Raw genomic sequence first — 72,089 nt, 5'->3', positions numbered from 1 at the left:
TTTATTTAAAACTTACGCTTAAATTTTAGTCTTATTAAATTTAGTAAAAGCATTTAAAAAAGTTTTAATAATCTTAGAGCTTGTATTTATTGCTAACTTTATTAAAATAGTTTTATGTCGAAAATTTTAAAGTAAAACTATCAGAATATTTTCATCAAAAATTAAATAGTAAAACAAGTTAATAAAGTTTTTTAATTATTTTTTGTCTTAGTTTTAGGTAAAGCTTAAACTTGTAACTCATTTAAAGTTTGTTAAATTTTAGTTTACATGTTGCATAGTTCGTTTTTAGATTTTTTAAACAATACAGTACCTAATGTGATTTAAGCAAAGAAAATAATGCTAAATAAATTCTGTGGTAAAGTGTCACTCCGTGCTAAAGTGTCACCCGTGCTTTTTGACCCGTTCCCCAATATAAGAGTTATATTAAAAATAAATTTCAAAACTTGTTGTAATTTCAAAATGATTTTAATATGATTATATACTTTAAACCTTAAGAAAGTTAAAGTGTCCATACAGTTTACAAAAAATCAGAAAAATGTTTTAAATTAAAACCTTTTTTTGACTTTTTTCAGCTTAAACTCAAAATAACCAAATAAAAATTTATTAAATTATAACTATCTTTAAATTTTGACTCGAGCTACAAAGAAAATGATGAACTTTAGTTATTACAAATATATCAAGTATTGCTGATATATTAGTATGCATCGAAATACAAACAACTGTTTGTAACAGCAACATATTACTTTTTTTATTTATGTAATGGAACATCAAATTGTATTTGAAACTGTTTTGTTTTCGGAAAATTAAAAAGGGGAATTCCCAGAAAGAAACGCATATAATATTGATGCAATGGTAATATAGTTATATTAGGATAAAATAAAGAGCATACAAGAAATTCTTGATGTAATGTTGAATAAAATTAAGAACATAGCTATATTAACAAGCCACAGAGAGTGGTGGGGGCATTCTAGACCACCTTGCTGCTGCTAACATGTAGTTCATTTAGACATCTGTATTATTTGTTGTTTATTGTAAAGGTCATTATTTAAACATTGTTATGTTTACATAAGTAATTTTTGATTTAAATTCCAAATAAATATTTCTCAATTTAATTTATACATTTTAATGTATATGCCTTATAGATTTGATTTATGTCTAAAAATTTTTTATTCCCTTAAAAGTAATTACTAAAGTTGATGTTTTTTACATGTTTGTTAGTGTTTGTAGTTGTTCTGTAATACAATATGTTCATTCTTTTCATGCCTAGTTTTATATAGAGTAACCCTAAGTATTATTTAAAATCATAATTTAGTGTAAGTTAAGTATAAATTTAATAATGGTTCTTAAATTGGTTGTACACTACATTATAAATCACTGGGTCAAAAGTTGTGTAGTACGTCACAAAGGTTTCCAGGTATAATCGGCCAAAAACTGGTTTATTTCCGAACAATACTGAACGTTTCAGTTTTTCAACATAGATCTTGTTGGTCCCTTAAATGAGGTTTTTTGTAACAATAAATTTATTTTGACAGCGAAGACCGAGCAACAGGGTTCCTTGTGACAATGCCAATTCCAGATAAAAAAAACTTTGACAGTTAGAAATGCTTTTTTGTAGGTCCTTTCGGGGTCCCTTAAGTGGCCATTTCCAATAATGGCTGAAAATTTGTAAATACCGTCTTGTCTGAAGCTTCCGAACAGTTGGGGATAGACCATCGTTTAGTTAGCCCGTACAGCCCTCAAACAAATGGTTTTGCAGATAGGAAACATAAGACTATCAATATGGTACATTGTGCTTTGACCGATAAGACAAATTGGGCTTTGCGTTTTCCCTTAGTAACAGCAGCTATTAATAATACTTTTGTTGAATGTACACTCCACCTCAGTATGCTCTAAGGACGTCAGTCACCCTTTCGGGTAGTGTAATGTTCAATGAAGATAAGGAAAATTCTGTCAATACTACACTCAATTTCTTAGATACTAAAACGTTTTTGAACACAATGGCAAAAACTGGTAGAAAGTTCAAACGTTATAAAAGTAAACATATTACGAACCAGGTATATTCGAGTGCGAATGGGTATGGCTTAGTAGACAAAAAAAGCGGAAACTTAGTTCAATTTGTGATTATGATGAAGTATTTTAATTAAAACTGAAATAGTTAGACTTGGAGACTTGATAACACTGAGTTTTATTTAAAAAACATTCTTAATTTCAAGTATTGCTCTATTTTTTTTATACTTAATTATATAACTTAAAGAACTGTTAAATAACTTTTATACACAGTTTTATTTTGTTGATAATATTTTACTGTTTTGTTATCAAAAACTTGATACAGTTAACCCTTAATGCTAAACTTTCAATTAAAAAAAAATAGCTAACAAATTTTTCAATGTATGCTAAAACAAATTTTTTGGTGTTTTAAATAGTTTTAAAGCTTTAAAAATAGTTTCTATTGATTTTATAGAGTATAAAGAGGTAATTTAAAGTTTTCATTTTTTCAATAAACTCGTTCTAAAAGAAGATATAAAAATACTAAAGATCTAATATATAACTAAAAAGTTTTAATGTCGTATATCACGTTAGCATTTGAAGTTATGATAAAAATTTTAAATAAAAGGTGTGTTTTTCATCTTTCAGTCAAATAAACTTATATTCAGATTAAAGTTTACTAAAAAGGTAATATATAAAAACGTAAAATTGTTATGTATATTATGCTCTTCAATATATTGTGTAAATCTTTAGCTCTATCTATTACAAAAGTTTATAAGCTATAACTGAAAGTTTAATAATTAAAAATTTACTCATAAAAAATGTTTCACTTAGTTAATCATTGAGTTAAATATGATTCTCATTTACAGTAAATTTCCTCATCAAATTGAATATGAAATTCAAGCAGAATAAAAAACATTTGATAAAACTTAAAACGAAGTATTCAATTTATCAACTTAAGTTAGTCTAAAAGAAATCTTTGATTAACTTGAGTTCATTGTAAATTTTTTAAATACTAAATCGTGTAGTAACTTAAATAATTAAACTATACTAAGACTAAAAATGTAGAGTTTAAATTTTATATTGCATAAAAAACAGTGTATAAAAGTAAAAAACGAAGAAAAAATAATAAAAAACATAAAATAAATTTAAAGTGTTAAGATTATTTTCTAAAGTATAATTCATATACTCTACTACATACATCTTTCAAACTTAAATATAAAACTTTGCTGTCAAGTTGAGAAACAATTAAATTACAGTATATTACTTTATATTTAAGGTTTTTACAATGTCTTTGTAAAAAAGTGTTTAACAAAATATTATAAGTATGTACTTTTAATTAAAACAAAAACGTTAATCAAGTATACAAAAAACTTTACTAATTTATAATATTTTTACAAAATTAAAAAAAAAAAAACTAGATCTTTTTTTAATTAAAATGCAGTAAAAAAATAGCTATAATTTTTAGTATTTAAGTTCTATTAGAGTATGAAAAGTTCTATGATTTATAAATAAAAAATCCTAAATAGTTACTTGTTAATAAAAATAAAAAACTGTTATTTCCATCAAAGACAATAGTTTTTAGTAATTTTTGTTAATATTCATTTTTAATTGAATATAATTACCAATCAAATCTCTTGCCTAACATTTTATACAGAAGCTCGTTCGGTTCTTTATAAAAAGCTTTTAGTTGCCGCATAGTTTCTTCGCTAGTCTGCGTTTTTCCATTTCTAGTTCGCATTTTCTCCTTTATCATGCAAGATTTTTCTTCAGTAAATGGATTTTTAAAGCAGTAAAATCCAGTTTCTGGATCCTTGACATAGTCATCTTCAAACAAAAGCTTTGGGATGTCCAGAAAATCTTGTACTTTTTCTATTATTTTACCAGGTTGAGACATCAAGTCATCTCCGTTTACAATAAACAAGTTTGAGGAATTGTAGAATTCGAGCCATCTAAAAAAGTAAACTTAGGCATTATTTTAAAGTTATAACTATATAAAGGTTTATAAGTTTACTAATAGTAAAGCTTGATGTTTAGAGTAACTATCAACCAAAAAAATCATTCACTTTGTTTTACTATTTTTGTTTTACCTAACATTTAATGCAGCAGTCTTCAGGGTAAGCACATGTGCACAGTATGGGTGCATGGAAAACTTATATAGCAGAAAAACTATTTATTATGTGACATTTAGTTTGTCTTTTTATGTTAGAAAAAGCTAATTATAACATAACTTAACAGTTCTTAATACATATGTTAAGACATTTAAAACATTGAAAGAAGTGCTTATAATTCATATTTTTTCAGCCTAGTATGCTTAGAATTTATTTGCCAGTAAATATTTTGCAAAGCTTTTAAAAATATTGAAGACCACTGCTTTAACTTGTAAGCTTTATATTGGTTTTAACAACTAAAAATTATTAGTAAAACGGTACTTAGATTTTTATACGGTTTAGGTTTCCAGTTTCTAATTTTTTCAGGTATATTTACAGTTTACAAAAAAAGAACTTTGTTTTGAAAAAAAAAAAGTTAAACATATTTAGCTTTTACCATATTCTCTAGATATACTTTTTAAACTTCTCAAAAGTTCAAAAGAACTAATAATCTTACTTATAAAGGCTGTATTAAAGTTTGAAAAAATATCTGACGAATGAATTTGTTAAAGAGAGTTTCACATTGTATACACATTAACAGTAATAAAACGTACTGCTACATTGTTTACAAACTTGTTTACAAAAAATAGATTTAAGTGAGTATTATCATTATTTTTTATTAAAATGATAAGGCTTAACCTAAATTTTTGTTTTTATTTTTTACGAGTTTAAGTCTATGTTGATACTTTTTATGGTTTTAAATAACAAAAAAAAAACTTAATGTATTTTAAATTTTTAAGGTACTTCATCTCTACAAAATTAAAAAATACATAAAATAACTCTGGGTTTTTAATACTAATCTAAACAAAAACACGGTAAAAATGAACGCAAAAAATCCAGGTGAAGCTAAATTTAAAACACCTTAGATTTTTTTTCAATGTTTAATTTATTTGATCATTAACTCTAACAAGCTTAAAATTTTTTTTTAAGTAATAGTTTTAACTATCTGAGTTAGACAAAACTTAATTCAAAGCTTGTTATCAGCGAGAACAAATTGTATCTAATTGTACTAAAAACAAAAAAACGTAAACTATTAAAAAAACTCTTATCTACATATTCATTTTTTATATCAAAAGTTCTGTCGAAAGTTTGATACAAGATATTCTAAAATGCTAATGTTTAAAATGTAATAAATTTTCTAATATTTCATTATTTGTATAAATAATTGAGTAATAAAACTATTACAAAAATACCTAGACACATGAAGCGCATAAAACCCTGTAGTAAGAATAGTTGAAGGGTAGTCCCACTTATGATACTCCATAATTCGCTCCCTCAGCTTAAGAACGTCTTCATCACTTGTGTATGTTCGCAGTTTACTGTATCTTGGCATATATATTTTAAGAAAGTGTTCTACTGTTGGATATCTTGTTTTTGTTATTGCCTTCATGATCAACTAAAAAGTATTTTTTGACAGTTTTAATAATTTACAACGTTTATTTTAAAATATTAAAGTTAGGCAAACCGAAGAACTTAGAGTTAAAATTAACACTTACATGCTTAATTTTTATTTAGTGCTTTTAACCACCCTAAAAAATTTTTATAATGCTAATCACTTCATACACTTTCTCAAAATACTATATTATTGTGAAAAACGCTTTGTTTTAAAGCACAACTAACTAGATAATATGTTTTAAAAGTCTTCGTATATTTCATTCAAAAGAGTTTATTATTTTATTAGGGGTTAAAATCATGATACATTGCTAGAGATTGTTTTTTGACTTATACTTATATGTTTCCTTCTTAGTTCTTAAGATGCTACAGGTTTATTTATAATATTCATTATTATCTAGTGATCAAACTTACTTCTTGATGATAGTCTGAAATGACTCTTTTTGCTGGATCGCAAAGAACGAGCAGTAGCTTTGCATTTGGAACTGCTCTACTCATCATTTTCGGTATGTGTATTGGATGCCAACTAAAGTAAGCTGGTGTTTTTTCAAAAATAAGAGCATTGGTTGGTGCTTCTGGCATCATTTCTCTAAAAAAACAAGTTGAGAAATACAATATTGTAATATAAAACTATGCATTTACATTTAGATAAGATTTAGGTTACATCAATGTTGTTTAACCAACGTGCCAAAAAAAAAAGTACATAGTTTTGAAAGTTTAGCGTTGTTTTTTTTCAAGTTTAGACTTAAAATAGTTAGTTTAGACTACTTTTATTTCATTACTATATTAAGTTACTGTTAAGTTCATTAGATTATTTTAAAAAAATTATGCTTAAAAAATTTGAGCAAAAAATACTTATCTGTTTCAACCAAAAACTTGTTTTTCCATAAAACAACAAATTTGTAGTTTTATATATTTTCAGTTTATGTTAGTAAATTTTTTTTAAACTTTTTCATCCATTTGTGTACTTAACATTTTTTACAAATTTTATCAACTTACTTGTAAAGATCTACTCTCCCAGGTGAGTTTCCTTCAAAAAAATGAGCCTCAATCGGATGTTTGTGAACTATCATCGGATGCTGCCACAAAAACTGGGCAAGAGCGTGAGTACCGCATTTTTCAACTCCTATTCCAATAATTGAAGGTAATCGTTTTGAATATTCCTAAACAAATGTTATGTTTGTTTGGCAAAAGTAAAAAATAAAAGATTAAATCCCATTTACTTCGTTTTTTAAAAGGTTTTCAACCATTCTCCACTTTTCTAACCGTATTTTGTTCGCTGTATTTTTGTCTTCTTTTTTTACATTTTCTTCAACAACATCTAAATATAGTACAATTTAGATATTTCTGCTAATATTAAGTATTAAAAGCTTGTATGACGAAAAAGTATATAAAACTATATACATGAATTTTATTAGTATTTAAACATTTTTGTTATTGTATTTAGTTCTAACTTGAACCTTTGGATTTTAAGTTTGTTTGAAAATTTTGTATTTAAAAAGTAAAACTTAAAACCTAAATAGTCAGTATATACGTATTTTCAAACCTATGAAAACAAAAGTTTGAATAAATTTAAATATTAAAGTTTAGTATAAAGCATTACAATTTTTTTAATTTAAGTAGTATATGATTAATATTGCATTTTAGATTTTAGTTTATATTAAACAAATAGAAATAATTCAATATTTTTATTTTTCAAATTTGTTAAAGATATTAATTATGCTAAACAATTAATAATATAATGCATTAATTTTTATTTTAATTAATGAATTAAAATTTCAACTATCTCGTAGAACAGCCAGCCTAAGTTTTATTTTTATTTTTTTCACATTTGTTAAAGTATTTATCTGTTTAAGTTAAAAGAAATATTCAGAATAATGATAAATTATAGGTAATAACCACTTTAAAGAATTATCATTTTTTCTAGTAAAACAAGTATAATAATAATCGAGATTGCCCGAATGGTCACTTTTGCACGAAGAATCCTTTTTGCAAGAAGTCGCTTTTGCACGGAGGGTCAATTTTGCATGAGTGACAGTTTTGCACGAAGACACTTTTGCACGAGTCAAACCACTTACCGACCAAAGGTATGAGTTAGTGGTAAATTTGAGAGTAAAAATTAAAAAAAAAAATAAATATAAATATAAACAAATACACAATTAAAAAGAACAAAAAAGATAAATAAATAAAAGAAAAGAATAATATCAACTAAGAGTAAGGGTTAGGGTAAACAGTAAAAAGAAAAGGAACAATAAAAGTAAAAAAAAAGTTTCAACCCGTTAAATGATGCCGTGCTAAAGTGTCATTCCGTACAAAAGCGTCTATCGATGCAAAAGTGACGCCGTGCAAAAATTTCTTCTTGAAAAAGTGTCTTCATATAAATGTGTCCCTTTGTGCATTCCTGACACCTGCTAAGCAATAATATTTTTTCAAAGTTTGTAATCATTTAATAATTAGCCAGTTTGAGATAACTCTTAAAACAATATCTTACATCTTTAAATGTATAAATACGAAGTTATCAAAAACTTTAATGATTTTTTCAAAATATCCTAAGCTACTAATTTAAAGTTGAAAATTTTAAGCTTGTTTATACAACTAAGTTTATATGGAAATATATCATGTATTGCTATTGTATATAACATAAAACTATTTAAAACCTCACATGTAAGTAACAGATATATTTTCTGTAATCATCTTAAAAAAGATTTAGATACTTATACATATATAATTTTAAATAAAAAATGTTTAACTAAGGTGATTTGAAAAATTCTGCACATATGTTACAAGTACAAAAAAAAACAGTTGTGGTTGTAGGGTGTTTTTTACTAAACCTCTTTTGCATCTAGGCATGTTTTTGTTTTACGTTCAAATGGAAACAGAACAAAAAATTTTAAAACAGTATGACTTTTTTAACCAATTTTTTAGTCTTAATTTTGGTAATTTGATGTTTAGTGCTTCTGATTACATTTTCACAATATAAATTTTAACGCTTTCGTAAGCAACATTTATATTTGAATATTTTTAAATCTTTATATAATACACAGCGAAGGTTTTTAATTAGTTACAAAAATTCAAATTAAACTAGCTGTTAGCTATTAAAACAACTTAAAAATATTTTTGAAACTAAAAAGTAAATTTTAAATATATTAACAATTTTTTTAATTTGTAATCTAGTTTAAAACAATTAAAACTAAACATTGTTTGTAAGTTATAAATGAAACCTCACAATTAGGTAATCTAACGCTTTTAAATAAGTTTTGATTTTATTTAACCAATGTGATAAGCTCTTTACAAAGTATATATAATTTTAAAAGTAGCTAATATATGTAAAAAATATTTAACTAACCTAAGTTTTCGAATTCTTTTTCAGTTAAATCATTGTATGTAGTTTTTATTAAAAGTAAAAACAAAGTAACTAATGCGAATAACACTAAGACCCTTCCATAAAGTTTTAGTTGACCCATTTAATTTGGACTGTTCTAAGTTATTCTGCATAAAAATATAAATACATTTTAAAAATCAATTTAAATATCATCCATCATTAACCTAATTGGAATTAATTAAAAAACTTAACTTACTATTAAAACTATATAAAAAATTAAGAAAAAAATAAACAAAATTTTTGATTTAGATAATGCATCGACATAATTAAAAACAGACAACTTCACGTTGTTTATTAACACACAAAGTGATATACAACAAAAGCACTCTAAAGATTATGTTTACTTCAAATGTTAACCCTATAAGGAATAAAGTAAATACAGTTGTAAGATGTAAAACTTATTGGAGTGCTATTAAGTTTTACGTCTTACAACTTTTTTGACTTTGTTCAACAAGTAGTTTTATTTTGAAAGTTTTTACTGAACTTCTAATGAAGTTGTATTTTTCTTTGTTTTCAATTTTGTTTTGTATTTAACTAATAACCATTAAGTTTATCAGAAACAGTAATTTTTTGTCTTATTTAAGCTTAAAAGTGTTTTCAAATGAATTATGATTTATTTTTGTTTCTTAATATAAACGTTTAAAACAAACAAAACTATTTTGAATTTTACTTATTCAAGGAAGCAGAGATAAAAAAGTTCGATAGACTATTTTTGTTTGTAACTAAGTATTATATTAAAAACTTCTAAGTAGTGTATATATAAAATATAATAGGCTGTAAGAAAACTAACTATAGGTTATTAAAAATTTCAACAAAAACTAGTTAAACATCAGTTCACTGGAAAAAATAAAAATAAATATACCATACACTATTTGTTTTTTGTACCTTAATCTTAAAATAGATTTTAGTACACTGAACACAATAAATAAATCGAATCTCAAAAAATTTGTCAAAGGGCCTCTTAAACAGAAAAGCCTTCCGATTATTGAGCTACACACCACTTTTTAAATTTTAATTATCTAAGTTATAGTATGCAAAAAAAAAACTTTCTAACATTAAAATCAAGTACTTCAAAAAAATAGACACATATACACTAATAAAAAAACAGAACAGAAAATGACATCCAAATTATTGGGACATGTTCAAAATCCACCCGCGTTAAAAATCCACCCGACCAAAATCCACCCAGTAAAATTATAGAACTGCTTACCGAACGAGGGTAAGGGTTAGGGGTTTTAGTGATAGTGAAAAGTAAATAATAAATAAATAATAATAAAAAAAATATACAAAATAAATTAGTTACTAAAGAAAATGTAAAAAAAATCGGGTGGATTTTGAATGCGGGTGGATTTTGATAGTATACCAACTTATTATATGTAACTATTTAGTTCTATAAATCAACTCTTTATGAACATTGATAACTTAGTATTTTTTTTTATTAACTTATTTGGAAACTAAAAAGTATATGCAAAAAATATTTAAAAAACATATCCTTAAGTAACATATAATGTAATAAGTCTTGAAGCAAACATAAAAGCAAAATTAAAATAACTGGGTTTTAATAAACTTTTTACAAATAAAGCTAATTTCCTAATAAAAACAGTAAAAATAAATTAGTTTATTATTATATTCTATTATGAAAATAACTTTGTTTGTATTTTTATTTTTTTAAATACAAACGTCCATATACTTTTTTAAGGTACTACACTTGTTTTTTAGAGTAGAAAAATAATAAAATTTAATAAGATTGTACTATAAAACGTTTTTAGTACAAAAACTACAGTACAAATAAAAAAGCTAAATAACAAACATTTGATGTGTTGATATGCTTCAATTTGTTTCTAAAAATTCACTCGAGGTTTAGCTATATTTGTTTTGAAATATTTTATAACTGGTTTATTAAACAAAAACTAAAAATTGCTCAAATTTTTTTATTTCAAGGACCTGGATACGCAAAAAGACCTCTCGGTCATCGAGTTGCATACCCAACTCAATTAAAACTATAGTGAGCTAAAAACTAAGAAAAAAAATTACAATAAAGAAGTATATAAATATAATTCTAGTTTAAAAAAAAGAAAATATTTCATATAATTGTATTAAGCTCTTCAAACAAATAACGAAACTAAATTCTTTAACCTAGCAGTGAAATAAAACAAAAATTATTTTGTATACTTTTTTTACAGACTTTTAATTTTAAATTTTTTACAATTAATATTTATTTTTATAATATTTAAAAATACTTTCATTAACACATCAAATAAATAAGAACTTAAAATATAATAATTCATCAGAAGTATCATAATAAACTCTAAAGTAGTTGTTAAATCCCAGAAAATTTAAATTCTAGTTCTAACAAAAGAGTTAAATACCATTTTATTTTCATTTTTACACAAACATATTTTAATAATTTTCTCAAAATATCCTATAACGTTCTTTTTTATACAACCGATTTCATTAACTTTATTCAGTACGTATACAACTGCATTACATAAACAATTTTCAATTTATATAGCTCTTACAAGTATAAAACTATTCATTTTAAATTAAGCGTTTTTTGTCGCTATAAAAGTTTATAATAGTTCATGCATCATTTGAATTGTATACGCACAGTAGAAGTTTATTTGTGTTAAATTCAAAAAAACTGTGTTGGACTTGTATTAGAAGCTTAAAAAAACAGATAAATGTTCAAAATTATAAATCTACTATTACTTAGTTAAAGTTTAATAACTATAATACTAAACAACTTTTAGTGATATATATAAAACATAGCTTTTTTTTAGCTTTTTCTTTAAAATCTATGCAACATTTATAAACAAATAGCTTATTTTGTAAACAAAAAGACTTGAAAACTAAGCTTTATTGGGTTTATAATATAAATAAAGCCACAAAATGAACTTATTAGAATGATAGTTACCGAATAGTACATCTACTTCTTCATTATCAGATAACAAAATCTTAATGCTACACAAGAAAATCTTGTTTTAAACCTTGACAATTTTAAGACTATAAAAAAATTACATTTTAAGTTTAAAAGCATATTATAAAATATTTTTTTCAATAAAATAAATGCTTTAACTATCTAGTTTAGAAGAGTTAAAAAATGAAAAATAAACTGCATTGCTGAATTGTAATTTTATAAATGAAACTTCAAAAAGTCGTTAGACGTAGGTTTTAACCTTAGGCTATTATTAAGTTCGACTACTTACGGTATACACGTGTTCAAGTACCGAAAATCATACTATTATACCAAAAAAAATAAATAATAACAAATTTTAAATGTAGTACGCGTTTATTACCTTTACAAAAGCAACAATTTGTATTTAACAGTACAATCAATTTTTAATTAAGTCTAATCTAATATGTTTAGTTACGCTAAAAAAAAAGTTTTTTTTTGGTTAAAAATCTGTATTTTACACACTTAAACCACTAATCGAAAGTTTTGTAAGTTTTTTTTAAACTAATGTTAAAGTTTTGAATATATACTAGCGTAAACAAAACTAAACGTTGTATAATTTTTAGTTAAGTGACGTTTTTTTTTCTTTACAAAATTTTATTGTGTATTTTATTGCAAAAAAAGGATATACACAATGCTTTAATTCTTAGTTTAATACAAATATTAGAATAGGTGTAATGAATGAGATCGTAATTTACGAATTTTTTTGTGCACTTTTAATAATTTTCGGCTGCTAAATAGAGTTAAAAACTTTTATTTTTTTAGTCAGGAAATACACTTAACATTTTTGAAATTGAACTTCAAACTTAAAAACATGGGTAGCAAGTATCTCTGTGCTAGCAATTTTAAAATATCTAAATACTGAGAAATAGGTGCAAACACGATTTTTAGTTCCACATTTCTAAACTATGTTATTTAGTTTTTTATACTAAAGTTTCTGTTATTTAAACCTAAACTAAATTTCATTTTAGGTATTAAAAAAATAAAAACTAATCAAGCGCATTATAAGATATAAATATATTCTGTTTATTCTATACACAGTTATATCATTTTTATCAACAATACCGTACAACAAAGTCCGCAATTTCAACTTTTGTTGTTTTATAGGTTAATTTGCTATGACTTCATATACTTAAACCTTCATGCGTATATAATAGATGAATTAAACAATAAATGAAAAAATAAGAAATTTTAGATGCGTTAGGTTCAAGAAAGAAACACTTTTGTAATGGTTCTGCTTGAAAAAAATTTAACTTCGCTCCAAAATAGAGCTAAAATAACATGGTCGGATTCAGTTGTAAGGTTTTTAAATTGTTTTCATTCATAACATTGTGTAAATGAGGTAAAGTGATAATACAGCAGATTATTAAGAACATCTATAACATTATCGCTAACCCACTTTACCCAAATACATAAAAGATAAACCGAAAAAAAATTATTAACTATATTAAAAAAAATAAATAAAATACTCACCTATCTGAAGCGACCTTAGAACTGCAGCCGACGCAAAATAACATCTATGCTGAGCAATATCTGAAAACGCTATCGTTCGATATTGACTACCGTGTTTTGAGGACTAATTATTAGAAAAATAACCAATTTTAAATCAAAACACATAAGGAAAAGTTTAGGTTTTTATAGTTAAATTGATAACTGAGTTTTTTCTACAATAAAAAACTAAATCTACATATTTAATCTATACTTACGATCTTATACACAAGCTGCAGTCGTATTTTTAATTTTTTAACGACATATCATAACTTTCTTTCCTTTAAACTTAGAGTTTAGAATTAAGAATCTAAGATTCAGATGTCATAGGATTTAAAAACGCATCACAATATTAACAATCAGATAAAAAACATAATGAAAAACGTAATTTTTTGGAGACAGCTTTAACGATTGTTATAAATTATAATAAATCAAAATAACAAACTTATAAAATTTTTTGAGATTTGAATTTAAACAATTTATTAAGCACATAGGTTTAATTTAAAAAGTTCAAGAGTTCTTTTGCTTTTTTATTAGATTTAAACTCTATTTTTTTTACACTGTTAACATGCATGAACACATTTTATATCCATAAAAAAATTCAAACTATACTAAAAGCAACTTTTGTTTATAAAACAATTGTTCTATAAAATAGTAAGCACAGTTTAGTTATATTTGGAGACTACTTTATTCAACAAATTTTAAAAATATTATGAGAAAGATATATAGACTTTTTTTAACTAGAATATTTACTTTTTATATACTGTTTTCAACTGCTTTAGTTTAAATAAAATATCAAATTAATGTTAGCAAAAAAATATACATTAACGAAGTTATTATATTTTTTTACTAGTATCGATTTTTTATATACATTATTACCATCCTTTTATTATTTGAAACTTGGTTTTTTAAATTTTCTGTTACTAGTTAAATACTATTCTAGATATATTTATAACATTTTTGTTATTATAGTACGTTTTTAGTTACATTTATAGTACAAGAGCTTTTTGTACTTACTACAGTTAAAGTTGTTTTTAAGCTTTTGATTTTAAGTTTTTAAGTCAGTTTTTTAATAAGAGTGCGTTAAACTGTTATATATTCAATATATTATTGTTACTATTTTAAACGGAAGAAGTAATATCATAAATAAAAAATATTTTTTAGGTACTAAATGTAGTAAATGTTAAACAATTATAAAAAAAAAGCTATACAATAATAATAACAATAATAATAGTAGTAATAATAATAGTAATAATAATAACAATAAATTTATATTTGAGGTTCTAAGTTTAGTTACAATTTAGAACCTCAAATATAAATTTATACTGCTCTTCAACCATTAAATCGAGCACTTTCATAGAGAGAACAATACTAAACAAGTCATAAAAGATATAAAGAAAGTAGACTTCAACTATAGTTTGAAAGACATACCAATAGCAAATAAAAAGGAGTACCTCATTAAGCTTTATGATGCTACTTCAAAATTCGTCAACCGATTGAGGTGGAAATTATATTTTTATAACAACGAAAATATTAGCCGAAGAAGAAGTTTTCAAAAGCAGCACCAGCGTGTGATTATCGAAAGGTCTTTGAAAGTGATCTATTCGATATCTTTAAAACGTCGAATTCTCCTCGTATAAGTCAAGTTTTCAGAAAAAGCTAAACAAGATCTAAACAAGCTACTAATCAAAAACAAGGTAATACTTTTCGCCGACAAGTCAAGAATTTTATATCAGACAGACCCAAAACTTTATAACAAGCTAGTAACCGACAACTTAACTAAAATGCTCTAATTGATTCAAATTTTAAACATATGCTAAAATACTCAGAAAATAAAAACCCTCAAACTAAAAAGATTAGAAACCGATCAAAAAAATTAATTTTCTTCAAACCATCCTTCTGCCAATCCGTCAATACAAATTTAGGGAAAATATTCTTCCAGCTCATCGATAAACATTTTAAAAACAATAAAGTACTCAGCAAAATTATAAACAAAAATAATTGCAAGATTTTATACAGCTGTATTAATAATATCAAGGTTATAATTCAAAAAAAAAACTCTAAATAACATTTTCAATAAAGATAAAAACAAACCAATAACATCCGAACTTGTAATTGCCGATCTAAAAACTCCTGCCCCTTTAACAACAAATGCCTTATAAAAAATGTCATTTACAAAGCCACTGTAATATCAAACAAGGAAACAAAGGAATACATTGGGAGTATTGCTAATACTTTTAAAAGCAGATGGTACAACCATAATCACAATTTTAATACCTACATAGAAAACAACACCGAACTAGCTAAATACATCTGGCTTTAAAAAAACAACAATATTAAGTATAATATTAAATGGAACATCATTCACCACATCGGAGAGGTAAGAAAAATCCACAGTATATGTAGCACTTGCAGCCTTGAAAAGCTAGAAATAGACAAAGCCAATAAAAGAAACAACTTAACCAAAAGACACGAACTGTTTGCTAATTGTCCACACTTAAAAAAACTTCACTTTAAGACTTAAACGCTTGCTAGCTAGTTTTGCATGTCATTATATTTGCTTAAATTTATTTTCATTTATAAGTACAAGGTGTTTTTCGTCTACTTAAATAACTTAATAAAACTCCAGCTTTAAACTATAAAAACTAAATGCTAGCATTAACTTAGTTCAAACCATATATTAGTTACGTCATATTAATAAAAGCAATATTATTCAAAAAATTTCAATGTACTTTTCAATTAGTTCGATTTAGCTTCAGTTAGCTAGTAGCCTATCAAGTTATAAATTTAAATCTCTTTGTGTATGGTAGTAGATTAGTTATTTAGTTTTTTTGTTTACTTTAAGCTGCTTGTGTTTTTAAATCTAGTAACTTCATGTTCAATACCTAAGTTAAAATTTTCAATTTATTTAGTAATTTTAGTACAAACAGTTTTCATGTTTAAGGCTTAAAACTGTTTATCTATTGTAGAAACTAAGCTACTTAATTTTTTTTCATTCTATGCCGCTATAATAATTATGTTCTTTTTTTAGAGTTAAAAGTTTTTCACAAAGTTAAAAGTTTTTTTTTCAGGTAGCAGCTTATATAGTATAATTAGTTTTTATAAATTAAAGACTCAAATCCTTTGTGTGTTATAGTTTATATCTTATTTAGTTTTTTGCCTTCAAGATAGTAAGATTTTTTAAAGTAAAAAGTTTCTTTTTATATTATAGTGTGTAAATAACTTGTTTTATTCCTTAATTTTGAGCCACTAATATTGCTTTTTTTTTTATATAAAAGTTTCACGTTTAATTTTTTAAGAGCCTAAACCCATAGTGTTTATTTAGTATTTTATTCAAATCCTTGATTAATTTTCTAACTAGCATAATTTACAACTTCTTACTTACTTGTTTTGCTTTATAGTATCTTCCATGTTTTATTTATCTTATGTTTTTCAGATTTAAATTGTTACTGAAGATCCCTTCAAGGTGAAACTTAGTTTTGCAAGTAAAAATTTTGAATAGTTAACCTTGTTTAATAATAATAATAAAACCACTATCAGTCGAGATCGGCTACGCGTAATTGTGCATAGTGAATAAAAACAAATGATGATAATCAATTTAAAAAACAGTGATGCAGTAAAAAAAATAAACAGATGATAAATTAAATAAATAAAATACATTTTGCTTCTCATTTCTTCATCTTCTTCGGTTTCTTAAAATATTCTTTATCCCTTATTTCAGTCTTTTGTGTAAAGTAGATCTCCAATTAGCATAGAAATTTGCAAGCAACTCCAACTCATCAGTTCTTATATTCATGCTTTTTAGGTCTCGCTTACATACGTCCTTAAAACGTAATTTTGGACGACATCGGTTGCGTTTTCCATTAACCAACTCGCCATATAACAGAGACTTTGGTATTCGCTTAGAAACCATACTCAGAATATGACCAAGCCTGCGCTGACTGGTGGTAAAGTATACGGTGGTAAGACTAGGACCTCTCAACTTTTCCTTGTTATTGATCTTTTGTTGCCATACATTTCTAAGGATGCGAAGAAGGCATCGTAGGTGAAAGTGTAACAAAATGTATACTTTGTTGTTTTTTAAATGACCGCCAGGGAGAGTTATACGATTGTTTATCAAATCATGTAATAAAGTTTTAACAATGTATGTTTTTGTGCTCAGTTTAGCCATAAGACCGTGCGGAAGGCACTCCAAGTTTAAGACTTTAAGACACTAATTGAATTTAATAACTTTTTTATAATTTTCATTTTATAATATCTTTATGTTTATTTGTATTATTGTATAGTGCTCAGTTTAGCCACAAGACCGTGCGGAAGGCACACCAAATTTAAGACTTTAAGACACTAATTGAATTTAAGAACTTTTTTATGGTTTTCTTTTTATAAAATCTTTATGCTTATTTGTATTATTGTATTGTGCTCAGTTTAGCCATCGTTGTGCATAAAGCACAACATATATTAAGACTCTGTATTATTAGCAAGACCTATTTTTGTATATAAGATTGTGAAATTCAGACACTTTAAGAACATTTTTATTTGTAGAGTTTCGTGTTTACTTTTTGTGTTTACTTTCGCAGTTTTATTCTGCTGATATGTTAGCTGCTTTATAACTTCTACTTATCACATTAACATCACTTTTTCAATAAACTCACTTCATTAAAGAAACTATGTATTTAAGTTTATTACATATTTATCAATTACTAAGTTAAACCTAATAAGTCAGGTAAATTCAGTAAAAGCCATAGGAGTTAAACGCGTTAAGCGTTTAGCACAAAAACAGGACTTTCCTCAATTAAAAGTAGTTCCTACTACAGGCCAAGGACTACAAAAGGTATTGATTTTCTTCTCCTGCACGCTAGACAACGTCCATGTTTCGCTACCATAAAGCAAAGTACTGCATACACAGGAACAATAAACTTTATCGTTTAGCAAAGGCTTAATTTTTGGTTACCCCAAACTCTTGCAGTGAAACGAGGCCTTACCAACGCGACTATTTATTTTTGTGTCTAATAATACGTTTGACGCAAAATTTAAGCCAAGGTATACAAAGCTGACAATCTTCAGATTTCGCTTTGCTCTTAAACTTGCAAGGTTGAAGAGTCGTCAATCAGTTCTTGTATGGAGCTTAATCCCAGTTGTTGAGGAACCAAAACATGCTTTAATAGCATTAAAAAGAAGATTCCAAACAGAGTTGGAGCAAGTACGCAGCCTTGCTTTACCCCACTTTTGATTTTAAATGAATCAGTTACACTTCCATCATATTTGATGGTTGCCCTTTGTGTTTGTGTGAAAAGTCTTCATAACGTTGAATAAATTTGGAGGACATCCAATCTTGAGCAGTATAGCAAATACTCCTTCTATACTCACTAAGTCAAAGGTTTTAGTGAGGTCAACAAAAGCGATGTATAAAGGCATGTTCTGTTAATTAAGTTTCTGAGACGTACAGAGAATATCATGTCAGTGGTAGAAAGTTTAGACCTAAATCCACATTGAAACTGTGTGCCACGAGTGCAGGATCATCAGCAAAGTGAAAATCACTTTAGTGAAGTATATACTTAAAGTTCAAAATAATAAAGTTTTAAATTATTTTTGAAACAATGGCTTTTGATAGTATATAAGACAACTTAAGAAAAATACCTCTCTAAAGTAGGTGAAAAAATCAAATCAAAGTTAGTCTATACCTATGTTTCTAAAACTTTTAAAATCAGCATACCGCATAAAGCTGTTTAAAACATTTTATTAATACTATTATAGGAAGGTTTTTAAACATATCTATATACAACTTGCTACATATTATTAACAGATTACTCATTTTGTTTTATATTTTATTTCACAAAGTGTTCAAAACTATACTATTTCCATTTTCAAGTGGTAAATTTTTAATAATTTTAAAACATTTTATGAAAAATATAACAAAATATATTTTATTTTTTTAATTTATTTTAGTACTTTCGTAGTAAGGCTCATCAGAAATTGTATCTTACTAAGTTAGAATGTTTAGAAATTGAAATATAAACATACTGTAGTTAAAAGTTTTGCATTATGATAATATATATAAAATGACGTTATAATCGAATGTTAAAAATTAACTAAACACTTATGCTGTATTCACTTGGTATACTAATAAAACTCGTTAGATTGAAAAAATCCTAAAATAAACCAACGATAAAAATTAAAATAAAACTAAACTTTAAAATAACAAGAATTTAATTACTTTTAAGTTACTTAATATAAGAATCTAAAAAGTCTAGTTTGGTATACGAACTTTTTCTGCTTGCATAAACTGGGCCTTAAAGATTGAATACATAAGGCTTCCAGAATATGCAATTGAAAAGAGTTCTCCGCTCTCACTAAAACTAAAAAGTTATCCTTTTTATAATTATTTTCATCGCCGAGCGATTGGGCAACATTTGTTGGACAATCCTGAGTGTGCTAAAAATTATTTAGTAGGATACAATTTCTGATAAGTCTTACTACGAAAGTACTAAAATAAATTTTAAAAGATTCTTAAAAAAACAATAGTACATGTGTAAGACATTTACCTTTAATTTTTAGTATAATTTATATGTTTGAATAATAATAATTTATTTTGACTACAGTTTAAGAAAACTATCCAGAATAAATACCTATATGTTAAACTAGAAACTAAAGGAAATGCGTTATAAATAAAGCTTTTTATTTTATTTAAACATTATTTTATAAGTTTTTCAAGTTAGTGAAAACTTTAAAATTTGATTTAAAAAGCAAAGCATAAAACTTACAAATAACTTTCAGCCACAAAAATAAAGATTACATCTGTAGCACTACCTAAAATAAAAACATAAACTTTTGCAAATCTTCTACGATCTATAATACGAAATTTTTACAAAACTAAAAATCCTTTTAAATATTTATAATAATATGTTTAATATAAAACTAATAAAAATAAGAAAGTCATTATACTTGCCAAGAAAGTTTATTCAAGACATAGGTCTTTGAAACAAAGTGCTTGTTAGCATTTAAAACAAGTGATTAACTACTTACATTTTGTAGTCTTTTAAACTTGACATTTTTAAAAGAATGTTTAATATATTTCAAATAATCTTAAATTAAACTTATATTAATTTTAACCGTAAAACAAAAATTAAACAGTTAATGGTGGTATACTTTTAAGGGGTAGCTGTCTAAATTGCTCGAGGGGATAGAAAAGATACTTTTGCACGAAGAAACTTTTGCACAAGACGAAATTTTTGCACGGAGACAATTTTGCACAGGTTAAATTACTTTTTATTTGTATTTCACCTTATTTATATTTTTTTGTACTATCACTGTTACCCCTAACCCTTACCCCCCTCAGTCGGTAAGTTATTTTTTTTCTGTAATATACTATTTTTTATTAGTTTTTTTTTACCATCACTATTGCCCCTTATCCTTACCCTCGGTCAATAACTTAATTTTTCTTCTTTTTTTTTTTCTCTGTTTATTTTTTTTTCTGTATTTTTTTATTCTTGTGAAAAAATGTAACTTGTGCAAAATTGACCCTTGGTGCAAAATCGTCGTCGTGCATTTTTTTGCACTTGTGCAAATTTAGCTTCGTGCAAATTTGGCTTTTTGCACTCGTTCAATTTTGTTGTCGTGCAATTTAGTCCCCTCGTGAGGTTTAGTAACCTCGTGCAATTATGTCTTCGTGCAATTTAGACCCGTTCCCACTTTTATGCCTTAGAAAAAACACCGAACAACACTAACAAGACTTTAAATAACGTGTTATTTATTTTATTCAGTTTTGAAGATTCTTTTAACCTGCGATGGATGTATTTTGATAAGTCTAAACACTCAGTTTACAACTATTTCTAATTATTTTTATCCGATCAACTAAGCCTTTGTTGTAAACAACTTTTTATAATTTTGTACTTTTGTTTTTTAGCTACCATAAAGTAAATTAACAAATATATTTTTTCTAATACTAAATATACTACATAAATTAAATCATTAGTATTAAATTATATAAAATATTGATAATAATCTCAGAACCAAAAAAGAAAAAAATCTGCTAACAAACAAACTTAATACATCTTTATAACAACACTGTGACAAATTGTTTTGATCTACAATCATTAATTATAAAAGGTAGCTAACTACAATGCTATACTATACATATTTATTTATTGTATTTATTTTTTTAGCTCTAGTTTAATAATAAAACATAAAAAATAGTATACTTTTTATTAACGAAAAAGGTAACCAATTTTCTAATACATCTATTGGTTTTTGAAAATATACTACCGTTTTTATATTTTGTAATAACGCTGCTAAACGTAATTTTATGAACTTAAAAGTAGTTTTTAAACTTTTTTAGCATCTTTATATACAATTTCGCTAAATACTACAAAAATTATTTACTGATTAAGTTAAAAAATTGAATCATATGTCTAAGAAATTTTTAGGCGCTAATTTTTCATTTTTTCTTGCTAATTTACTAATACAATATTATTTGATATATAATTATTAGTTAATACACTAAATAAAAACAAAAAAAACTTCAAAATATTTTGGTCCATGGACCTAGGTGAACGAAAAAATCTCTCGAGTCTCGGTCATCGAGTCGCAAACCTAACTTAAATCAAAATTTTATTAAGCTAAAAAAAATTTAATTTCATAGTTTCATTTTTATTTAAGTACTTCATTTCAATACTTAATTACTTTTATTTTAATATTTTAAACTATTAAAAAAAAAAACTTTTTAACGATATATTTTTTGTTTTATTTCAGTTATTTTTCGTTTTTGTAGGTACGCATCTTAAAAATTCGTTAACTAGGTTACTGTTTTAATAATAAGCTAAATAGATCATACAAATATATTTAAATTTTGCAGAAAATCTTGTTTACGCAACAAACAATTTTTGTAAAAAAAAATTGAAATGTTGTCTTCATCAACTTCTTTTTTTGGTTAAGGCATTAGTTTTTATAATCTTTAGTAGTTCTAATTTAAACTTTGTTTAACTACAGAGTTTAAATAATATGGACAATAAATAAGGTGAAGCAGTAAAAGCTTGATTAAATAAAATTAAAAAAAATATTGATAGCAGTTTAGTTTCAAGTGAACATGCATAATTTTCAATAAATTAAGAGAAAAATATTACTTTAAATTTTATATTAAAAAAAACAACAAAACTATATACACATTAAACTATGGCATTAAGTAATTTTAAAATCTAGCAATTAATTTAACAATTTTTTAAGAAAGTATCATATTTGAATACGTCGTGACTAAAGTTTGTTTCAACTACTAATCACTAGAACTTTAACAAATAAACCATCCAAAACAATTTTTTTTCTAAATCATTCTTCTTCTTCATCGTCATTAAAATTGAACGTGGGCAGTACTCCCGGTAGAACAGGTTCGACTACTTGTTTTTCGGTACAGTAGTGTGTGTAAATGTCGTACAGCTTTACTCCTCCGCAACACATTGGGTTCCATCCTGATCTGTAAGCCTCTCCTCCGCAGCATCCGTACAAACGTTTCTGTTTTGTCGAAAACAGCATCAAAGTATAAATGAGGAAAACAACAACTTCAAAGTATTTGTGTCTATTAAGTATTTTAATTTCACAGAAATGAGATGTTTGTGTAGTATTTTAAATAAAACTTTTTTGTTTTGTTTTGAAACTAACGTTATAAACTTTATCACTACAGCAAATGGCATTTCTTGTATGGTATGGTTTTCCATTGCAGCATGAATTGGCTCCATAAGACTTGTACCTTAGGTTTTTATAATGTAGGGTTAGTAGAAAAATTGTTAAACTAATTAATTATAGTTCTAGATATATACAAAAAGTTAATGGTAACTTTGAATTATGGTTTTATAAGTTTAGTCTTAAACTGTTTAGTTTAATAAAATAATCACAAGCATCCTAATAATTAGTGTTATCATCTTTTGTTATTTATCTATATTAACAAACTAACAGTATGACACCTCTGCAACAAAATTGTCGTTTCGAGTCAAATGATTTTCGACCACAACATTTATCGTGACGTGATTGTCGTAATCTACATTTTGTATCTGTATAAATGTTTTTTTTTGCTACACTTGCTTCTTGAAATTTTTCTAATGTTTTTTTAATAAAAATAGAAAATTAAAATTTATGTTGTCTAATTGAAGCTAGAAACAATTATTTTCTGTCGTTTTATCAGTGTTTTACGACAATAAACGTCAATAACATTATGTAATAGTTAGTTTACAATTTTTATGCCACATTTAAGATCTAAACATTAAAATAAGAAAAAAAAAATTGATTTAATATTTACAAAAGTATCATCCAAACTATTGAAGAGTTTATAACGTAAAATAAGAATTTAGTCTTCTTTAAACAATATTTTAGTTTAAAGTTAGAAGTGTTTTAACTTTTTTTTTTTGAGTAAAAATTCATAACTGTTTTTGATGCAAGTAACTCTTTAATTTTAAAACTTTACTGTGGCTGCAACTTTTTATACTTCAAACTAGGGGCCAGCAAATATGGCCAGCGGGCCAAATGTGGTTCGTATTACAATTTAATTTTGCCCACAACGTGATTTTTAGCTAAAAACATTTAATGTATAAAAAGAAAATTTAAATTTTTTATAACGAAACTTTACAAATATGCTTTTACTTGTTAGTAAACTGTGCTGCTTGTTTTATGTTGAAATTCCATTTTTACTCTAATACATTTCTATTTCAAACTAAGTTTTCTTTTAAACTGTAGTCCGAGATAAACATTTTCACTTGTAGATTAGTTAAAAAGGTGCCGACCACTGATTTAAAGAAAATAACCTTAAAATATTTTTTTGTTTTATATTCTAACTTTTTTAGTTAAACAGGTACTCCTTCAGTATGAAACGTTGTATGCTTTACATAATAGATTTTTTAGCTTACTATTTGATAGAATGTGTGCAGTAGCTGAAGTAAACAAATCGTGTAATGAAGAAAACAATTACGTATCAAAATTCTTAAATGTCACATTTTTATTAAAAAGTTAAGTTTTTATACTTAGACCTAAGTAACGTAAGAAGTAGTGATTTCTAAAAAGTAAAAGTTTACTAAAACACAAAAAATATAATTTAAAGTCAATCATACAGAAATGTGAAACATCTTTTTAGAATCGAACTTTTTTAGTTCTTGTAGCCAATCAACAAAAATTTATTTTTTAAATTAAATAGTTTAGAATGTGGTAATTCTAGTTAATAAATAGTTTTTAAAACTTTAACTTTCTACAAACAACGAACAAATAGCTGAACAAACAAAAAAACGTTCCTCTTTAAATCATTGAGTAAATAATTTAAGGTTTCAAATAAAAAAACAAGTAAAATTTTATTTTTTGATTCAATGCAATAAAACCTTCATTTGCTTCCCTGCAAACGGGCAACACTCGTCTGTCCCACTTGCCGTCCGACTGACAGGACATGTACTTCACTCCCGCAATAACCTGGTCCTTCGCACACGTTAATCTGCACAAGCTCCCGACGCGATAATCTTGTGTGCACTCGGCTTTTAAATTGTAACTGAAAATGTTTCCGTTGCAGCTAATTTCTGTTTTTTTTTTTTTATTATATTGTCAAGTATCTGGCTTCAAAATTCGATTTAGGAAGTAAACACATATAAATATCAAGAAACCAAGTAAAACTAAACTTTAATTACATATAACAAAAATTGTAGCCAACGCTTTTTTGAGGTATTGAAGCAAAAATATTAGCAATTTTTATGTTAAATCAAAAGTAACATAATATATAAAATTATGAGTATAAATGTTTATTTCTATAAAGAAACCTGGGTCTGAGCATGTTCTACCGCATGAACCATCACAATTACATTTTTTTGTGCTATCTTTACAGTCCTTGTCGAGCTTACAAGACTGAGGGCAGGAACGTTTTTGGTACTTGATAAGAGTTGGAGATCTCGGAAGACAGGTATTTGCTAACAAATTTGATGAGATAAAATAACTTAAAAAAACGTTAGCTATTAGGAATTTATAATTTTAAGAACAAAAGTTTTAACTTAAATTTTTTTTTTAATTAAAAATTGACATCAAAAACTCTCTAATAATTGTTTTATTTCAAAGAAAGAAAAAAATATTTTGGAAGCTCATAATTAAATAAAAAGAAAGTAGTAATTTATTAGTAAAACTAGCTATGTTTAAAAATCAAAATTAAAAAGTTTCTTGAGTTACCTTATTTTAACAAATTTTATAGACACTTTTTATATACATTAGTTACAGTTTAATCTTTTGTTAAAGTTTCTATTATGAAAACCACATACTGCAAGATGGTTTCTTTTTATAGCTCCACATTCCGTTCGGTAAACATGTTACAGAGTTGATGCCTTTAAGTTTGAAACCACCAGGACACGACAATTTACATTTTGAACCTCCGACATTTTCTTTTGAGCAAGAAAGTTGTAAAATTGAATTTTTTCCCAACCCCATTCTAGCTGGACATCCTGTATATAACATTAATAATTAAGTTTTCAAACAAGCCTGTTTCACAGTTTTTACATAAAGCTAATTTTTTAATATTTTTTGTTATTCGAATAAAAGAGAGCTTTTATGTCTTACAAAAAAAAAGCTAGGTATATAATGTTTACACTTGTATTAAATCAAATTCATACTCGGACAATCATCAGAATTACAAATTTTTTTTTCTTTTTCAACATCATCGCAATAAGTTTCAGAATCAAAATATCTTCTGCAAGGTCGTGACCTCGTACTTAAACCACCGTCACAGTTTGTGCAGTCAGTCCAATTTGTCCAAACATTTCCTGGTCCTGAAGTTTTTTATATAGTGTTGTTATATTAATATTATATGTTAATACTTCAAGAGTATTTTAATTTTTGTTATTTGCAATTCATAATAATCTTTTAAAAGTTGTATCACTTTATTTTACATAGTACAATATGTTTAACATGTAGTTTAAAACAACTTTAACTTCTTTTTTTTAGTTTTGAAAGTTGTTGTAGTAGTAGTTTACACTTACTAATTTTTTCAACACTTATAAATAATCAGAAAGTTAGAAGATATTAGTAATTACCAGAGCATCCAATATTGTTAAGCGTTACATTTGTGCACGAAATTGTTTGTGTAGCAAACTCATCTGTTTCACCAGTACATTCTGAGTGCTATAAAGTTTTTAAAACTGTAATTTTGTTTTTATTTTCAAATAAAATTTTAAACATCGTTATAGTTTAACCATTTTTTACACCCACAGTTGAAATATATAAGAAAAACTTTTTTAAATAAGTAGTTTATCAACATATAGGAATCAACGCTATAATTTGGCCAAAGGACCTAATGAATAGAAATACCTTTCAGTTATCGAACTAAACGCCATGTTTTGCTTTTGATGTTTCAAAAGAAATTAAATTAACTTATTATGAAAACTTTGTATACAAGTTTAATCGAAAACTATTTCAAAATAGAGTGCAAAAACTTTACTTACTGGGCCTCCGAAGCAGTTTCTATTTCTTGTCTTTAGTCCACTATCACAGAACTTCAAACAAGGACTCCAAGGACCCCATTCTCCCCAAAACGGGCATTGTTGCGTATTACAACCAAGATAATCCTTGCTTATTCCTGCGCAAGCTTGCAAACTCTGCATATGTAGTTTTTTACAAGTAGTGCAGAACTTTTTGTAATGAGCATTGATAGGTATTATTTTTTTTTTTTGAGCAAATATGTAAACAAAAATTGTTTACAAGCATTTAAAAAATCCAAACATGAAAAAATTAAAACAACCTAATGGTTTATCTTTCGCTTTAACGATCTTATATTTAATATAAATAACTTACCGGATCGTTACAATCCCTCGTTCTTTCACGCCTCCCCCCGCCACAAGTCACTGTGCATTCGCTCCAAGCTGCCCACTGTGACCATTCAACTGTAGGTTTGAAAAATGATTTTGTTTTTTTTAAATAATTGATTCATACCACATAGATAAAAGCATAGAGTCAGCTATGAAACAATACAAGAGTAAAAAACAGACTTTATTAACAAAATATTATTTAAGTTCTTAGTTGTATAACAATGTTGAACTTTAAGTAGTGAAGGAAAACAGGTATAAAAGATGCTAATTTACTTATGCAATCATGCGTGTTGCACTCTTCTTCAATTAATGTGGTTCCCAGACATCCGCAGCTCTCTTCATCGCCTCCAACACATTCTCTTCTCAGAATCTTACTTCCTCCTCCGCAAGATTTACTACACTCTCTCCAAAGGCTCCATTCGCTCCATTCTTTATTTTTTTTTTTTCAAATTCATGACATTTGTTTTTTAAATGTTCTTAGTAAAGCTTTTTTTACTGAATTATTATAAGTTGCTTATTTTAATTTTTTTTAATAGTTTTAGTTATTTTTAATTATGCACTAACTGAAATATAATCTTTTTTTTAATTACAAAAAAATTCTTGGTTAGTTTAGTTTATTGAGACGGTAAAGTAGCCAATGTTCAAAAATACTATCGAAGAATCTAATGTATAGAAATATCTTCTTATTAACAAATTACTAGTTTTAATAAATATAAGTTAAACCAACTTGCTTCGCAGTTCTTTTCTACTTTTGTGCAATTTCTTTCGTCGTCATTAAGAAGACAGTCCTAAAAACAGATTAAGTTATTAACTGTTTTTTTTACTTTTTTATACGTGTGTTTAGTTTTTGTCAGAAAGCTTTTATTACAATAGTAAGACAAAAAAATATATATAAAGACATAAAAAGTTTTCATAAAAGTACTTAAATACTTATATTTATAATATACATAAGTTTAAAAAAGTAACAGTTATACTAATTCAAATTGTCTTAAACCTAAGAGTTTCTCTATAAATCAAGACTGTACTGATTAACAAAATTTTTATTATTTTATATAACATAAGTTTTTTTTTTCTAATAAATAACTTACACACAAAGAATAAATTTCAAAGAGTACTACAACAGATATTTTATTATACCGACGAACCTTGCCTATTTGGATATCAAGAATTTATAAATTTATTTACTTGATAAAAAGTCAGTTTTTACAAAACAAAACTCAGTAAAAATGTTTATTTTTTATGGACGAGCTAAGCTATTAATCGAATAAAGTAGATATGAGTTAAAGTTAGTTGTTTAAATTCTTTCAAATATTAATATAGCTTGTATCCAAATTATTAAAGTAGTTTAAAGCTAAAATGTTTAAACTGTTTGGGTAGATTTCTACAGTAATTTCTGATTTGTAAAATATCAAAACTAAATAGCCAACACTGAAACAAAACTATTTTTTTATCTTTGTTTCATTAATGGGGAGTGAAAAGTAATTACTTTTAAATTCAGACATTGGTACATAGATATCTACAACAAGTTATTGAAAAATACACTTTATTCCCTTTAACGATGATATAGTAAGCATAATTACTTAAATTAAAGTAACTTAATTAAATTCACTACAGTTTTTTAGTATACTTATCACTTTTATATGGAGTTATTTTTTGTTCGATTCTTTTTTAGACATTTACGAAATACAATTGTACAATTTATACTTTCTACTTTATAAATATTTTGCAAAATAAACTAGTTTAAAAATAAAAAGTAGGTTTTTTCTCCTTTTACAAATTAGATACCTTTAACTTTTTTTAACAATTAAACTTATAGTATTGCATAATTTCGTTAGATCATGATTTTAATCATTTTAACTTCGATTTTTCAACTACTGACTATTTTTTTTCGTGGTTTCCTTACAATTGTTCTAAACCGTTTGTTCAATGTTTAAACAACTTTTTTGTTTGAAACTGTATTTAAACAACTTTTTTAGACTTTAAAATCCCCTTTTATTTGCCCCTTTGTTTAGAAATATAATTTAGGTTTTTGAAATTTAACTTTTGTACTTTCTTAAGGTTTAAGTTTATTTTAACGTGTTTAATTAACTATAGAAATTAACTATTTCTAAATAAATGAGCTATACTTTTTATTATTTTACACAACTTCAATAATAAAACATTTCAAATTTTTTCCTAATCAAGTTTTTTAAGCTGAAGTCACAAGTAAAGAAAATAAAAATACTTGTTTCATTATATCTAATTATAATATCTAAACTAGTATTAGCCCTAAGTAAAACAAAAAAAGTGTTTGAATACTTTTCAAAAATTTACCCTATAATTATCACACATCCATGCTTTTTCGATACAATTACCAACTTGCTCACATTCGTACTCATTTTCTTTGCATTTTGGGGGAGGCTGAATATTTTTATTACTTTGTAATTTTTTACCGATTATTAAGCTAATCAAATAGTTATAAGCTATAAATTACGTGTTTTATTCAAAACAACGTTATTAAAAGTAATTTTTTTACTAATTATACCTTGACTAAGTTTATCCTTATAGTTTGCTTTTAAAGTTAGTAAGTTAAACAGTTTAAAGACTTTAACTAGTGTAAAATTCATATTATTCTTTGTTAAATTTATAAGAGAGTCTAACTTAATATTATTCAGTAGTTTTATTTTAATAAAATTAAGTTTGATGTTACTTATTACTAATCAGTTTAAAAGAAAAACAATTTTAAGGTCAAAATCGTCTATTGAATTTGTTTTTAAGTACAAAAAGAGTAGTTGACTATGCTTTTTTGTTAAACTTTTTGTTACTTTATTTATAAAAAATTATAGTGTTTATAATGAAAACACTATATATAGTTTTTTGAAAACCTCTGTTGTGGTAGTTGTTGTGGCAACAGTAGTAGTAGTAGGCTGTGGTGTAGTTGCTTGCTGAGTTGTTGGCTGTGTTGTCATTTCTACGGTTGTCTCAGCAATTGTAGTAGGAGCTGGGGTTGTTGTAGTAGGTGGTATGTATGGACACAACTCAGGTTTCAAAGAGATATCGTCAATCGCTATATCTCCTAAATGATTCGATCCTGTTCTACCAACAAACGCTACCTGTTTTGTAAGTTGATTATGAATAGGTTGGCAAAACCAATAAAAAACTTTTAGATTATAACAACAAATCAGATTTAACTTTGAATTGTTAATTGTACCTGATTTGAATTATATATCTTATACCTTTTGATAAATTTAGTTTAAATAGCTAAAATTATAAAGTTGACATACTATAAGTTATCAAATATCTGCTAAGTAATAACCGCCATTCTTGTGTAGTTTGCGCCAGAAACGTTACGATAAAAAGGCAGCCAATCATTGCCTTGTTCTCCATTCATAACTTTTTCTATTGGGGCTTGGTACCAACGTGGTTTCTTTTTTGTAACAAACCTAATTTCTAAACTACCTACGCCAACACCTTTCATGTGATACCTAGAATTTGTTTAAAATTTGTAACTTAAAGTTTGTTTAATACATAAAAGCGTTCAAAAGATATGTACGAATCTAACCAAAAGCTTAGACAATGGGTTTTGTCTATGGGAATATCAGAATACCCTGAACGAATTATTGCAGTTTGACTTTGTAGTCTACCAGAAGTCTCCATAAACAAATAAGTTCCAGCTAAACACTTACAAAATTAAAATATACAGTCTCGTGAGTTGATTATACACTTTTAAATTTCATAATAAACGTGCTTTTTTTTTTCTTTTTCTATTAGACAATATTACAAGAAAGTTTTACTTACATTCATTATTAAAGGTATGGTCATATAATGGGCCAGTTTCTGGTCCTGAGCCAGTCATTCCATCATTTGTCTTCCACTTGAAATTACCATATGGATTGTGAGCCCAACCAAAACAAAGTCCCTGTTGTTTTTCGAAATCGCAACTTAATGAGCTACTTTCTGTTTAATTACATATTAAATTTTACTATACAAACCTTGTCAGGTATAAAAATATTAACACAAACCTAATGGCTCAATAACAGTGTATTGTAGAACAAAACCTTCGTGATGGTCTAACTCGTCTGTTACGAAATGAACTTCAACTTTGTTTGTTTTGGAATAAATTGTCTGAAAGCTATTGTCTAAACCACAATACCTACAGTTTGTTTCAAGTTTTGTTTCTTTCACAAAAGTTATCAAGTTAAAATCAATTTTTAATCAAAAAAGTCACTAAGGTTAATATAATTTTACACTAAGGAATGTATTTTAAATTTTATAAAAAGCTAACAAAATTATAAAATATTCACATGGTAAAAAAAAAGTTGAAAGGTAGATTTTTTTTTTGCTTATAAAACTTTTTTTTTATAACCGGTTCTTTTAAATCGTAAAAAATGTTGTTCCAGGTTTATCATTAAATGATGTTTAAAAAAAGCTTTAAATAATTTTTTTACATTCTTTACAAAAAATACCTTTGTTGCCCGAGCATTTTGTTCGGTTTGTTCGTATCATAAATAGTTACAGAATCTTGTGAACAGTCACCGTTGTCTTGCAGTGGTGCCTCTTCCATATCCATATAAATAAAGTTCATCTGATGATTTGCAATAAAAAAGTTAACAAAAAGTGTTTACTAAGTTACATAAGTTTTATTATTGCAGTTAAACAGTTTTGTATTTGATTATATTCCCATTTCAACATCTATTTTTTTATCAAATTTAAGTTTTAAAGTAATTCTTAAGAAGTATTTATTAAAACTTTAACATATTTCTTAATAAAAAAAAGTATTTTAAAGTTTGTTTATATGCAAATTTTAAATACGTGTCTTTTTTTAAACTTACTTTGTAGTTTATTCTCAATGAAAAGTTTTTTCATATTTATTTAAAACTTATGAGCTCACATTAGAGTTAGGAAAATTTTTTATAACAAGTGTAAAACAACTAAAAGATGTTATTTTCAGTTATTAATTTAAAGAAATAAAACTAAAAATGCATGAATAAAGTTTTTTTGCATACACAATCAAATAAATTAATATATATTTATATACTTATATTTGTTTACCTGTCTAGCACAAGCTCTGATCTTACAACATGAAACTTTTTTGTCGTTTTATATTTAGAACTTATGCGCTATCATGCTACAGCTACACTAACTAGTTTTAGTTAAAAAATAAATAAATAAAGAGTTTATTTAAATTTTTTTTTGTTAATGTTTGATAAGGTCGGAAATTTTTGAATCTTGGTAAGAAATTGAATAGTTAAATCCCACTTTTATTATTATTTATAAGTCTGTAAAAACCTTGTCGTCAATATTTTATACTTTTGTTGTTAAAAAATTTGTTAAACTAAATCTGCTAATTAGAAAAAAGTCATAAGTAATATTATGCTATTTAAACGGAGTTTTTTGTCTTCGCAAACCAGACGCACTACTGAAAAAAGACTTACCGTCTATCTAACAAAGTTATATTAATTAGAAATCAATTGTCTATGACTCAAATTTCTTCAACAGTTTGATTACAACAGCAATTTAAATATTAATAACATTTGAATTTATAAATTTCAAAACAAAAACTAAATAAAACAATTATTACTCTTGAACTCTTTCCGTTTGAAAATGTAGTGTAGTTTTTAACAAAAGAAAAGGATCTTAATCTATATTAATAATTAGTCCTTACTTATTGTTTATGTCCTTATGTATTTCATATAGCGATAAAACTCAAAACATTTACTTTTATAGCTTTGCCAGGCGGAGCTTCAATAGTGTACTTGCAATCAGCCATAGGTGGATATTTGTCGTAGGGAAAGTTCGGACTTGAGATGTAGCCTACAGAATCTTTGTGAATGTGTCCGCATGGTGATGCAAAAACTCCAGTTGCTACAAAATTGCTAATATAAAAAGGAATGAAAAACAAACTTTTACCTTCGAGTAGCTTTAAATAAAGTCAAACAGTAAAAACGAACTAGTAAAATCTAGAATAGTTTAAGTATTTTTTAAGTGTCTGAGCTTCTTTCTACAACAATTTTTTTTTGCCTATATTTACTTACGTTTTGGTCTTAACGCTCTTTTCTTACGTAATAAACTATTAATCCCACAATTTAATTGACCTCTATACAAGACAGAAGCTAGCCATCCACAGGCTAATATTATCAAAACATTTCTAAAACTTAGCATTTTAAACCTGTAACAATCAAATAATGAAAAAAATAACCTTAATTCCTTTTTGATTTTTATAAAAAAACATTATTAATTCTGAAACTACTAATTTTAGTTTTACTCAATATCAAATTAATGCTTTTTATTAACTTTATGTATAGATTAATGTGCTATTGCAAAACTGTTTATCTATATCAAACTTTTGGTTTACATTATTTAATAATAAATATTTAGTTATTGTTAAAATTATAACTATAGTTTTATTGGTTTGTAAACTAAATTTTACTTTAAGATGAACTTAGTTTAACTTTTATTAAGACTAGACTTATATTTTGAGCTGATGCATAAATTCTGATATAAAAGTTATGAAAAAATTATGAAATTATGAATAACGATACATCGTTCGAGGTTTAAAATAAACTTAAAAATATATTGTATAGTATTTTGATAAAATTACTCTTGTGTTTATTCAATAGCGAACAGTCACCTAACTTTTTTTTATTTATTTACTTCAGTCAAAAACTTTACTAGCTTTCTTTTAAATTAGGTCAAAAGTTTTTAAAAATATGTTAAAAACTTTAACTTTGTACAGCTACAACTTTTTTTCATGTTAATATTGTTGTTTTAATTATACGTAAATTTTGAATATTTCAAAGCCACTTGTTTTTCAAACTATTAAAATCGTGATCTCCAAAAAAATAACTAAAAGAGTTTGCTAGGTATGAAATTTTAACAGACTTTAATGGTTAGATAAAACTTTGCAAGTTTATCTTATTATTCTTTTTTTTTTTTTATCTTTACAATACATCTGTAATATAGCTTTCATTATAAAGTGCAAATTGAAAATAAATCAGTGAGTTGTTTAATGATTTTCTGTTTTTTTTTTGTACCCCATTATTGTTTATATAAAAGACTTGTTTTTAAGTTTACGAAGAGTATAACAGCAATGTATTTTTTCTCTTCAATCAGTTGAAGTATTTTATGCTGACTTTTGTATGTTTTATTTTGCGTTTATTTACAACAAAACAGATTATAAAAATTACTATTATATTAGTTTAGAGGTTGATAAAAAATTAAAGTATAAAACTAAAAAAAATAATGAACACTTTTGGTTAAAAGAAGTACTTTTCATTTAAAATATATTTATAAAATATTAGCTGTCTATACAACTTGGTCTTTTTTTTTGGCAGTCATAAAAAATTTTAATAAAAAATATTTTGAAGTCAGATGTCAGATTAAGTTACAAAACAAAAGTACTTTCTATGCAAAACGAAAAAAAAAAAACTATAATCATCGTAAAATTTTTCGCTTAAAAATAACTTTGAATCTGTTATCATATTTCAAACAACTTTGACATTATAGAGTTAATATTAAACATACGCTAATATCAGGTTTAAAATGATCAAAATTATTTTAAAATTCTTACTTTTTGCCTACGGCGTCTTTTCGTTGTCATTTTTAAATTAATATCAAACGTTGTCAATTTTTTTACAAAATTCATTGTAACATTTAAATACAATTTAATTTTATGTGATTAAAACGTTTATTAGTTTTTTAAAAATAAAAAACTATTATTTAACGTTTATTTAAAAAATATTAATAAATAAATTAAACTTTTAGTTTTAGTTAAATTTGACCTTTATTTTAAAGCTACTATGAACAAATTCCATCTATTAATGAAGTTTTATGTTTTGATACGTTAAATAGACTTACTTATATATGTTTTTTTATACAATTTATATAGTAATTTTGATTTTTTTGAGAGTAAAATCAAATTAGAACGGAAAACATTATGCAATTTTAATTCAATCACTTCTGACCAATGAATTTAAGAGTTTCAAAAAAATATATAACAAGTTTATTAAATAAATATATTTCAAAATGTTAAAATGGAAATTATACATTTTAAAGTTGAAAAGCCTGATAATATTAATTAATTATTCTGAGTTTTGTGCAATCACAGAATAACTGTATTTATTGCGTAACATTTTTGCGTTTAATATCTGTTTAAAGAATAGATAAGCTATTGTTATACTAAAATATCTAAAGTAACTTGTACAATATTTAATCTTAAAAGTTATGAAATGAAAACATCTTGATAGTTTAAAAAAATGATTAGTTATATACTTGGCTTTTACACAGCAAGCTTAATAATTATTGAAATGTTTTAATTATTATACAAAAGAAAAAAACTTTCTATATTTTATTATATTTTATAATACTTGATTTTAACTAACGATTACACTGTATAAAACAAAAGTTAAAAGTCTTTTATTTGTACAGCACATAGCAACTTACTCTTTTATTCTTGCTTTAGATGACGGGAAGTTTGTCCAATGAAACTACTTTCACAGTTGCATTTAAACTTTTAGACTACAAGACTTTTTTCTTCTGTTAACATTGAGTCTTTTCCTGATCGTTGGAGTATTGCTTTAGACGTAAAAAGAATTTTGGAATTTACTGAAAAGTAGGTTCTGTTTGTCATGTCAACTATCTTTTTCTCAATTAGTTTTGAATCAGAACCGACGTATAATAGTTCCAATAATATTGGAACAAACTTTCCGTCACCTTTAAACAAGAATAAAAGAGCATTCTCCAAAATGTATTATCTTGCACATCAGTGACAAAAAAAAGATAGAAATAGCGTAGCTGTCAAAAATACCATAAAAAAAATCAGCTATAGCTGAACATTTAGTAAACAATAATTGTTGTGGAAACAGTTTTGATACTTCAAAATTTAGTATTATGAGACAATGTTCAAATACTCTGTTAAAATTACTAGTGTGATGTATTTTCTGTGTTTGTTTTTAAGTAGTAATATGAAAAAATATGTAAACATGTACAAAATATACGTTTATAATAAGCTTACTATCAACTCTAAGTGTGTCTAAATTGATTATCATTTTTTACAGTAGATATAAAAAAACAACATACTTCTTAATTATTGCAGTAATTATACTTAACAATAAAACATGCGTCTTCTTATACAAAATTTGGTATTTACTTTTAACTTAAAGTTATACTTAACTTAGTTGTTACAGCTAGATAAAGTCGTATGGTATTTAGTTTTGTTTTGTTAACAATTATTTGATACTCAAGAGTAAAATAATTAACGATTTATTAGTTTAAATAGTTACTCTAATTTATTTTTTTTAGTTTTACTCCAAATAAAGTTTAATAAATTGAGTTTTTTTAGAAAAAACATTTAAAAAGTGCACTAAGTTATTTAACTTTTGCCCTAAAAGCTGCAAGTTTTTTAACTTTAAAAATTTTAACACATGTCAGAGTCCTAAAATAAAAAAAGTTAGTCAATTTACATTTGTTTTCAAATTAAACGTTGATACAAGTGCAAAAAAATTGACTGAATTACTTTATAACTAATAAGTTATAATTTTTTCTTCATTCGGAGTAAAACTTATTTTTTTTAAATTTCGGATTTGTTTTTGTGTTGTCATTGATTAATATTTTTCAAATAGTATTTAAAATTTTATCCCTCAGGATACTGACAACTTTAAACTTAAAAAACTAAATATTTTCTAAGCTAAATTACAGCCAGCTATTTTAAAAACATTTATAAAATTATTTTAACAAACAAGAGCTTTAGCTGAATATAAAATTGCGTATGAGTAAGGCTTGCTTTAAAAGTTTAAAAGTAAGTAAAACAGAAAATTTTTCAAAACTAAACATACGCTTTACTTCTAGTTTTCATTCTAATACTTTAAAATAATGGCTAAAAAATTTCTTAAATTAAAAGTAATTAGTACTTCTATTTTAATTGTTTTAGACTAAAAATTTTATTACAATTAAAACGTTTAATTTTTTTTATCTATTACATACCGTTTAACATTTAAGATAAAAATGAATTTAATTTTGCAAAATGCATGTTGCTTTTAGTTTAAAGGTTATTTATAAGACACTTAAATTTGTTAAAAAGTATAAAACAAAACATACAAGTGTTTTTAAATTTAGTTTCAATCTTTTTATCAATCTCTGCATTTTGTGTTCTTCGAAAGTTTAGTTCAACTTAAATAATAAAATCGGGTTCTAAAACGACCTCATTAAAAAATAAAAACTTTAAGCTCGATCAAAATAATTTGCTTTCGTTATTTTTTTTTTTTTCAAAATTATTGATTCAACTTGTTCTCGAATTTTAATGCGTTCCTCTTAAAGCGCATACCTTATCAATGTTACAACCTAATTCAGAATCTATATTATTATGTAATTATTATTCACTTCTCTCAGTGTAATACTTATACTGAAATTAAACTAACTATTCTCACCTATTGTTACTTATATAAAAACCATTTCTAAATGTGAATATCAAAATTAAACGCTTTGATTTACATGACGTATGGTATATAATCCTATTTTTAGTTGCGCTGCTGTTATTAGTCTCACTATGGTTTAATATTATTAGCAATACTTGAAATGATGTGTCTCTTAAAAGATACTCCAATCGACTAAGTAAGGGTAAAGATTTATATGACATTTGCCTCGAGCGTTTCCGAGCATTTTCTTTTGTTGTTAAAATAGTCGTTCAATTTTTTGCTAACGTTGTATTTTTAAAAACAGTTGTTATATTTTTTTGTTTCTTAACTAAGCCTACGTAAAAAGTTTTAAAATAAGATAGTTTTTCAATTCCTGACTTTTTTTAGTGTTTATGTTAAACCTTTTTTTTATATATGTTGAATTTTAAACTTTATAAAATTCAGAAATGTAAAAAAATCGGTGTTAAAAAAATTTAACTAAATGTTATACTTAGTCGTGTATAGCTTGGTTCTTCTTTTCAATATTTTAGAAGTAAGTTGGGTTTATATATTGTTAATTCTGTTTTTCAGCTGAAACTACACCATATTAGAAAAAAAGGGTCCACCTAGTTTTCTATATTCCTTCAAGCACGCAGGTAATCGGAAATCATAGTTGTACCTGGTAGTATAATTCTCACTATGTAAGATTCTACTGTATCCTTTTTTTATTTTCTTATATTTCTACAAAAATTTTGCAACTGCTCTTCTTGACAATAATTAATAAAAAATAATGAAAGTTTCTTAGTTGGCTTTCCTTGGTTGTATTTCAAAACGTCATGTTTGTTAACATCTTCAATTTTTTAGGTCCACTTATTTTTTTATCTGTTCCTAGAAAACTTAGCAATTTGTATAAATACTTCATAAACGTAAAATATAGTATTAAAATTTTCTAATAACAGAAGTTAGTTCAACTGCTAACCCTAAAAATTCGCTAGTCAAAAATTAAAAAAAAAGTACAAATTAAATGTTATCTTAAAAAAAAAATCATTTTATATGCGAAATGTTAAATATTTAGATCATTTTAAGGCAAACTTATTATAATAATAAAAGTAATTATTTTATTTTTATTTGTTTAAATTCACAAGTATCAACAGTTTACACAATAATAATTAGCCTTTTTTTTTTTGACAAATAGCCGTAAAGATTATCACTCAAATCTTTCTTACATTTTTAAACATTTGATCAAAAACAATTCTTTTAACCATTTTTATTGTTTTTTTCAGCTAAAGTTATATATTTTTTCAAGGTAGAAATACTAAAGGAATACTACTTTGTTTGTTTTAAGTTTTTTTATTATTTTATAAATTTTACTGTAGTCGTTACTTTACCTGATATTTTGTATTTTTGTGCTCAGTTTACATTGACAGTGCTTGTTCACTTATCCGGACGTTCACTTATCTGGACAACTTCAGTCGAGAAGATATTTAAAAATGTTTTAAATGTTAAACATTTTAGCCGATACAAATAATTAAGCTTTCAGGCTGTAAAAAAGTTTAAGTAATCTTATAAATTCTGCAATTTAGTTCATTATTTTGACGTTATAATACTACTAAAGCTTACAGTCAAACTTTGTTCAAAACTAGTTTAATTATCGAAAACCTTAGTATGTAAAATGAGTCAGTTTTCATTTTTTTTAAACAATGTTATTCACAGTATGACGTAAAAGTTTTTATTTTAACTTTTAAAGTTTTTTTGATAGATGAATAAATTCTATGTTATTTTAGAAATTGAATGTATTAAAGTCCTTTTATGTTATATTTTAAATTCAAACTGTATTATTAAAGTTGTTGATCCAAACACTTTTTGTTTAAATCGAAGTGCATGACAATAACTTTTTATTTATTTATAAGTTATATAATTTTGACACACTCATTTACAATTACATGTTTTTTACAAATGTACAAGACATCAAAAAAAAACAAGTTGCTCATTGAAAATAAACTAAAAGTTTGTAAACTGATAAAAACAATGTGCCAAACAAGATGTTTTATAATAGAGCAGTTTAACATAGGCAAGTCGACTTTGTAAGACATTTCAAAAATTGAAGAAAAGTTTAAAGCAGAAAAAGAGGAACTAAGCTTTTGTTATTGATTATGCATTGCATAATATACTGCAGTTATATTACTCTATTAAAAATTTTTTTTTTACTTATCTGGAAAAATGCTAATCCGCGATGTTTACAGAAAAATATTGCCTAGCATGTCCGGATAAAAAAAAAGCACTGTACAAGCTTTATATTGAAATAGGGCATTTTTAAATAAAATTGTATTATAATTGGGTAGCTGTCAAATTTGCGCTTACAAAATTGCACCAGGTTAATTTTGCACGAAGACACTTTTGCGCGGGTTGAATTTATATTTTTAAATTTTTTCTATGTTTTAATGATTTTTTTTTTACTACAACTCTTAATCCTAACCCTTATCCTTCAACTTATTATTATTTTTTTTTTTCACTGTTACCCCTAACCCTCGGTCGGTAGCTTTTATTTTATTTTTTTTTAATATATTTTTTCCGTTTTTTTACTCTCGTGCTGCAAAAATGACCCTCAAATTGTCTTGCTGCGATTTTGACCCGTTCCCATTATAATTACCTATCAGAACAAGACATGTGATAAGTAACAAGGTGTTATTCATAACGAACATAGAATTTCAGAATACCTCGAATTTCCTCTTTTTCCATTTTAGTCTCACTTTCTCATAGCATATCTCTCTTATTATTTATTTTAAAACCAAACTTTTTTTTATGTTTAGTTGAACGTTTCTTTGACTTTCAAACAAAGTAAAAGAAAAATTTTATTGGGGCTTACTTTTGAAGCAGCGGCCCTTTGAAAAATTGGTCTTTTTAGCATTATTTTTCCGTTTGCAGTAGAAATACCAAAAAAAAAAAAATTATAACAATTTTTTTTTTTTTAATTAAAGGTCTTTATATTATCTCAAAGTTATATATAATTTTTTTTTAAATTTCAAATTAAAATAATAGATCTGGGCAAAAACATGTTTTCGTGTTTTAGCAGCACTTAGGACAACACTATTGTTTTGCCATATTGTGACAAAAATATCGAAGATATTCTCTTTTTTTTTATTTATTCTTGCTAATTAAGGTTTAATTAATAGGTTATTGTTTTATTTTTTTTCTTAACCTGTTGTACTTTGTTTAGTACGACCCCTAAAAATTTACCTTTTTATAAAATATCACTGTTTTTCATCTGCTGATTATTCCACAAATAAGTCACTGATTCGACAAAAGTTTGTGGCGCTAAAGAGCAAAAAAGGTTTTCTAATTTTTTCAAATTATAACGAAAGCAGGGACGAAAATATGCTATAACACTAAAAAATCAAAGAAATGTTAACTAAAAATCTTAAATAACTTTATTTAAAAATACACTTGCGAATTTCGAATGTTAGAAGGATTTTAAAAATATTTGTGCGCTTTTATGCTGGTTAATGAACTGATTTAAGTTATAATTTTGTTAGTTCTTTTTTTTTGTTTTTTGAATAAAAACCGATAAGTGTTATTGATTTTTTTCATAAATACTAATAAAAAACAAATTTTTAAACAAGTAATTAAAAAGGAACGTACTCTTAGTTAAAAAATTATATAAAAATCAATAGTGAATGATCTTAAATAGTTAAACTCAGAAAAAAATAAGAAAAAAAAAAATTAAAGATATAGAATAAGACATTATAACTTAATTATTTTCACCTAAAATAATTACATTAAATATAGTTTGTATTTAAAATGAACATAAAAACATCGTTAATACGTCAAACAAATATCAACTTTTTAAATGTAAATATCAAAATTTTTTTATCAGATATTATTCTCTAACAATTTTTTTTCATTTATAAGTTAAGCTGTTTTCATGGAAAAAACTTAGCGATAACAAAAAATTTTAGTATAAATTAGGACAACAACGTTTAAAAAAAAAAAATTGAATTGAGGTCTTTTTACATAAAAAACAAAAAAATAAAAATCAATCAGGTTTTTCATATAAACGTACATTTAATATACTTTTTTGACGAAAAAAACGCATAAGTAAATTTGTATAACAAAATAGGTGAATAAAATAGCGTGAATTATACTTGAATAAACGTAATAACTAAATAAATTCATTTGTCGATTTAGACTTTTTATTATGTTTACAAAATAGGTTCATAATTGATTATACTAACATATTTTTATTGATTTAACAATTAAGAATATATTTCAATTTATGTTCTTCATTTTAGTTTTGTTATCCTTTGTTATTATATCCTAATAAATGTTACTCATATAATAACAAGTATATATACGTTTTTAGTTTAACTTTGAATAAATTAAAATACATAAATTTAAAAAAACTTTATAATATTAAAACTATAAAAATTGGTAAATTTTAATTTATGTTCTTTATTTTATTTTTATTATCCTTAGTTACTATATCCTAATTAATGTTAGTCGTATATTAACAAATGAAATTAATATTTTAATACAAATTAATGCTTTGAAATAGTTATTGAAGCTAATAAAAATATAATAGAGGTCTTTATACTAAAACATTTATAGTATATTACATTTAGTGAGAAGAACAACAAAATTATTTAATAAACCAGCCTCTTCAAATTTTGTATCATAATTAATGTTTGTCCTATGATAACAAGTATATATACTTTTTTAGTTTAGTTATAAATAAAATTCAATACATAAATTTTAAAACATAAAAAACATAAATAAATAAAAAATTGGTAAATTTGTAGTTTATGTTCTTGGTTTTATTTTTATTATCCATATTTATTATTTCCTAATTAATGTTAGTCCTATATTAACAAGTATATACACTTTTTTAATATCAATTAATGCTTTGAAATAGTTATTGAAGCTAATAAAACTGTTATATAGGTCTTTCTTCGAGAAGTACAACAAAATTATTTAACAAACCAGCCGCTTCAAGTTTTGCAAAACACAAATTATTGATTAGGGAATTTCCCATCCAGTTTCTAATGACACTTTTTTCAAATTTAAAATGTCATAGTGGCTGTATTTAACTTATCAAAAGGCATTAAAATTATTATCATTTTTCATATTATTATTACAATTAATTCAATCACAGCTGCTTTAAAATTTATTCTTTTTAGTTAATTTACTTTTACTTACATTAAATTATTTAAAACATGCCATTTCAAAAGATAAAGAGAGGAAGAAAAGGAGAAAGTCCAATTGAGTTAGAGAAAATATGCAAATCCCTTATTGAAACTAAATATTTTAATAATTTAAAAACCCTTCCTGTGGGTGAATGTTATAAGCTAGTAGCCTTTAATTATTATAATTTGGATTTAAATGTACAACCCTCAAAATTAAAAATACTAATTAATAGAGTAAAATCTTTTTTATACAATAAAAATAAAGAAGTCTTTGCTGAACTCAGCAAAGACTTTGATGGTCCGAACTTAGTTATTCCTAAAAGTTTTAATATTCAATTCAAATTTCACGAAATTTTTTTGGTTAATAATATTTTTGATAAAAACTTGTCTGTAAATGTAAATAGAACTTTTTCCAAAATTAATAATTTATGTAATCTTGTAGTTTATAGTAAATATACTAAAGAATCTTATCCCTTAGCTATTATTAATTTTCATTGTTGTTATAAAGGTTGCCCAGCAACCTATAAATTTAGTTTGATTAATTCTAACTTATTATCAGATACAGATTTAGTTTTTAAAGTAGATCAAACCGGTAACATATTACATAATAAAGTATTTCAAAAACAATTTAAGAAAAAGTTAGTTCTTAAAAATTTAACAATAGAAGCTAAAAACGATTTAAGACAACAGCTGTCAGAATTACAGCAAACAGTTTTACAATGTAATTAAAATTTATAATAATAGCCTGAAAAAATTAGATAGTGAAATAATTAGGACAATAGGTTCCTATTGTCCTAAAGGTAAAGATATAAAAACACTACAAGGGGAACAGTGGTTAAATGACGAAATTATTAACTCATATTTTCAATTAATTGTTAAGAATAATGTTAAATATACTGCTGTTGATTCTCATACTTGGTGTAATTTCAAAAATAAACTTGATAAAAATATTATTTTTAAATTTAGAAAGGCATATGCCTCTTTAACTGAATTAGATTTAATATTTATACCTATACATCAAGGTGGTAATCACTGGGCCTTTGTGGTTGTTTTTTTAGGTGATTCTAAAATTCATTATTACAATTCCATTCATCCTGGCAATAAGTTGTGTCATTGTGTTTGTGATGGCGTAAAACAATTTTTAATGTCATCAAATTACTTTTCGGGTGTTGATAAATTTGTGTGGCATTTTGAGTTTCCACCAACACCGCAACAAATTGATGGTTATAATTGTGGTGTTTACGTCTGCCAACTTGCCAAACAAATATCAAGAGCACAAAAGTTATCAATTATCACTGAAAATTTACCACAAATCCGCAAGGAAATGGTTGCAGAAATTGCTTTGGGAATATTGTTCAACTAAAGTTTTTGATATGATTCTACTTTAAGTACTATATATATTTTTGGTTGTGATGTGACAAAACAAAATGTTTGTACTCTAACAATGTTTTACATAAAAAAACAAAGTTATGAACACAATGAATCCTGAATTATCTAGTAATCTAACCAAAAAAAAATATATCTCATTTTAAATCTTAAGGTCAAAGGGGGAGAGGTATTATTTAGTCTCGATATTGGTCATAAATCATTAGTCTTTTAGAAAGTATTACCAGTGTAACAAACTAATGTAAACTAATAGAATAATTTTTCATGGATTTAATTATTTTAACTTTTAACAATTACAACCAAAGTCCATTTTTAATTTAATAGGATGATGTCCACAATATCAAGCTGAAATTAAATTGTATTTGATTTATTTTTTTAATCTTGCACCAATATAGACCTGAAATTTTATTATATTTGATAATTTGTTTTATAACTTACAACTAGAATCTGTCATTAGCAAATAATTGGGAAATTACCTAATTAGCGACTTATTTGTGGAATAATCAGCAGAAAAACACTGAAATTTTATAAAAAGGTAAACTTTTAGGGGTCGTACTAAACAAAGTACAACAGGTTAAGAAAAAAAATAAAACAATAACCTATTAATTTAACCTTAATTAGCAAGAATAAATAAAAAAAAAGAGAATATCTTTGATATTTTTCTCTCAATAAGGCAAAACAATATTGTTGTCCTAAGTGCTACTAAAACACAAAAACATATTTTTGCCCAGATCTTTCATTTTAAGTTGAAATTTAAAAAAAAATTATATATAACTTTGAGATAATATAAAGACCTTTAATTTAAAAAAAAAAAATTGTTATTTTTTTTTTTTTTTTGGTATTTCTACTGCAAAGGGAAAAATAATGCTAAAAAGACCATTTTTTCAAAGGGCCGCTGCTTCAAAAGTAAGCCCCAATAAAATTTTTCTTTTACTTTGTTTGAAAGTCAAAGAAACGTTCAACTAAACATAAAAAAAAGTTTGGTTTTAAAATAAATAATAAGAGAGATATGCTATGAGAAAGTGAGACTAAAATGGAAAAAGAGGAAATTCGAGGTATTCTGAAAATCTATGGTCGTGTTATTCATATTGCAATCTTTTTGGATTTGATAAGTAACAAGCAAAAATGAACATCTAATGTTCCGCATGAGTAATTACGCTTCTAAAACAGGCTAATATTTTGCAAATTATATAAAAGTACATGCATGTGATGATAGGAAGATCAAAGATTTATTATTTCTCAGCTTTAATTTTTTCCTTAAGGCATCACCTTAACTAAAAAATACATTTTCCACAATTTCATAAGTTTGAAAGCAACACCTTCTGATTTATCACTTTTAAACACCTTATTAACAAATCATACCCATCCAGCTCACCAACAAAAGGTATCAGAATAGTTAACCATGTTTCACAGACACAAATAACATCTGGCAAATCAACTAAATTATTAAAGCCCTCAACTAAAACCAAAAATCCTTAATTTTAAAAATATTTGCTTAAAGCTTCTCTTAATCATATTAACAAGACTAATACTTTTTTTGATAAATTTAACACTATATAAATCTAAGTAACTCTTGTAATCTGTTCTAGATATAACAAGATTTATCATAATTGTAAAAACTCTGTAAGGGAAAAACAGATTCTTGAGAACTATAACTAAAAAATTTGGATTTACCTTGTTGTATAGGCTTAATACATTTTATTTTCAGTAGGACGTTCAGTATGACATTTTTGCAGACATAAGAAACAGGAACAATTTTTGAAAATTTTTACAATACAATTTACATTTGAAACATACAGAAATTCTTAAATTTCAAGTTTTAAAAAAAAGGTAAATCATTTTTGAACCTTCACCATTTCATTGCAAACAATTTAACAGGTACCGTGGTGCATTTACGATGTATCCACTTAAAGCAGCCTTCACAAAATAAACAGTCATCTTGATTAGAATTTTTTTTAATACAAGATTTGCAAAAATCATTACTCTTTACAGTGTTTAGTCTTAGCTTTTTAACACAATCTACATTCTACAAATTAAAAAGGATCTTCATTATAAACAACAAATTAAACTTCACAACAGTTGTTCCACACAAATTATATGCATATATCTTTCATGAGAACAAATTTAAGATGCACAAAGGATCAAATATGCTCAATGACAATTTTGCACTGAGGGACACTTTTGTTTAAAGGGTCATTTGTGCACAAGGGTTAAAAAATAGATAAAATACAAAGTAAAAGAAGATATTAATAAAAAAAATATAATTAATCTAAAAAAACTGAAGAATAATAATTTACTTACCAAGATCAAGGGTTACGGGTAACAGTGATAGTAAAAATTAAGAAACAAACAAGAATTAATAATAATAAAACAAAAGGAAAAACAAAAAGTTACTGAGACCAAGGGTAAGAGTTAGAGGTAACAGTGATAGTAAAAATAAAAGTAAAAAACAAATAAAGATTAACAACTAGTGCAAGTTTAAGAAAAAAGTTACCAACTGCAGGTAAGAGTTAGGGGTAATAGTGATAGTAAAAATAAAATTAATAATAAGATAAGATTAATCAAAAAATCTTAAAACCCTTGCAAAAGTGATCCTTAGTGCAAAAGTTTTCCTTTGTGCATATTTGACACCTACCCATCTTTCACATTTATTACAGCAAATAGAAACAGTATTTGAAGGTTCAAATTATTTTTGACACACATAGTATAAAAAGTCATTAATAACTAAGCTGTCTGACTTTAAATTATAGTCATCTATATAAATATATATTATATACAGTGAAAAACACAATTAAGTTGTAAATTACTTTTGTAGTTTTTTAAGGTCATCAACTGCATTAATTGTATTTGCTTATAGCCTTTTTAACAAAAGTAGGACCATACAAATTTCCACTGTTTTTTTTTTTGTGGGATTTCTTATGTGGAATAAGATATTTTTGCTTAGACTAGTTAGATTTTCTTTGATGTAAACCACTTTTTTTTTGAATTCATTAAAATAGAATTTACAGAACTTTTTTTTTCTCTTATTACTTAATCACTAGATTTGAACATAACTTATTTTTGATTAGTTTTCTTATATCCATCATACTTATTACTTCTTTCAGCAATTGTGACCCAAAATAATAAATTGCGCTTCATTACCTCCACTTGGTGCCACTAAAGTTTTGGATCTACCTTTTTTTAACCCTTCCACGCAACCTCAGTGACATCTTCATTTACCAACAACAGGTATTCTCTTGATTTCAACATTACTTTCTCTCAACCAGTTTTCCACATGATTAATATTCACACTAGCAACCATTTCCTTTTCCTCAACTTCTACCAACTTTTTTCTCAGTCTTCCGTTACTAAACTTGACTTTAAGCATATCCTTTTTGATCACTTCATTATTGTTAAGGACTTCCTTATTCAAAAATCTTAACAGATACTCCTAAACTGTCATATTTACCTAATCTTATTAATGATATTCTTCTGACCTTTTTTAAGGTCAGCCTTCATTTTCATCTTCAATTTTTGTAGACTCTTAAATGTAGGTTTTTGCAAAGACATTTTGTTTTTTTTTTATACACCTGTCTTATTCAAATAGTACAGTAACAAAAATAAATCAGTAGCAGTTGAGTAGTGTACTAACTGTCTTAATCATGTTGAAGTCTAAATTTGTTAAGCATAAAACTATAAATACTTAAATCATGAAATTTTTTTAGCATTAGGTGAAAAATTAATTCATTTTTTTATAAGTAAAACATAGCAATTACATGTATTGAATAAGTAAAAGTATAGTTGAAATGACACTGAAGTTGCATAAGACTTAAAAGAAACTTACTTATTAAGTAGTCAATGAAAATATCTATAATCCCTAATATTACTACGCTTTTGACACATATTATTAGCTATGTTAGTAAATTTATTATAAGTAAACATAGTCAATAATGAAAAAATTGTTGTATTTATCTAAAAAGTATCTTTTTCAACTAATTTTTTGTTATCTTTTAAGTGGTTTAATTTTCATACATTAATTTTCATACATTAATTTTATTAAGCAAATTTCTTATTGATAAATTATAAACTTAGGATTGTTTAATAAACTAAATCTAAATGACATTAATAGTTGCAGTTAAATAGACCAGTGGTCGTCAAGCTAATCAACTTCTGTGTACACCAAGCTGCAAAAAATAAAATTGGTGCACCCCAAGATCTAATTTTAAAAAGTGCCGCTAGTGGTGGGACTATGTAAACTCTTTTATTAGTGCATTTCTCCTCAAAAGTCATAACTCAGTTTTTATTTACATGCAAACCATTTAACAACTGAATCAGAAACTTTTTATTTGATCCTCTTTTTAATTGACCTCTTTATTTGTTTTACCTTATTTTCACAATGATATTTTAGTTATATGGCTTTGTCTTACATACTTATTAATTGAAAACTTCTCGTCAATTACTATAAAATTCCTAGTTAAGTATTCTTTAAATACTTTATTAAATATTAACTACATACTTAATCTAACTCTATGTATTTTTTGTGTAATGTCAAATTTTTGTGCACCCCTAAATGAGTTTTGTGTATTCTAGTGTACACCTTGACAACCACTGAAATAGACAACTAAATTTATAACCTTTGTAAAAACATTTCTTTTTAGCTCATATATATATATATATATATATTTAATGAACTTTACCGCAAGATCAACAGCAGCATCTGAGACAATCCTACGGCCGGTTTTGTTCTAATTAGGACTCCTCAGGCAGGAATAGCCGCGAGAAACTGCTGTTGTGATCTTAACCAAACTGGCTTAAATACAAAGTACTGAAGCAACCATTTGTGGGTAAAGTTGAAAAAATAGCTCATATATAGTCAGGGCTGCTACACACTCCAGATAACTCACAATTTTTTTTACATTTTTGAATACCTCAGGAAAGCTCAAGATATTTTGAATTGATATTTTTAAACTGAGACTGACTCAGGATAATTTATTTATTTTTTAATGAAAAACTTAAGATAGTTTTTAATTTTTTTTAAATCTCAGGATATTTATTTTTTCACTTTTTGAAGGTATTTTAATTTATTTTGTTACAATAATTTCTTCTTTTATAATGAATATTGTTGAAGAACTTGATTTTTAATAATATTGAAAACTAATAAAAAAAGAATTTTATTAAACTCAGTATTACTCACAACATTTTTTTTGACTAAAAGAGTTGCAACCCTGTATTGTATAAAATTATGAAACCAAAAATTTCCTGTGAAAATTTTTAAAAATTTCATTTAAGCACTCTGCACTCATCCATGCAGTTTATAAAAAAACCTCCTTGAAAAATATTGAGTCTTTTGAAAACTATTTCTAAGCCAGTTTGCATTGTGCACCGTAGTTTGCATATAAAAAATATTAGTAAACATAGCTATTATTTGAGTGAAAAAACATTAAAAAAAAATTCTAAATCCATTTTTAACCATTTTAGTTATTTGAAATATCAAATTTTTTGAAATAACTAGAGGTAGGGAGTACCTGGGTGATATTTGCTGCACACATAGTTAAATTCTGATGTGTTCTGACTTTAGTAAGAAGAATCTAAAATCAGGGTTGGCATTCACAAATTTTTTAAATATCAGGATAGTTTAGGCTAGTTTTAATAAAAAACTTAGGACGACTTATAATAGTTTGGTTTTTTATAAATAACTCAAGGTAGTTTTAAGATTTTTGAAAATCTCTAGCCAGTTTTTTTAATTTTAAGTGACATTTAGTTGATTTAGTTTAATAGTTTGTTGTAAAATAACTAATTTTGTTGAAGAACTAGGTGTTTGTTGATTTTGAAACGTTAGAAAGCTTTTTTTTTTAAATTCAGGATGACTCAAGACAGTTCATGGTCACTCAATACAGTTTTTGGTCACTCAAAACAGTTTTTGGACACTCAAGACAGTTTTATTTGACTCAAGGAGTTACAACCCTATATAAAAAACATTATAAAAAACAGTTTTTCAGGAATCACATCCCAAAAAACTGGCTTGGAGCCTAAGAACCACATATTTTCAGTTTTTTTGACTTAAATTGTAATAATTTTTTTTGTATAATGCCTAGACCAGGGATCAGCAGGGTTCTTGTCACCTGTAAACACACCTTTATAAAAAAGTAAAAAGAGTTTTTTTTCTTAAAAACTACTCTATACTAAAACTCTAGTTTTTATTTTTTGTGTTTGTTATAAATAAGATTTGTGTACTGATTATTACTATTTTTTTTAATAACTGAGACATTTTTCTATTTAGTGCGGCCCACAATCAACTTTTTCTAGAAAATTTGTCCTGCAACATATAAAAGGCTGCCCACCCCTGGCCTAGAATTGTTGTTTAGATCTTAAATAAAAGCTTCTATCAGGGTTACTATACACTCAGGATAACTCAGGATGTTTTGAAGTTATGAAAATTTCAGCGTGTTTTGAATTATATTTTTAAACTCAGGATAGTTTTGTTTTTTATGAAAAACTCAGATATTTTAAGGTTTTTTTATTAATCTCAGAGCATATTTTTTTCTAGATTTTGAATGAGATTTAATTGATTTAGTTTTAGTATTTTGTTACTTTATAACCAATTTTGATGGAGAATTTGATTTTTATTAACTTGAGAAGTAAAAAAACTAAGATTTGACAATCCAGGATGACTTAGGACAGCTTTTGATCATTTATAGAGTGGCAACCCTGATATATTTAGAGGCAACACATTTAAACAGATTTAAATAAATTTTGATATATTATGATTTCATAATCACACAAAAGATGCCACCTTTATCCTAAAATATGGTACTTATTGAAAAACTAAAAGGCAAATTCAGTCTACAGCTTATAGTAAACTAATTCCATTTAATTTTATTTTAACTTGTACAATTTAGTAATATTAATTTAGTTATTATGGAAATTTGTTAAAAAATATACAGACTGAGCATTACAATTTAAAAAATTAACTTCACTTTTTGTTTGCATTTGTTTACATCAAATCAGCTATTTTTTAGGACAGGTTGAATATTTTAGTTTCTTTAAAATTTTTAATTCTCTAATTTGTGAAATTAACATATCAATTACACTTTTATATTTAAACTTATAGTCATTTTGTTAATAGATTTTACTGTTTATTAATTTTTATTTACATAACTAAGTCTTAGGTAAGTTTCTATTCATATATTCATAGTAGAATTACATTTTTATATTGTTTTTGTATTGATAGTAATTGCTACTCACTTTTTTGTTAAGATAGTATTGTACTGTTTTAAATGAGATTTTACTATGTTGTTGAAGAATAAAAAACATTAATCTATACTAATTTTAGACTCATAGTAGAATTATACTTTTTACGGTATTTGAGTTAATACTAAATATGATATAATTAACTTTAGTTTTAGTTTAGATAGTATTATAAAATAGCTGAATTTAGATTTAAATTTGTCATAATAAAAAAGAATTTTTTGTCTGAACTGAATTAAAATTACAATCTATAAAATTTAAAATAAAAAGAGATACTTTATATTTTATTCATATAACTGGTTAGCATAATAAAGTCCTGAAAAAATAAAATATATTTAATATCTTTTAATTAAAAAAAGAAAGTCTAACATAAAATAGATACTATAAGTTATTGTTTTACATAATAGTATGGTTTCAAAATAATGTTAATATTTTAAGATTATTACACGTAGTATTTAATTTACACAAGTAAATATAACTTGTATACTAAAATAATATATCAACAAATTAATTTTTGCAGATACAATTTATATACTTAAGTATGAAAATAAGTTTTAATATAAGTGTAACTTTTATTCTGTTACTATTTTGTTTTTACATCATGCCATCTGATGCTTCAAGTAAGTTATAACAGTTTTTCTAGTAGAGATATTAATTACTTTATGATAGGACATGTAGATATAAAACTATAAATAAAATTTAAAAAAAAAATTCTGTCAGAAAAAATAAAACTAAATAAACAAAAAAAACAGTTTTTTCAACTTTTTGTCATAATTTTTTAATTTTTAATACTCAAAAAGTTTTTTTGACAGAATTTTCTTGATATTTCAAGCAACATTTCCTGAAAGTTTGAAGTAATTACCTCAAAAAATGAAGAAGAAGATAAATTTTTAGTAAAATAGTCTTTTTAAACTGTTTTGATTTGCATTTCCCTTAAGGAACCTTTTGTTGCCTCTGACTTTAACCTGCTATATCTCCAAAGTTATTTTGAATTTTTAAACCTGTAAAAAGCAACTTGTAGCTTACTTAAAACCGTATAAAATAAGATCAAATTAAGAAAAAAGTGATTTATACCCCTATGCCCTTAAATTATTTGATAACCATTCTAGAAATTTTTACAGTATAATTATTAAAAGTGTCTTTGGAATAAAGTTATGTAATTTAAATATGATTTAAGGCCATTGTGGGAGGTCCAACATTTTTTTACATAAGTTAACATAAGCTCTTACATTAAAGCTTTAAGTATAAACTACAAGCCAGATTTTTTATAATTTTATATATTTTTTAAGTTTTAGATGTACTATTATTTTTGTGATAATTTTCAAATACAAACGTATGGACTGCAAATGTTTCATTGTCCATTGTCAAGAAACTAAAAAATTAACTTAAAATCTATATTTTTCTTCATTTTTTGAGCTAGAGGCCTAAAGTTTGAAAAAACATTCATTACTATGAAAAAAAAACTTTAATGTTGAAATGAAGACATTTAAAAATAGTTTTATACAAAATAAAAGTGTGTTTTCAAATATATATACAGGGTGGCCACTAAACCTGGAATCCTAGAAAAATCTGGAATTTGAGAAATTTGGAAAAAAACTTAAAAAACCTAAAATTTTGAACAAAAATAACTTAAAAACCTGGAATTTCAAACATTTAATAAGTTTTTAGTGGTTGAAGTTCAATTTGTCTGAAAAAATCATATAGATAAAAAAATTGTCATCATCAAACATTTTTTTGTTAAAAACACATTTAAAGTAGCTTTAGAGTATCTTTTCAATGATGTTGTACTACTTTACACATTTTTATACTTTTTACTTAATTTCAACTTAACCCTCTATATAGTTTTTCATTTTATTAAGGTTCTTGCATTAAAATGATTTGAATGTTAGTAATGACTTAGTGTAAAAATTTGAAAATGACTTGTTAAAAAATAGATTATTAGTGAAATAGTCTTTTTTTTGTGTTTTTTGTTTGCACCTTCCATAAGGAACCCCTTTGAGCTCACCAACTTTAATTTCTCAATCTCCAAAGTTACTATGATTTATGTTAAGCGGTTAAAAATATCTGAAGGCTAAAATAAAACTATACAAAGTAAGATCAATTTGTAAAAACCAAGATGGATCTCCCTACTGCCTTTTTAGAAGCATTTTGACTATTATTTATTTTTACAATAACTTTTTTTTTGTAATGTAAAAATTAATGTAAGTAAGTTTTTTTGTAAATGGGGAAGAGTACTTATATAGAAAGTTTAAAACAAGTTTATAACTAGCGCCTTAAAAAAAGTTTTGTTTAATTTATTTTGTTAAAAAAACTAACAAAGGTTAAAAAATTTGTTCGCAGCATTGTATTAAAGTTGTTTTAATTAGTATTTAATAATATAAAGAGTTTGTGTTTAAAAAAAAAACTCAAAACCTTTAGATTTATTTTAGAATTCAAATATACCACAAATATTAATCTTAGAAAATGAATTGCAATCAGAGGCTTATAACATAACAGAGAAATGTAGACCTTGCAGTTCTGAAGACTATATTGAGCATAATGCATGTAAAAAAACTGGTTATTTAGAAACTATATACGTTTCTAATTCTGGATACAAATATCAAAGGTAAGTTGGAAGTTGAAAAATAAGTTTAATGTAGTGATTTAATTTTAGCTTAAAATAATTAGTTGGTCTAACTAATATATGTTTTCTATAAAACTATTTTAAGTTTACTGTTTGTCTACTCGTTTACTAGGAACTGTAAAAATCAACGCATTTACATTTGAAAATTCAATTCTTATTCTTAAGAACTTATATGTAACAACTTGGTACTTGTAATCTTTTTATAATGTATCAAAGCTTGAATGCATTTTTGTGTTTAATCGTTATAGGATATTAAAACTTTCAGTCAAGCTTACTACACTTTATTAAACATTTGTAGTTTTGAAAAACAAGTAGTAAAACATATAAATTGAAATAAAAGTACCTATACAGATATTTAATAAAGTTTTTGACTAGTGTAAATAATTTAAAACAAAAATTCTACCAATTTCTACGTAAAACTGTAAATTTTAAAATTTACAATTTTTAAGAACACCAATCAAAAACTAATAGTTAAATAAATGAAATAAAAATATTCGGAAAATTAAAAAAAAGCCATATTTAAGATAAGAATAACATACTGTATACTTTTTGCAGCTGTCCTAAAGTAGCAGAAATCGAAGCCGCAGCTTATTGGAGGTTTGAGGCAGTAATGTTAGTAGTCAGTTTGATCTCTAGTATTTGTGTTATGTTGAGACAAAGAACTTTAGACAAGATAAACGCGGAAAGAATTCAAAAACAATTATCTGCATTATGATTTAAAACATAAAATGTTTTTAAATAAATTAAGACACTTGGGGAACTCTTGCAATAGCTTCATATTTAATGTTTTTTTTAAACAAACTAAAGAACATAAGTTTTAAATGTTTTTACAATCCTAAGATATTTTAGAAAATTGTTACTTTAAAAAAAAAAGTTCATTACAAAAGTTTAGATTTATTTATAATTGTATTTGAATAGAAAGTATTATAACTGACTACCTAAATAAAAAGAAAAATTTTATTAATATATACTTCTGGTTAATTAAATTTGTGTCTTTCTCCGTGATAATAAATCATGTTGAGAACTCTAATTGTTTTTTTCTTTTTTTTTTTTGAACTTTTAAAGTATACAGTTAACTTTTTTGCATGAAAAAGTATAATCTCGATTAGTTATCTACTTCTGTGACAAAAAGATATTAAAAATTTTTATAAACTTTTTTTTTTTTTAATTCTGTTAATTTATTTTGAAATAATGTTATGAACAAAACCAACTTTTAATTTTCATTGTATTTTTATATAGTTATTTGCTATAACTAAAAAAGAATGCTCAATTTACTGGGGTGTAAAGGGCTTATTTAAATAGATATATGCAAACTATATACTTTATTCGAGACCGGTTTCGGTGGCAAAAAACTAGCGACCTTTTCAAGCAAAAATAAAATATTAAAGTTTAATATTTTATTTTTGCTTGAAAGGTCGCAAGTTTTTTGCCACCGAAACCGGTTGTGAATAAAATATATAGTTTGCATAAATCTATTTCAATGTATTTTTATAAACATAAAAAAAGTGTAAGCAGTTGTAATTTAATTGCATAAGATATTTAAAAGCATTTTAAATACTAACTATAAAACATCCTGAAACAACCTTGAGTTTTACAATTTAGGCCAAAAATACTGAAAAAAAAACTGGAATTTTAGACTATTTTTACATGTTATGCAATAAAATTTCTATTAGCTACGTAAAATCTATCATATAAATATTTATTTTTGTATCATTAAAAAACTTAAAAAAAAGTACATTTAAAGTAACTTACTATATTTTTTTATTGTTATACTATTTAGGACAGTTTTTTTATCTTTAATTTAAACTTAAATTAGACCAAAAACTTGTTCTTTAAAAAACCTGGAAAAAATTCAGAAAACCTATTAAAAAAATATCAAAAAACATTTAGCAACCCTGATAAAATCAAAACTGTTCATCTACTAATTTAAACATCTATTTTTTTACTTAAACTTCTTAATATTCGGTAAGTACATAAAGTCTCGTAGATTTATCAACTAAAAAACATGGAATCCGAGAAAACCTCGAATTTGAGATATTTAAAAAGGAAAAAACTTAAATTTTGAATAAAATTACTAAAAACATGAAATTTAACATCATTTTTACATATAAAGTAACTAAATTTCGATAAAGTATAAAAAAACTGTCACATGGAAAAACAATTATCATAAATAAGTTATTTTATTTAAAACCGCACTTTAAGTAGCTTTACAGTATTTTTCAATTCTTGTTATACTATTTGTAACAGTTTTCATCTTAAGTTTAGTTTTATACTTCAAGTGGAACAAAAAGTATAGAAGAAACTTAGAAAACCTGGAAAAAGTCTTTGAAAATCTTTTAGAAACCCTGGATACTTTTAGTATCAACATAATTAAGAAAGCTCGGTTAGTTATAACGAATATCTGACTAATTATATTTAAAAAAATAAGTTTTGATGGTTTAACTAAAATTAGCTTAATGTTTAATTGTACCTTTTTCGAACTATTTCAAACTGATATAAGATTTTAATGTTTTGGTGGTAGTGTTTAAACTAGAAATTTTTACCAAGAAGTTGTAAGCCGATTAAATACAGTAAAGCTTATAAAAGTTACTGGATTTTGATACTAAAAACTGTATATATATTCTTAAAAACTTACGTGCTATTATTTTATTTAGTTAAAAATTGACTTAAAACTCATTGTACGACAACTAATAAGTTTTGTTCTTAAAAATATTGTGTCTGTAGAATATAATAGCTATCACACTTGATCACACAAAAGTATTGAAATTCTATTATTACTAGTTTCCAACCGACCTGGTCTCGTCCTCAATATTAGTGTATAATTCTTAAAATTTCACATAGGTAAACTTTACTAAAATTATCTTTTTACTATTTTATTATACTTGAAAAGGTCACAATTTTTTGCCACTGAAACCCAGTAGTATATAAAATATTTAATTTGCACATCTTAATTAAATTTCAAAAACATAGCTAGTGGTTGTTTTGTATTAAACAAGTAAAAATAATTCCACGGAGTCCTGTAAAAAAAAACAATAAGCACTGCAAGAATTAAAGGAGGTGAGTATTATCTACTAAAGACAAGCCATAACTATTGATTATTGTTAGGTAGTTGAAAATAGAATATATATCGACTTTTATAAATTGTGAAAAAATGAAGTAATCAGTAAAGCATTAATATAAAAATTTAGTTAATAAATTTTACTACTACGAAATGATATATACTTACAGATAACTGCAAGTTAAATTATGAGTATTAACTAAATTATATTTATAATTAACTTGTACTAGTTATGGCTTATATTTAGTAAATACACATATTTACCTGTTTAATCTTCTGTTTTTGCAGCACTTATTAATTTTTTCAGGCACTCATAATAATTTGTTAACTTGTTTAACACAGAGAAACATATGTCAGTTCAATAACGGAAAAGTACACTGTACAAATTTTTTATAGTAATTCCAGCGAACTTGCTTCGCTAGGATTTGTATTAACAGACTTTTAGCTTGAAGTTTTAATTATTCGTTTTGTATATCTTCAGCAAAGCTGAGATATTTTTGTCATCATTCAATAAGTATTAGACTGCGACACGGTTTTGTTTTTAGACGAAAAGTAAATCAAACTTTATAAGTGTATTATTTTCTTTTTAGAAATTTCGCTTTACAATGTAGCTTAATTACAAAAAAAATCACAAATAAAGTGAAATAGAAGTGATGCATAATACATTTATTAATGTTGAAAAAAGAATGTTAAAAAAGTAAAAAACTTCTTAGACTAATAAAAGTAGCCAAGTATCACTGTAATTTAAATATCACTAACTAAATGAACAGGAGATATAAACTGTATGTATTTTTGAGTTACATGACAAATCAAACTCGTAAAAAATATTTTTAAATGGCCACAACTTGAATTTTTTTATATATTTAAATAAATATAGAAAATGCCCACATAGGTCTAATCAATAAGACTATGATAGTAAAATATAATAGTATTTATTAAAAAACAATTTTAAATCTACTTTATTTTAATACTTGTTATAGTAATATGTCAAAAAGATATTTAAAATTTCGCATAAAAAGTTTGTAAGTATTAATTTGACCGACTTACGTTTTTTTTAATAAATATATTTTTCTTTTTAAGGTGTGGCCCTTTAAACATTATTTAAAATTTAAACTGTCTGAAATTGATAAGTCGTGCACCATATTTTAAAAATTCATTTACGGCAAAGAAGTAAAAATTAAATTATAGAACAGGGATCGGAAGCTTATTTCGAGGAACCAGCCAGACTTACTGAAAATTTTTTTTTGCAGGGCTTAGTAATTTTGTTAGTTTAACTATTAAAAAAGTTATATATAACACTAAATGTCTAAAAAATAAATTATATATTGCAATTTACGCACAACAAAATCCAAAACAATTAAGGCGTCTTGATCTGAAGACCAAAGCATCTCCCAAAATGGTAAGACATCGCGTTAAATGTTTAAAGAATTGCTGATAACAAAGAAAAGACAAACACTATTTTTGATCATTTGCATTACTCTTTACAAATTCAAATCTCCAACATCACAGCTACTGCAACCAATTAGAAAATTTTTTGTTATAAATTTTCTTTCTGAAAACAAGGGTGTTAGAGATGATAAAAATGAAGTTATGAAAAAGAAACGAAAATTTTTGTGAATTCTTTGTTTTTTATCTTAACACAATTTTGTTTTAAAAATAGTTTTAGAGGCAGTATTTGACTAATTTTAAATATATTATAGGAATGAATTTTCTTGTATTCAAATATTGTTTTAAACTTAAAATAACTATTCTTTTTATATTATACAATTATTTACTTAACACTTTTAAATCTTATCTTAGATTTTTTGTAAAAAGTAAATGAAATGTAAAACAGTTAATGAAATGTAAAAGTTTAGAATCAATGCTTATCGAAAAAGAAAAGGCAAATTTAACATGCAAGTATCTGCAAATGTAAAGATAGCCCTACTAACAGTATACTAACTTATTCTTTTTAAAAATTTTAGTTTTATCCTTGTCCTGGACATGACATTATAAGATATCCGAGTTGTGCGACTCAATAACGTGCACCAAGTACTAGGACCAAATATTTTGATGGTTTTTTTTTTGTTGTCAATTATAACAAAATATGCATTTTGTTGTACTTTAAATGACCGCCAGGGGCGTTAGACGGTTTTATATCAAATTACACAATAAAACTTTAAAAATGTTTGTTATAACGCTCATTAGCCTCTAGCTTGCGCACTACACGCAGCTCGATATGTTGTTCGTTATTTTTGTTTTTGGCTCAGTTGGCCATAAGATCGTGCAGAAAGCACACTAATTTTAAGAACTTAAGACACTGATTGAATTTAAGAACTTTGTTATGATTGTCATTTTATAAGAACTTTATGTTTATTTGTATTACTGTATTGTAATGTGCTCAGTTAAGCTGTAAGACCGTGCGAGACGCACACGAATTCATTATAAGAACTTTTGCATTATTTTCGTTTTATAAGATCTTGATGCTTATTTGCATTATCCTATTATATTGTGCTTAGTTTAGCCATCGTTGTGCATGAAGCACGATATATATTAAGACTCTGTATTATTAGTACTTTTATTAGTAAGAACTATTTTTGTATTTAAGACTTAAAACACTTTAAGAACATTTCTATTTGTAGAACTTTGTGTTTATTTGTTGTGTTTATACTCGCAATTTTATTCAACTGATTTATTAGCTGCTTTATCACTTCTAATTTTACTTTCATTCACATTAATATCACATATTCAATAAACTCACTTCATTAAAGAAATTATTTATATTAACGTTATTACATACTTATTAATTACTAAGTTAAACCTAATGAGTAAGGTAAATTCAGTAAAAACCTCAAGAGCTAAACGCGCTAAGTATTAAGCACAGAAAAGGGGACTTCCCCCATTTAAAGGTAGTTCCTACCACAGGCCCCTGAGGACTACTCAAAAAAATATAGTTTTAATTGTCAAAATTTACAGAAATCTATCTTTATTGTACCAACATATGTTTCTGTGTGTTAACGAAATAACACACTTCAACAGGTTTCTGTAAAAAAATAGATACTGTAATAAAGAATAGAAGCTAAATTAGGTGTATTCATTAAAATAAAATAATTTCTACACATTTTTAGATTTAGTAGTTAATAATAGGTAAAATACATTGTGTTAAATCCGACTGTTATAAAACTGTATAATGTTTGTGTAACTATTAAGTCTAAATTTAGTAAAGTAAACTAAAATACACAACAAATCATAATATAAACAAACCACTTACTTTAATTGAAAAAATAACTAATTCAAATTTATTTTGCTAATGATTGAACAAAATATATTTAATAATTACGTCACACTCTACATGAACATTAAGACAGTTATTTAATTTGTATTGTAAAGTTAGTTAATTTAGTCTTTATGTTTGGAAAAGCAGTAAAGCGCTTTAATATGAAAAGTAGTATGCAATCTATTTTGAAAAAAAGTGAAACAACAACCATTAATTAGTGAATCAATAAAATTTAACAACGGTAAAGACAATAAAAGTCACAGGAACCTGATATAACCAGGGTTGCCACAAGGTCAGGAAATCAGGAAAAGTCAAGAAAAACAAAAAAAATGACAAAAGTCAAGAAAAAATGGGGGTTTTTGAAAAAATGTTAGGAAAAGTAAGAAAATTTGACAAAATTTGAAAAAAAGTCTGACCTTACAAAATTCCTTATATTTCAAAGCCTTCAAATGGTAAAAAAATTATTAAAAATCCTTTAAAGTCAGACTAAAATTGCAAAGTTTTCCTAGAAATTTGCAAAATTATTGAATCTCCAATGCCTTCATCTGGTATAAACTAATAAAATATCCTTTATAAAGCTGCAAAAATTTTCTACTAGCATATTGAACAACTACCCTACTTGAACAAGCAGTTTTTGTAAGCTTTTAAGTAATGATGATCTTTAGTAAGGACATTTCCATAGTGAGACCGTGATATATACACAAAAGTTTATATAATTTTAGAATCAAAGTGTTTTTTGTTTAAGTAAATAATTGTGGCAGCAAAAATGGAGGTAAAAATAAATGAGTGCAAAAAAAAAGAAATAAAGCCCACAAATTGTGGCTAGATTTAGAGAAAAGATTCTCTTCGACAAGTGTAAGGCAGCAGATGAGAACTATTTAAATAAAATGAGGCAAATGGTTTCAAATGCCAAGAAAATGAAGTGTGATGCAGATTAGATGAAGAAAACCATATCTTTATTAGATGAAGAGTTTGAAGTGCAAATAAAGAAACGGAGATAATTAATTTTAATACATATAATAAAAAAAAAACAGCGTTTGATTAAGTTCTTTATTATTTTAAGTTTTTAATTGTAAAAGTTTGTTATTGTTTAAGGTTTTACTTGTGAAAGTTCTATAATAAATTAAGGTTTTAAATGTAAAAATCCTTATTCTAGTTTTGTTTATTTAGATACATTTATGTAAGGAAATGCTAAGCAATTAAGTTTTTTTCCATACAATCTGTGTTTATAAGGTAATAATACAAGTAAATTGCTGATAGGGTTGTTTATTGCAAATACATCAATCATACACAGATGGTTCAAGTGATATAATGGAAGTTTGATGATTTAATTCAGCAAAAAAACTGTTGTTTTAACCTGTATTAAAATTAGATTGAAAGCTTTATATAGTTTCAAGTGTTAGATTATGTATTTTAGAATAAGTTTAAATGAAGAGTTTGAATTAGAAAAGTCTGGAAAACTTTAATAAAAAGTCAGGAACAAGTCAGGAGATTTTCCTCAGCGTGATCTGTGGCAACCCTGTATAACGTATATTTTATATATTAAATGTTTGTAATGATTAAATCTAAATTACAACAAAATCAAAGTTAGATATAATTAGGAAGCAGATTTACTAAATAATTTACTGAATTTAGTTAGGACTAGTTTTAACAATAAACAAACCTTTTTACAAATAGTTTTACAACTCTTTTAAGTTAAATAAGCAGCTCTGCTTTAAATAAAACAATTTAACAAAACAAAATAAGGAAAATGCTCAAAAAATTTTAGGTCCAAATACCTTAGTGTACAAGTAAACGTCGTACTCATCGAGTCGCACTCCGCTTTTAATATTCAATTATAATGAAAAAAAACTTAACAGACTAAAGGAAAAAAAAAAAACTAACGGTAAAGATTTTTAAAATAAAACCTTTAGAAACTAAATGCAAAAACTATTCTGTTATTAATTTTATATGAGGAAAGTAATTCTAAATAAAACTAATCGTCAAAAAGAAACTAAGTCATTTAACATTTTATATATAATAAAAACAGCTATAATTTATACTGCAACAGTTAAAAGCTGTGTACTTTGTTTCTTCGTAAAATAAATCTAAACATTTGTAAGTTTATAACAACGTCTTTAAAATCTACAATAAGTACTTGAAAATCGATATAGAAGTTTTAAGAAATCATAGAGTAATCGAATCATATTTTTCAAGTTTTTAATTAAAAAAATAGTTTTACACCTATTGCGGTTCTATTAATATTGATTTGTTAGCGATTTATTTGTAATAACTTTTTTACAACATAAAATTTTCTATAGTTGTTATATAAGAAATAGTATCCAGCTTTTTTCAAAAGCTAACTGTGCATGATTAACTACTTGAAAATAAGTTCTTTAGACTGTCGAATTTAAAAGTTAAAAAAAGAAAAATATATTTTTAGTATATACATAAGATGTCATGAACTATTAATTTAAGTTATAATTAAGTTTTCTTAAATACAAATGTTATTTAATACATTTGTTTAGATTACTTAATTTTCTGAACATAGTAAAAATTGATAATAACTTATTTTTATATTTTATAGATATACACTATAAAGAAATCTGATTTTAAGACTAAAGCTATTATAAATATTATTTATCACTTCACTAGTATTACAAACTTTTATTGCTAGGATTACTATTTAGTTTAATAATCATTAAGTTTTCCAGTTAAAAATATGCTAAATGTTGTAGACCTGATAAAATAAAACTTAGCTTCTCTATATTTACATCATTTGTCAATAAAAAATATCGGTAAAAGTTATGGAGTCAAAGCGTAGATTTTTATATCCCACGAGACAAGCTAAAAATTTGTTTAGCTCATACCAAAAGCTCTCAGTAGAACAATACTTGTATTTTGTTTACACAATCTAATTGGTCAGCCGTAACTAAAGAATTTTGCAGCCGTCAGTCTACAAACAGTCATCATGTTTTACCACAAAGCTACTGTTTACTTTGATTGTATCACCAACAAGCCTACTCGCTGTCATGTTATGGAAAACATATTAAACAACGGACGGCAGTTAAACAAGGCTGATGATACTTACCATAACGGCATACAGTAGCTTTGTAATAAAAGAGTCTTGTAAACTTCTTTAGTCAGTAAACAATGTTTTAAAACTTAATTGCTCAAACAAAATAAATTTCGATTTACATTTGAAATAAAATTTTAAATTACAACACAAAAAATAAATAACTTTTAACAGGACTGTGTTTAATTTTCGTAATGTTGCAAAATTTTCAACTATTATTTAAAAAAGTATAAAGAAACAATTTTATCAATATCTTTTTGCTTCCGTTAAGCAGGTTTCCTTAATAAAATACAAAGAGCTTTTGTTTTAGTAAAATTGAAAATGTTGTTTCATATTTTGAGTATATAATATATACAAAAATTCTAATTGCATACGCGCATTTAGTTAGTTACTTAATGTTCTTAAGTAGACGAAATTTTCGAATCATTTAAAACTTTAACCAGTATAACTTTTTTATTTTTTTAATCACAAAATTTTTCTATGCTCTTTCATTCTTTTCCTTGTTGTCAACTTTTTTAGTTTTTGTAAAAGCTGCTAAATAATCAAAATCTTTGAAGTTTGATATCAGAACTTTTCCATCAGGTATTACTAGTGGTTTTGACGTGAAGATAGCTGTTGGATCGCTGTATAACTTATTTATTAAGACATTTCTGATTTCATTATACTAGAAGCTATTTGTATGTCACTATTTTGTATAAGTAATAATATTTTAATTTTGCTGTTTCTTTATTTTCTTAGTACGTTATAAATTTTCTATTACCAACGGTGTATTTATAAGAAAGTTATTTACTTTCATGCAATGTGCGCTGTTCTTTCCTTCTGCTTATCTTTTTAAAACTGATAAAAAACAATAGTTGATATCTATTTATTGACCATACTCTTTTAATTAAAAATAAACAAGTCTAAAAATTAAGTATACTAAATTATTTTGTTATAGATAACTCCCTTTTTAATAGTGATGTACCGGACTCACTATCCGGGTCCGGCCGGATATTGCCATTTTTGTCTGATATCCGGATCCGGCCGGATTCTAATTTGAAAAAAAAGTCCGGATCCTAACAGAGATCCGGCCGGACCCGGATCTAGTTAGTAAGAAAGAACATACTGAAAAGTATTTTTTCAAAAACAAACCCTGTGTAAATTAAAAAGAGTCATTTTTGTCAGTTAAAATTAAACACCTACCGTGATTGGCTCATTTTGTACACGTGACTAGTTTACATTTGTTTACATTTAAACTATGAAATAAACATTTCAGAAGTGCAACTCTTTACATATGTTGTAAAATTGAAAACTTTGGAATGATTACTTGCATTATTTATTGTTTAAAGTTGAGCTCAGAGAATATTTAGAGTCAATACGGTTGAATGTACGAGCCAATGAGAATCATATGACGAAATGTTTCAAACTAAATACTGATGCAACAAAACATCAGAACATGACAGGCAGTTTATATGTAAGCAGTTAGTTAGTTTGATGTGCAGCTTGAAGCAACAAAATATCTTGAACTTTTTTTTGAATGCTTATTGTAAGTAGTGTTTTGTTTTAAAAGTGAATATTTCAACTGGTGTTTAATTGTTTAAATATTTAAGCAAAGTTTATAGTTTAATGGTTTATTAAAAATTTTACAGTTTCTTGTTTACTAAGATTTATAAAAGATTCATCACTCAAAACTGTCGTGTCTGATTATAGAAAGTAGTCTCAGTTAGAATTTAGTATTTGTTAGATATTAATTAAATAAGGTAGGATTTAATTATGATGGGTAGTACTAATAACTTAGGTGTACCACAATCAGTCCACAACTTTACTACTAAATTGTCAACCTTTGCTAGCTGTTCTACTGATTATTAGATTAAAGTAATTTTTTCAGTTTTTAAAAACCTCATTCTGACTCAGGCTTGATTATACTTACTCTAGCTAGTTTTATTGACTTACACAGTGGCAACCCTGCTAGTTTGAATTTTTTTTGGAATTTTAGAAAATCTTGGACTGCCTCAGGCTAGTTTAGTTTTTTTTAACTACTCAGGCTAGTATTTTTTAAATTTAAATGAGTTTGAGCTGATCCAGTTTTCAACATTATGTAATTTTCAAGTTAATTTTGTTCAAGAACTTGATTTCAGATTTTTAATTGTAAATAACACCTAAATTTGTAAACCTTGTGGCTAGCTGTTCTACTTATTATTAGAATAAAGTTTTTTTTTCAGTTTTTAAAAACCTTATTCGGACTCAGGCTAGTTTATACTAGTGATGTACCGGACTCACTATCCGGGTCCGGCCGGATATTGCCATTTTTGTCTGATATCCGGCCGGATTCTAATTTGAAAAAAAAGTCCAGATCCGGTCCTGGCCGGATTCTAATGTGAAATAAAAATCCGGATCCGGCCGGATTCTAATTTGAAAAAAAGTCCGGATCCGGTACATCACTACTTTTTAACAGTTTCTAATAATTAAACTAAAGTTAAATAAAAATTTTACCTATATTTATCTACAATTAAAAACCATATTTAAGTTATCACGGCTTTGCCGGCTATAGCCAAAAATATCATTGCCAAGTTAACAGCTGATAAACTAAAAAACGAGCGTTGAATATATCCTCACGTTAAATAAAACTGAAAATGTTAAAGGATACGTTGGTTTGTGATGATTTAGCTGCCTCATATTGTTCGACTGAAACCATTAAATTGACGCTTGAGTGCGAAAGTACTTAATCAAGTTTAGTTTGATTAATGTAAAGATTCATGAAGACTATTTTAGTCTGAGGAGTCTTAAATGGGGCGAATGTCATATTGTTTGTTTTTTATGACTGCGTAGTTCAGTTTAGAGGTATTTTAAGATTAAATTTTTTTACTATGAATAGTTCATGTTAAAAGCTTTTGTATCTACTACTATATCTACTGTCTAAAGTACTTTTGATGTTTTTAAATAAAACAGTTACTCGTAGAAAGTGTTAAAAAGCATTAACTTAAAAAAAATGTTAACTTTGAAGTTTCGTTCAAATTAAAATTGATGAACTTTCAATGAAACTAATAACTATATAATAAACTTTAAAAAAAATGTTTGTACTTTATCTCCTTAAATAAACTGAAGTATGTAACTCTCATTGTGTTGTATAACCTTAACAGCATAATATATAAAATGATCTTAAACAATTGCATTTAAATAAAAATTGTTTCAGCACTGAGCAAAAAGTAAAATTCACAGAAATTAGGTATAAGTGGTAACCATGTAAAGGAGCAATATATTCTTTAAATAAATTGTTATTTTTAAATATAAAAACTACATGTTCTTAAGTACGAATCAGAAAAACTAATTATAAATACTAATTTATTTGAATAGTTTGGTTTTGGTACTGGTTTTAACTAAAAAATTTAAACGTAACGCACTCATTTTCGAAAAAAGTTTATTAATTAATTTCGTTAAGCTAATTAATTTATTAATTAATTTCGTAATAATTTATTTGCAAAAAAAATTGTACTTTATCATCATAAAGTTATTTCGGTCTGTAACTTTCATTGTTTTGTATAGTCTTAAGAACAATATAATATTTTACAGAATACATAAAATGTATCATAAAGAATTGCATTTTAAATAAAACTTGTTCAAAACGAAGCAAAAAACTAAAATTCAGGGAAAGCAAGTGGAAGTGGTAACTCTATAATTGAGTAAACTATTTTTAAAACATACTTTCTTTTGGAATACAAAAACTACATGTTCTTATTAAGCAAAAATAAAAAATGTACTTAAAAATACTATTTTACTTACAAAAAAAATTTATTCGATAAAACAAACACGACATAAAAGTAAGTTTTTTTTTTTAATAAATTTCAAACAACTCATAACTAAAAAATATCTAAATAGTGCTTCTTAACTTGTTTTAAAGTTATTAGCTAAAAGATATATATAGCTTGCTGTTTATTATGTAATAAGTATTGAAATATTCCCATTACATACTTATATAATATAAACTAGTTGATAGAAATTAAAATAGTATCAAATTATTAGCCTAATACACCATATATTTTCTTTATAATCTTATCAAAAAATTTTATCACTTAACAACTAGCGTAAATTATTAAACTAGTATCCTTCATTAGACCAAGTTACTTCAAATTCTGGAAAAGCAGTTTTAATTTTTTCTACCGCTATTTGATGATTAGGCTGACCATATGCCACTGAATAGCCGTAAACATTAATAGAGTTTAAAACTTTTTGTATTCTTCCTCCACCTAATACACTGCACTTAAAACCTAGTGCTTCCAATCCTGGAGAAACTTCTTCTGCAATATCTGCATGATAAGATGCTCTTGAGTAGCCTCTAACTATTATCTTTTCTGCACCATTTTTTGAGATTTTTATTTGTATGTACTTGAAAACTCCACTCTCGTCAATATCAACGTCTGGAATATCATTCAGAGATGCACAACTCATATTAAATTACAAATCTAAAACATACATATAGTTTATACTGTTAGTAACTTGTTAATATACGAAAGTTTTACAACTTTCATTACTACTAGAAAATTTCAATTAAGAAAATAAAACTATAATCCTAACTATTATGTTTATACAGAAATTTTGGTGTTACTAATTTTACAAAACCAATTAAAGCCATAAGAAGTTTTTTTTTTCCAAAAATCAGATAGGATATGAAAGGCTTATATTATAGACTATAAGATATATAAAAGACAAAAACATCAATAAATTTGCAAGAAATAATCAGTTTTGTAAAAAGTTTCTTATACAAACTTATGGACAAAAAATGTTTAGTTATCATTAAAATGTGAAAAATTTACTTGAAATATTCTTATTTCTATTGGTTATAAGTAATTTACTTTCAAGTTTAAGGAAATGGGGCTTGCAATATTAAGCACAATTTCTAAGAATAAATTGTTTCGAGAAAAATATGTACATCTCATTAAAAATAATAAGCCTTTAATTTGAAAAATAAATAATAATAAACAATTTCTAAATACTGCAAATTTTATACAAAAATTTGAGACACGATTCATTCAAATGCATTTTATTATGTAAACACATGTAATATATATTTCGGCTAACCCTTTTCAACAACTACTGTTAGGAACTAATTTTAAATTAAATTTTGAGCAAGTAAACAGCAATAGGTTTTGTCAGAAAATAAAAAATTAATAAACTAAGCAAAATTAGATATAGGTAGATTACAATTTATATAACTATTTAAAATTAATTATCAATTTAACTAAGATAAGCCTACTTACAAAAGAAAAAAAAACTATATAAGTGAAAAACTAGACAAAACATTTTTTAGAACGTTTTTTATTAGAAATAAGATTTAAAAACATACTGTTGTTTGCATAACATTTTCAGTTCTTGTTCAAATAGAATTTATATATAGAAGACAAAAAGAAGAAGTGCTTGTATAAGACTGAGACTGATTTTTTTTGATGGTTCTAACCATTTTTTATTTTCATTATAATTCTTTGCACATTCACAATTACTTAATAAGTGTTCAGCAATTGCAGATGACCTATTAGATGGTTTAGTCAAAACCGTGTCCATCTACTTTTTAAGAGATCTGGTCTCTTCTTATATGAAACCTGTTGATATACACACTTTGACAATGACATTTTAATTAATAAATGACTTAAATTTTTTAGCAGGTTTTTTGACGAAACCTAAAACTGTTTACTTGCTCAAAATTTAATTTAAAAACTATTTGCTAACAGTAATTTAAAAGGGTGAGCCGAAATATATCTTGCATGTGTTAGCTCAATAAAAGTTTTTCAAATGAGTTGTGTCTAAAGTTTTTTTATAAGTAATTATAAAGATTCGAATTAAATGTTCTATTTATTACCAGATCTCAGTGGGAAAAATTTCAGACCATGTCAAATATTAATAAAATAGTATATTCAGCTATACAATTTTATTTATGTAATACCACATGATATAGTGATTGTATAGTGAAGTAATTATATTGATTTTATAGTGCATTTTAATGTTTTATTAAGGTAGGAATTTTTCCCATTAAAACCTGATACTAAATAGAATAGCTAATTTACATTTTTATTATTATTTAAACAAGCTATTTACTTTGTAAGTTAAGCAATTTTGTATTGTCAACACAATTAATTATAAATTAAAAATTAAAAATCTATTATAAAACTTCTTTTTACTTTGATAAGATTTGAGTGAAAAAGTTTAAAAACAATTTTTTATAAATTGTAGGAACTTAATGAAAAAGTTTTTTTTGCCTCCTTTTTTAGAAAGCTTTATTTAATAAAAAGAGGTTACTACTAATTAAAAAAAAACTATAAAATGTTAAATAGACTAAAATAAAATATTATGTTAAACAAAATACAAACTTAATTTTTTTCACTAAAAACTGCTGTGCTGTTGCTGATTTGACTCCCACTTACTAGTTTTGAATTAGATAATGCATTTTTTCGTGGATCCATTTTTGTAGGTTCACTTTGACCATTTAGTTTAATTTAACACTTTCCAAATAAAATACACTCGCACACAATGAAGTCAAATTCATTAAGTAACAAAATATATATTTCCTTTATCTTTTAAAGAAATTTTTTCTATTTTTTGCTCTTTTAACAATATCCCAAGTAATTACTTCTTCCATAAGAAACCTATAGCTATTTCAAACTTTCAATGTTCATATCTTTAAAAACAAGATTATTATGAAATAAATGTTAAAACAACTTATTACAGGAATAAAATTTTACAAAACTAAATATTTTGTGAAAAAAATAAAATAAACATCTCTTGTTAAATTTGTAAAAATATTAATATTAACAAAATCATAAAATTTTATTAGCTCAATTTTGGTAAAAGCTAGAAAAATAATTTTTGTGCTGCTTTTTACATGATTTGCCACTCTAAACAAAAATTTCACTACAAAACTTTATAGTTTGGGCACCAGATGCACCCTATTGGCCAACTATTTTAATTACTTTTTTCCAAAATATTAAGAAATTATTTAAAACATTAAATAAAATGACAAAAACTATGAACATAATTAAATATCAATCTCTTCTGTTAAGATACTTGGTTTTATATAACACAAAAGTTTTAAACAAAAAAATAACAAAACCTTATAATTAATTAGAGGACACTTAAGTATTTCTGTAACATGAAATTACAAGTTATAATCATTCAGGCCATCTATAAAATGTGTGCATTATTCATTGCAAAAACTTGCCAAAAAAATCAATAAAAACAAATATTTAGGAACTAAATTAAACTTTTCAAATTAAATACAAATTTTTGTGGCAATATAATGATAACTAAACAAGTCAACCCAAAATTAATTTGTATTAGTTTTCAGGCCGTCAACAGTACTCATAGAAACTTTTATTACATTTTATTTATTTTATTTCTATTCATTTATTATCCATCGATTCATATTATTTCATTGCATTCCATTTACAGAATTAAACTCTTTGAAGCAAAACATCAGCTAGAGTCAGCTTAAACAATTGTAAATTTTAAAAACATAATTAGTTAACCCAAACATTGAAAAAAAAAAAGTAATCAAGCTTGGACAACTAAAAATATCATTGTTATAACAAAAGGACTTCAAAAAAAGGAGTTATACTACAAGCAACTACTAACTATACTTAGTTATTTTACATAAGGTTTTAACTGTTATAACTTTTTAAACATTTCTATTAAAAGTAAAAACAAATCGTAAAATAAAAAACAAACATTTTAATGTTCGCAAACATCAATAAAAGAAATAGAGTATATTTTGTATATGTATAGACATTAATTGCAATTATTTTATTATTGCAAAATTTAAGCAGTTGTAAAGCTACAGTATCTTTAACTTAGAAAGTCATGTGTCTTGAAAAAAAGAGAAAACTTGAAAAATTAATAAGGTCAGAAAACTACTAGATTTAATTGACTTCATTTATAAAAGTTTTGATTTTTTACAGTCAAAAAAATGGTAGAACAACTTAAAGCAAACATTTTTGGAAAAAAATGTTGTTGGTAGATTAGTAGGTTTTTCTAATCTTATTATGTTTGAAATTTAACATACTGCTAAACTGAATGTAAAACTTATGAAAAATTTAATTTCATCTTGCTTTTAATATCTTTTAATATTAAAAGTTTTGTATAATGATTGCTTTTGATAACTTTTTGATATTTCATCTTGATATTTCAATATTTATACAAATATGACAAAACTACCTACAACAGTTGAATTTTTTTTTTTTCTCAAAAAAACATTATCACACATTTTACAAAATTCTTACATTTAAAATGATTATTAACTCTTTACATAGGGAAAGTTTTACAGTAGTAACTTTTTGGTTTATTAACTAAAATTAACCTACAATTTTAAGTAGCTCGGAATCCCGACCAGACTCTGGCCATCATGAGCAGGGCTCTTATAATTTTGATTTTTTAGTTTCTAGGTGTTATAAATGATATGATTTAAAATAATTATAATCATTGGCATAAATTGAGAAATTAAGTGCAAAAAAAAAAATAGAACCGCTAAGTTTAAATCTGTTTCATTTATTATGTTTAAACTCTTTGTTAAATTTCAACTTGTCTCATAGCAAACGAAAGTCCAGGCTTCTGCTCTGCAGACTTTCGGCGATGTTTTTTTGATCGTACTTAATATGAGCAACTTAAAACAAAATAGGTTATGATCTCTAAAAGTTTGAGAACAGAAAACTTTGCAGTTTTGTTCATCTGCACACTAAAGTTCAAAAAAGTATATATAAAAGTTCAGCTAAATAGTTTATATTAAAGTTGAGGTTTAAATAGAAAGCTTTCAAATCT

The 72,089-nt window shown here is 25.2% G+C and overlaps 4 protein-coding genes across 4 annotated transcripts; 1 reads left to right on the top strand and 3 right to left on the bottom strand.

Annotated features, from left to right (window-relative positions):
- Positions 1-3,298: 3,298 nt before the first annotated feature.
- LOC145834260 (heparan sulfate glucosamine 3-O-sulfotransferase 1-like) lies at positions 3,299-10,746 on the bottom strand. Its single transcript, XM_082941641.1, has 7 exons — positions 10,721-10,746; positions 8,875-9,017; positions 6,752-6,849; positions 6,528-6,691; positions 5,943-6,117; positions 5,330-5,532; positions 3,299-3,938 (listed from the first exon to the last, which is right to left on the bottom strand). The coding sequence occupies exons 2-7, from the start codon at positions 8,990-8,992 to the stop codon at positions 3,608-3,610; spliced, it is 1,089 nt and encodes a 362-aa protein (XP_082797767.1). The 5' UTR covers positions 8,993-9,017; positions 10,721-10,746; the 3' UTR covers positions 3,299-3,607.
- Positions 10,747-21,953: 11,207 nt separating this feature from the next.
- LOC145834047 (uncharacterized) lies at positions 21,954-33,300 on the bottom strand. Its single transcript, XM_082941374.1, has 21 exons — positions 33,171-33,300; positions 32,855-33,000; positions 31,602-31,720; positions 31,158-31,288; positions 30,934-31,092; positions 30,698-30,809; positions 30,452-30,620; positions 30,021-30,248; positions 29,470-29,556; positions 27,884-27,944; positions 27,430-27,585; positions 27,143-27,231; positions 26,794-26,946; positions 26,386-26,473; positions 25,966-26,121; positions 25,618-25,797; positions 25,129-25,275; positions 24,700-24,891; positions 23,292-23,388; positions 23,000-23,087; positions 21,954-22,852 (listed from the first exon to the last, which is right to left on the bottom strand). Exons 1-21 carry the CDS (start codon positions 33,295-33,297, stop codon positions 22,670-22,672), a joined length of 2,868 nt encoding a protein of 955 aa, XP_082797500.1. The 5' UTR covers positions 33,298-33,300; the 3' UTR covers positions 21,954-22,669.
- An 18,543-nt stretch (positions 33,301-51,843) lies between these two features.
- On the top strand, positions 51,844-55,073 carry LOC145834896 (protein JTB-like). Its single transcript, XM_082942424.1, has 3 exons — positions 51,844-51,939; positions 53,780-53,924; positions 54,498-55,073. The coding sequence occupies exons 1-3, from the start codon at positions 51,861-51,863 to the stop codon at positions 54,655-54,657; spliced, it is 384 nt and encodes a 127-aa protein (XP_082798550.1). The 5' UTR covers positions 51,844-51,860; the 3' UTR covers positions 54,658-55,073.
- An 11,823-nt stretch (positions 55,074-66,896) lies between these two features.
- On the bottom strand, positions 66,897-67,746 carry LOC145834510 (14 kDa phosphohistidine phosphatase-like). Its single transcript, XM_082941956.1, has one exon. The coding sequence runs from the start codon at positions 67,734-67,736 to the stop codon at positions 67,386-67,388; it is 351 nt and encodes a 116-aa protein (XP_082798082.1). The 5' UTR covers positions 67,737-67,746; the 3' UTR covers positions 66,897-67,385.
- Between the last annotated feature and the right edge of the window lie 4,343 nt (positions 67,747-72,089).

Source organism: Thalia democratica, chromosome 4, assembly GCF_965202585.1.
Source record: "Thalia democratica chromosome 4, ktThaDemo2.hap1.1, whole genome shotgun sequence".
Taxonomy (NCBI): domain Eukaryota; kingdom Metazoa; phylum Chordata; class Thaliacea; order Salpida; family Salpidae; genus Thalia; species Thalia democratica.
Note: the sequence above shows the minus strand (reverse complement) of the source record. Positions and strands in the feature narration are given on the sequence as shown.

What these genes read in the sequence shown, in the direction of transcription:
- LOC145834260 (XM_082941641.1), bottom strand. Translation starts at nt 8,992, where the DNA reads ATGGGTCAACTAAAACTTTATGGAAGGGTCTTAGTGTTATTCGCATTA. An exon ending in AAAAGAATTCGAAAACTTAG is followed by an intron (nt 6,850 to 8,874) that starts GTTAGTTAAATA and finishes TACTATATTTAG; the next exon opens with ATGTTGTTGAAGAAAATGTA. An exon ending in TTTCAGACTATCATCAAGAA is followed by an intron (nt 5,533 to 5,942) that starts GTAAGTTTGATC and finishes AATACTTTTTAG; the next exon opens with TTGATCATGAAGGCAATAAC.
- LOC145834047 (XM_082941374.1), bottom strand. Translation starts at nt 33,297, where the DNA reads ATGCTAAGTTTTAGAAATGTTTTGATAATATTAGCCTGTGGATGGCTA. An exon ending in CACTGTTATTGAGCCATTAG is followed by an intron (nt 31,093 to 31,157) that starts GTTTGTGTTAAT and finishes GTAATTAAACAG; the next exon opens with AAAGTAGCTCATTAAGTTGC. An exon ending in CAAACTACACAAGAATGGCG is followed by an intron (nt 30,249 to 30,451) that starts GTTATTACTTAG and finishes CTTACAAAACAG; the next exon opens with GTAGCGTTTGTTGGTAGAAC.
- LOC145834896 (XM_082942424.1), top strand. Translation starts at nt 51,861, where the DNA reads ATGAAAATAAGTTTTAATATAAGTGTAACTTTTATTCTGTTACTATTT. An exon ending in CATGCCATCTGATGCTTCAA is followed by an intron (nt 51,940 to 53,779) that starts GTAAGTTATAAC and finishes TATTAATCTTAG; the next exon opens with AAAATGAATTGCAATCAGAG. An exon ending in TCTGGATACAAATATCAAAG is followed by an intron (nt 53,925 to 54,497) that starts GTAAGTTGGAAG and finishes TACTTTTTGCAG; the next exon opens with CTGTCCTAAAGTAGCAGAAA.
- LOC145834510 (XM_082941956.1), bottom strand. Translation starts at nt 67,736, where the DNA reads ATGAGTTGTGCATCTCTGAATGATATTCCAGACGTTGATATTGACGAG.